This window comes from Anolis carolinensis, chromosome 2, assembly GCF_035594765.1.
Source record: "Anolis carolinensis isolate JA03-04 chromosome 2, rAnoCar3.1.pri, whole genome shotgun sequence".
Lineage (NCBI taxonomy): Eukaryota > Metazoa > Chordata > Lepidosauria > Squamata > Dactyloidae > Anolis > Anolis carolinensis.
In genome coordinates, this window is record NC_085842.1 from 85,533,369 (window position 1) to 85,605,457 (window position 72,089).

The window sequence follows — 72,089 nt, forward strand, 5'->3', positions numbered from 1 at the left end:
GTGGCCACAAGCAGAAAATTTAAGTAAATACAGCTTGGAGTCATTCCTAAGTAGAGAGACAGCCAAGGCCTCCCACATGACCCCCTCCTTCCTCCCTGCCCAACTCCCATTGTTAAGAATATCCAAAGCAGTTAACATTCTCAGACCAAGTGGACGCCCATGCGCAATGCACTATTGTTTATAAAAGAATTGAAATTGACAGCCCCTCCATCCCAATCCCACTCAGCTGAATCCAATCCTCTGGTCTTCATTAAAGAGCAGCTTCAGCCCATTGTCTCAGTGCCTTATTCATACTGTATGCACTCTTGGCAGCATTCAGTTATGCCTGCAAAAAAGAGAAAATCTCACAAAGAAGCCTAGAAAGCCAAGAGCCACAGAAATGGAGAAAAGGTGTCTATTTTATCTTGGAAAATCACCCAACCTGGAATCTCCAAGCTCATATTGCCTTTCTTACTGGAGGATTGTTGCTGGAAAGTGCCTCTTTCTTTCACAAGTGTGTTGATACCTGGTCATAGTTTTGTAATATACATGCAACCACATAGGTCAAATGCCATGATTACACATTGACTTTGGCTTCTTGATTTCTTTTATTCAGACCAACTCTCATGGCCTTCCTACATTGGTTGTGCAGATTTCTTTGCTAATGTCAGCAAAAGCGAAGGCCAGGAGCACTCTGGAACTTTCCAGCTTTTTGCTGTGACAACAGGGGTAACACAACCCTGATCCATCATTTTCTCTGCCTTGGTGACAGTGAAAAGCAGATAGTGGTGCCAGCCCATGTGGACAAAAGACTGGTTCACGTTGGAGCCAGCTGATGTCAACCTCATGCCCAAAGTGTGGAGCTGCTCTGGAGTTTCTCTGAACTTCTCGAACTTTCATTAACATGAGGCTAAAATAGTTTACCCCAATTTACGCCTATGTTAAGGACTGGAAGTTCCTGGATTTTATCTGGACATCTAAACATGACTTCTGGTCCTCTTCAGGTTTTAGGGCTAGTGTAGACAAGACCTAAGTCTTCCAATACATGTGAGGAAGTAGAATTGGTCTATCAAAGTTTATGTTACCAACTGATTTCTCTTAGGCTGCTTCTACAGAGCCACATGATCCAGATCAGAATGTGAAGTAAAGAAATCCAGTTCCATTGAGGGGAGTCTTTACACACGCCTCAGGAACTGTGAAAAAGCTCCTGAGACAGCCACAAAGCTCCCTCATGCTGAATTGATCCAACAGAGCAACTTTTTTTCTTACCCCATTGGTGGTAATGCTCTGAACTACAGCAGTGCATCAGATGAGAATCAGCACTGGAGCTCATTTTCTAACTCAAAAACAAAATGGAAAAAGTTATTTCTTCTTGGGGAGGGAAACAAAAGGTGTTTGAAAAGCAACTCACCAATGCCTTGAAAGATCTCTCCAGCTACTACAAAGAGAACCACCTGAAGCCGAACCCTTCCAAGACACAAGTGTGTGCTTTCCACCTACATAACCGTGAAGCCAACAGGAAACTGAAAGTTACTTGGGAAGGCCAAGAGCTCGAACACTGTTTCCATCCTAAATACCTTGGTGTCACCTTAGATCGAACACGAACATATAGGAAACACTGCATGAACACCAAGCACAAAGTAGCTGCACGCAATAACATCCTGCGGAAACTGACTGGCAGCGCATGGGGTGCAGACCCACAAGTAATAAGAACATCAGCCCTGGCCTTGTCTTTCTCAACTGCTGAGTACGCCTGTCCTGTTTGGCACAAGTCTGCCCATGCAAAGCAGGTGGACATAGCACTGAATGAAACATGCAGAATCATCACGGGATGCCTTAAACCTACACCTGTTGATAAACTCTACAAGTTAGCTGGCATTGCCCCTCCTGACGTGCGACGGGAAGTTGCTGCTAATGGTGAGAGAAAAAAGGTCGAACATTGTGAAAGCCACCCACTGCATGACTATCACCCTCCTCCCAACAGACTCAAATCAAGGAAGGGCTTCATGAGAACCACCACTCCTCTTGATGTTCCTCCAGCAACAGCAAGGGTGTCTCTCTGGGCAGCTAAACCTGGCAATTCTAACTGGATGGCCCCCCAAGAGGATCTTCCTCCAGGGGCAAACCAAGAATGGGCAACTAGGAAGTCCCTGAACAGACTCAGAAGCGGAGTGGGCAGATCAAAAGACAACTTGGCAAGGTGGCACTACCTGGAGGAATCCTCCACCTTGTGTGACTGTGGAGCTGAACAAACAACTCAGCATATGTATGCTTGCCCACAATGCCCTGCCTCATGTACGGAGGAGGAGTTGTTTAAAGCTACAGACAATGCGGTTGCTGTTGCCCGCTTTTGGTCCAAAACTATTTAGTTGCTTGTGATTTCTTCTTTTTTTCCCCATTATTTGAAATGTACAATGCTTTTGACACGAAATAAATAAACCTTCCTGAAAGTGCCATATCCAGTTCCTTTATCCGAATTTTCCAGAGGTGGCACTGTTTACTCAAGTGCTGCAAATGTTCCTCCAAATTTTATTCTCTGCAGCATCACACTGATCAGCTGTAGAGCATTTTGGACTTTCCCCTGACTGTTTTTAACACTAGTTTTTCATATGGATGCCTGTTGCAGCGTGCATTAGGAGTGCGCATTTTCTAGCCACCCCCTCTCCCTTATATCATTCTAAATTTTACAGATGGGGCCCTTGATAACACTGATAATAGCTTTAGAGAAGCCAATGCAGTCAAGAATATAGATCTTGGATTTATAATTGTGGGTTAATTCATTAAACTGTTGAGTCATGCAAAGTAGTGGAATTCAGTTTGTTTCAAGGCCTGATCACAGAGGACCAATAAGGCCAAGTTTCCAAAATAGATATTCACCAATCTTTGGGCTATTTTGGTTAGTCCCCAAATCTTTGCTGGAAACATTTCATGTGCATTATATGAGACAGAAAGCAAAATGAATATACAGAGACACAACTTTATTTCAGCAACCTTAAAATGGAATAGTAAGCTTGCTTTGATCTTCTCTAGAGACAAGCAGAAAAGAAATGTCAGAGAATTGGAAAATGGAGGATAAATGGGAGGGGAAAGCCTTTCCTAGGTCACTGATTGAGTTACTTGTTGGCAGGTTGGGGAAAACAGTTGATTACCCTGGAATTCAAAGGCCCCTCTTATCTTTTTCTGTGCACTATAGCAATGCATGAAACAACATACTTCTGCCTCCAGTGAGTTGGTCAACAGCCAACTCTATTATTCTCTGCTATCAAATGGGCATCTCTGCCTCAAAGAAAGTCTTGTGTTTATTACTGGAGACTGTCTGTTCAAAGCCAGCCAAAAAGCTCTAAGCAACTCTGATTAATGATAACACGAGGTGGGAGAAGGAAACTGAAAATGGCTATCTAGAACTATCCTAGATGGAATTAATTGACTGGCATGCCGTTGGTGAAATGCCACTCTTGAATGCAGCTTATACTGACTTAAGCCGCTCTTTGAATGAAGCACACTAGGCAGTTCCCTTACCGTTGTACTGCATCCCAAAAGCCCCCCTCCCCTATACACGCATACTCACTTGATAGCTGTCAAGATCCAAGAGTACTGATGGTGGTGGCTGCTGCAAACCAGTGGTAAGGAAGAGTAGGGAAAGGCAAATCAGATCATGAAGTTATGGCTGCTCTGGGCTCCCAGGGGAAAGACAAGAAGAGTGTGTTATCTATGAGTACACCCAGGGGTGGTTCACCCATAAGGCAATTTAGGCGGTTGCCTCAGGCGCCGTCATTTTGGGGGCCCTGTTGAGGTTGCCTCCCACCAGTTGAAGCGGCTGGAGAGCACGCATGCTGCCGCTCCCAGCGAGGAATTATATATTTGTGGGGTTTATATATATGTGGAATGTCAGTCCTTGAGGCAAGTGTGAATGTTGTAAGTGGCCACCTTGATTGGCATTGAATGGCTTTGCAACTTCAAAGCCTGTCTGCTTCTTGTCTGGGGGAATCCCTTGTTGGGAGGTGTTAGCTGGCTCTGATTGTTTCCTGTCTGGAATTCCTTTGTTTTCTGAATGGTGATCTTTATTTACTGTCCTGATTATGGAGTTTTTTTAATATCAGGTGCCAGATCCCCTTTCGGTGGCCTTTAATTGTGGATTATCTGCCTTGATATTCTGGGTTATATGGCTGTGTGGAAGGACCCTCAGTGCTCTTCCACACAGCCATGTAACCCAGAATATCAAAGTAGAATAATCCACAATATCTGCTTTGAACTGGGTTATCTGAGTCCACACTGCCCTATATCCCAGTTCAATGTTTGGTGCTAAATTCGCAAATATAGTAATTCCTACATAACATTGCCATGTATTGAACTGCTTTTTCTGTCAATTTGTTGTAAAACATGATGTTTTGGTGCTTCATTTGTAAAATCATAATGTAATTTGATGTTTAATAGGCTTTTCCTTCATCCCCCCCTTATTATCCATCATTTTCGCTTATCCAACGCTTTTATTTTTCAGTGATTGGTTGGGGGGGGCAAAATTATGCTCGCTTACACTTGAAAATTACCTAGGGCCGTCCCTGAACCGTAATATCTTCCCATCACCACCAAGATGAGTCCAACTTCTGCTTCATATTCTCAATTATTTCTTCCCTATTTTGTGAGATAAAGACCTGAGAGAGATTGGCTCAAGGGATTTCCCTTGAGGCACAAAAGTGATGGAAACCCCTGAGCCAAATGCCAGTACCTGAAATCCTATTCTTGAAATCATATTAATGAGTGGTCATGAGTAATAAAGTGTGCCTACAATTGAACAAATCAACAAGCACATTTTCAATAATCATGTTTCTTTGTTTGTAGCCATCCTTAATAATGAATGACAGCCTATCAATATATTTGAAGAACATGACAAATTATTCTGCAAGTCAATTGTCCATGAATATGGGCAGGGATCTGTGTTCTTTTTTATGCATCACATCCAGAGACTTCCTGATTTAGGAATAGAGATTTCTGATTGTTCCTTACTATGAATCCTTGCTATGATACAACATGCATAGCATTCTGGGAAATGACATGGCAGCCATTGCCACTGGATAACTTAAACTCCACACCATATGAGTGACAAATAGGTATAAATGGAATAAAAATTAACTGAATTTATACACTTTTGTTATGAATACCATTTGTTTGGTGAATCTCGGATTAATTCAAACATGTATCTACTTGAACAGTTTTGCACATGGGGAATTTCAATTTCCCAACCACCAAACTGCACACGAAGTGTGTTCAAAAAGTATCAAAAAGTATTCATAAAATATTTGTATTAAGATACAGCAATCTTATACTAATCTCCTTCAAAGTAGTCCCCTTGAGCTGTCACACACTTCTCCCAGCAGTTCTGCCACTGTCAGAAGCAACACCGAAACACCTCTTTTGAGATGGTATGTAGTTGGTCCACATTCTGCATTGACTTCTCTGAACTGATATCTTTCAGAGGCATTTTCAACATGGGAAAAGCCAGAAGTCATGCAGAGCCATGTCGGGAGAGTAAGGAACCTGACAAAAAATGAGTGTGTTATGTTTGGGCAGGAAACTGTATAAAATGTGAAGAATAGGTGGGTATATTATCATGATTGAGCTGCCAATTGTCACTGTCCACAGGCTTGGCTGTTTGTGTCTCACAGCCTTACGAGGCCTCGGGGATGTTGAATGCTTCCATTGTGGTGTCTGTACCCAGAAGTCATCACCAGTGATCACTGTGTTGAGGAAGTTGGGATCACTGTTCACAGTCTGCAGCATCTCTTATGCGCTCTCTAAACGGAGTTGCTTCTGCTCAATATTTAGCAGTTTTGGCACAAACTTAGCTGAGATTCTCCTGAAGCCCAAATCCTTGGTCAAAATGGAATGAATGCTGATGTTTGCCTCATCTGCAAGTTCTCTGATCATAATTACATAATTCTGCATCACCAGGGTCCTCACTTAGTCAATGACAATCTCATTTCAGGATGTTGAGGGCCTACCAATGTTCATGTGGCCCGCCCTGACTTGCGTTGTAATGTATATGATTATTTTTGTACTATTATATTGTGTTATGATATATTGTTTTATTTTGTTATATTGTATCGTGTCTGGGCATGGCCCCATGTAAGCCGCCCCGAGTCCCCATTGGGGAGATGGTGGCGGGTTATAAATAAAGTTTTATTATTATTATTATTATTATTATTACCAGAACATGATTCACTCTCCACTAATGTGCAGCCATCTTTCAAACAGTTGTACCACTACTTTATCTGTTCATCCCTAGAGGCCTATTGAATCTAGCAGATTGTTTCCACTTGGGAATTGCCAAGGTTTACACAAAATTTAATGCAGTAGTGTTGGTCATATTTTTCTGTCATTCCATCAAAAACAAAAATCAAATAGCGATCACTTACACTTCCTCACCCATCGGTTGTCTGCCAGCAAGCAACAGCTTCTGCAGGTAGGAAAAAATTCAAGCATGAGTATTAGGATGGCCTGCATACATGCACCAAACCACACCTCCATAGCTTCATTTGTTTATGCACAAAAAATTATGGTTGGATACTTTTTCAACACACCTCATACATTCACTTTGTGATGACTGATAAAGTACAACTCTCAGTATAACTGATACCAGTATATGTGAGCCATAATAAGTTGTTGTTGTAACTGTTGAGTGCTTTCAAATTATTTCCAATTTATAGAGAACCTAAAATGAACCTATAAGGAGTTTCTTTGCAAGATATAGAGTTCCTCTGTCTTCCAAGGTGACCCAGTGGGTTTCCATGATTGAGTAGGAATTTGAACCCTGCCACCTGGAATTGTAGTCCAACACTCAAACCACTATTCTGCTTTGTTTGCCATTGAATGTAATTTTTGACAGGGAGCAATGAATCCCAACTTCATGTTCAAGATCATGATTATGAATTTTGGTACTCTTCTGAATGTAAACACATTCACTGCACCTTAAAGCTACATATGTGAGGTGCCTTCATTGCATCATGACAGCTTGCATCCCTACTTGTATGTACATATCCTCATTTATATACCATTTTCATCATTTGCTTCCTAATTTGTTTTCTCTCAGGCCCACTTGGTAAGCCTGTAACATCTATTCACCTGTGTGGTTCTACACTGTGAGGAATTTTCTGCTTTCAAGGGAAATCCTGAACTTTTAATCCTGCTCCCATTCCTTCCTCCAATCAAAGTGTGATTTCACATGAGTTGTACAGGATTTGGCATTCTCTGAAACACAACACCTGCTGAGAGTCAATCTGATACTAGTCCTCCCAGCCATGAGCACAAAAGGCACCTTCATCTCCCTGCGAGTCATATTGGGTGAGGGATAAGTGAGAAGTTGAGGTGGTGGGTTCACCTGAGACTTGTGAAAAACTTACCCCGGCCACCCAAGGCTGGTGTCAGGATGTTTTCCCACCACCAATTGCAGGGGAGGAGGTGCACTTTTGTAGAGAGGACCATTGCATCAGTCCAAACAAGTCAATCTCAACTCACCTTAAACTTCAATTTTTTTAATTATTATTATTATTATTATTATTATTATTATTATTATTATTATTATTATGCTTTATTTTTAGACCGCCCTCTCAGGATGGTTTACAAATCAGAAAAAAGGCAAACATTCAATGTCCAAAATAATACAAACACATCAAAAATCAAAGTAATACACAATAATAATAGTAAACCTAAGATGGAACTAACCTTCAGATCTGAACATTATAATATTTTTCTGTATTGAATACTACAGTTCTGGAGAGTGCAAAGTGAGAATATCTGCTTTCCTCCTGAAATATTCCATATGACACAAACAAGGACGGTTTCGAACATCATTCCATGCACATGAACACACCGGACTTTCCCTTCAGCAGCACACGCTTTCAGGGCCCAAGAAAAAGACAAATGAGACTAGTTCAAAATCCTGAAAAGGACATCAGTAACCTTGCTGATAGTATTTGGGGATGACTGATAGTTGTTAGACTATTTTTCAAAGTAATGTGCTAAATCTGAAAATACAGCTGTTCAATTTTTTCTGCCATCTCAGAAAAATGGGTGCATTGACCATCTTTCTAAATTTTCCAGAAAAGGTAGCTGCACCATAGCTTTTGTGTTATTAAAACAAGTTGTGACCTATGTAGTTATCACAAATTTGTAATTACTGTACCACTTTCACATGCATTAATAGGATAAGTCTGGATGTATAGCTTGCTGAAGAATCACCCAAACATGTGATTCTTCATGTGTAATGTGAAGAAAATGTTGATACGGGAATTATAAAATTGGGCACTGCACCATACCAGTTAAAAATGTTAGGTAGAATCCTGTTGGTTAGTCTCATTTTGAGTAGTCCGTCTATCAATTCCTGAATAGTGAGTCAACACATCAGCCTTATGGTTGCCTTTAAAGAGCCATTGAATCCATGGACTAAGAATCCTTGGATCCTGAGGGTCAACTATAATTGTTTTATATAGTGGTTGGTGCTCTTTACTTTTTACCCCATTTTAGGCCTGAGATGTTATTGAATGACAGCACCCATAACTCTTGATTATCCACCATGCAGACTGGGAATAATGAGAACTGGAACCCAACAGCACCTATGACTCTGAGACAATTTGACATTGGACATCATATCCACAAGCAATGTATCTCAATTGAAACCCCACTATCCTGATGAAACAAAATAAAGTGCAGCCTATATCAGAACTTCCATCAGCTCTAGTAATGATGTCTAATGATGAGGAATACAGGGAGCAACTATGACATTCTTTATATGTAACTCCCATCATCCTGCACCATTGGCGGTGCACAGACAAGCCTAATGGGATTTACAGCCTATCTGGGGGGGTTGTCATTGTAGTTATTTATTTCTGTTCTAGATTCTGGATACTGTTCAATGTAGATAACTGAAATAATTGACAACCCAAATAAAAAGTCAGGATAAATACAGGGTAAGGATTTTAGTTGCTGATGGCCCATCACTGCCAGCCTTGGGTGGGACCAAATTCTTTTTCTAGGACTTGCTGCCTACATTTGCTGATCACCTTAGGGTTCCTGCTGTGTTTTTAAAATGAATGCTGCTTGCACAGTGGTTGCTAGTGGTTAAATATGGAAATTAAATTATGTGTCAGTGAGCCATGACAGAAGTAATCCAAGCAGCCAATAGCAGTGCCCAGGCATTAACAGCCTTTTCTCTCATCCCTGCCTTCTTGTACTTTACCTGTAAGACTCAAATTATCTACAACAGCTCCTGTCTCCAACCCCCTGGAAGCTGCTGGAGTGGCCTGATCCCCTGCTGAGCCCAGATGTGGGGAACAGAATGGTTTCCAATGCCCTGAAATTAAGCTTTGCATTCAGAGGATGAAATTGCTTGTAATCCATCTAAACATCCCCCCACACACACACACACACACACTGGTGTTCTGCCTTCCATGCATACGCATCTCTGGTTTGCATTATGAGAAGGCGCCCCAGCCAGCCTCTCGTTTGCGGAACCAGATGCGCTGCTCCACAGGCAACTGGGGAGAAGAAAAGCTACAGGGATCCATTTTGGACTGGTCCACGGGAACACATAGATGTGAGCAACATTACTGGAGGAAAATTTTGATGAGTGTCTAATATACATCATTTGCTCATTCTCGTATGCACATGCACACATAAACACCAGGATCCTCAGCTCATGCAGGTCATACAAGAGAGGCACTTTCAGAGCTCTGGCTGTGGATTACAGACATTGAATGTGTTATAAAAATCGCCAAAATAGCAGAGTATTTAAAAATATAAAACAGGATACCTAACTGAGCCGTTAGCTCACAGCAAGCAGATGGTGCAGTGTTGTGGCTGTAAAAGAATTCTTGAGCTAAGGAGGAAAGATGCATAGTTCAAACTTTAAAGTTTCAAAAAGTTTATTTAAAAATATAAGAACTACATTTCTTGATAGAAAAGATTGGGTCTAAGCTTCTCTCTGACTCCATTACTTCTAAGGTTCAAACAAAAGGAAAAAAAACATCTAAATAAATACATTTTCTCAATCTCACAGAGTAGAGAGAGGTCTGAATGAAATGGTGGAAAAAGAAGAAGTGTGACCATGAGGTCTTAAAACAAAAGGACATGCATCCTAAAGAAATGCCATTCTAGGTCATCAGTTAGGATGGGAGGAGAAAGAGAGAGAGAAAAAACAGATACATCAACAGACTTTCAGAAGCTGGGGGTGGGGAAAGATTCCCTCAGCCTAGCCTAATGCTTTCTAGTTGCTTCTCATTGAGGACTCCAGACTTGAGCAGTGTGTGGTTGAATTCCAACAGAATGCACCTTGGAAAGCAAGACGGAATTTATCTGTGTGTGTGCCTTCAAGTTACCTGTTGACTTATGGTGACCCCATGAATTTTATAGGATTTTTCTTAACATGAAATCCTTGGTGGTGATTTTGCCAGCTCCTTCTTCTGAAATACAGCCAACAGCACATGGTATTCATGTGCAATTTCTCATCTAAGTACTGTACTAACCTGGGCTAACACTGCTTGGCATCCATTATCAGATGGGATCTGGTACCTTGTAGGGCAGGCATGGGCAAACTTTTTTGCCTTGGGGCCGTATTGTGGGCCCAGCCAGGAGGGAGGGGGGCTGGGCACACACTGGGTGGGGTGGCCCCGGGAGGGGGAGGGCCAGGAAAGGGCAGGGCCTGGATCATCCTCAGGTTGTTCTCCTGGCATAAGGATGGGGTTGCTCACCCAATCCTTATGCTGGGAGAAAAGCAAGATATGTTGCAACTGCCGTGATCCTCCCTCCCAATCCTCGGCTTGTCTTCTTGGCATTATGCCATGAGGAGGACGAGACAGGCAGTGGCTGAGAGTGCTCCGGAGGGATCTCAGCCACCGCGTGCCTTCTTCGAGCCATCCTCCTGACATAAGGATGAGACCACTCACACCGTCCTAATGTCAGGAGGAGGGCAAGTTGTTTAGGAAAGAAATGGAAACCCTATTGCTTTTCTTTACTTTTAAGTTATTATCCGTACACTACTACTACTTATGTGACCTGAGACAAAAAGGAAGTTGGTAACTTGATAAGAAGATAGCATCAACAAAGACCACATCAAACCAAAACTGGACTGTCCCAATTTGGCAGGGAGAGTTCTTCTTCTTCTTATTCTTATTATTATTCTTATTATTATTATTATTATTATTAATAATAATAATAATAATCTTTATTTGTACCCCAACCCATGTCCCCATGGGATTTGGAGCGGGTCACAACATAAATAAATAACAGTAATATACAAGAAATAAAATAAGCAAATAATAAAACATCAAGCAATATAAATAAGAAACCAAGGTACGTTAGCAGCATTAGCAATAAAAGTTATCAAAATATTAGTTAAAACACCATCATTCCTATGAATTAAAAAGCCTCTTACTCGAGTCAAGTGTGTCCATATAAACAAAAGTCTTGTCCACATTACAGTGTTGGCTAATCATTGTCAAATGTCTGTTGAAACAGCCATGTCTTCAAGTCCCTCCTAAATGCCGTCAAGAGTGGTTGATGGTCTAATTTCCCTGAGGAGGGTCTTCCAGGGCCAGGGGGCCACTACTGAGAAGGCCTCTCCCTCATCCCCACCAGCCTCGCTTGCGATGGAGGAGGGACTGAGAGGAGGGCCTGTAAGGCCCAAGGTGGTTCATAAGGGAAAATGTGGTCACGTAAATAGGCAGGACCTGAACTGTGCAGAGCTTTATAGGTAATAACCTGTACTTTGAATTGGACCCAAAAGCAAATAGGCAGCCAGTGAAGATGCTTCGGGAACGGGGTCGTATGTTCTCTATATCCCGACTCCGCCAGCAGCCTGGCTGCCAATCTTTGTACTAGTTGGAGCTTCCAGACCGTCTTCAGAGGCAGCCCCACGTAGAGTGCACTGCAGTAATCCAGGCCAGGCTGTGGCGCAGGCTGGTTAGCAGCCAGCTGCAACAAATCACTCTGACCAAGAAGAGGTCGTGAGTTCGATGCCAGCCCGGTGCCTGCATCTGTCTCTGTTCTATGTTATGGCATTGAATGTTTGCCTTATATGTGTGCAATGTGATCCATCCTGAGTCCCCTTCAGGGTGAGAAGGGCGGAATATAAATACTGCAAATAAATAAATAAATAAATAATCCATATATGATGTAACTAAGGCATGGATCACCGTGGCCAGATCTGGGTCCTGATTTTCATTTCTGAAATGTTGGAGAATGAATTAGGATATGTCCATGTGTGACACTGCCTCAGACCAGGCCAGAATCAAGTGTTATGAGACTCAATTGAACTTTGCCAAGTCCTTGTGTTACCTGGCCCATTGAGTGGATTATACCTACAGTGTCATCCTCTGACCATCTATAGAAATTATATGAAGTCCATCTGCAAGTTGGCATCTAGGAGAGCTACCATTTTGCAGAATAAGAAATGCATTTTCTCTGTCCTCACTCCAGAGTCCCTGGGCTAAGCATGTCAATGGCCTACAGGAGATGAGACAATTCAAATCCCAGCTAGACTGGTATGGTTGAAAGCCCTGGGGAAACCCAGCTGACATGGATAATGCTGAAATAAGGGGAACTACGTTTTCCCCTCCAAATGTGGCACCTCCTTACCCCCGTGCAGCAACCAAAATGGAATCTGAAGCCAGGTTATGCTCCCCAGGGTCTGACGAAGGCTGACCTGCTGTCTCGGACTATTAGGTTTCAGACAGGAAGCTGTGTGGCCTGAAATGCTGCCAATGGCTCCATTTATAGGCCCAGGCCCCCTCCCTTCCTAATCTCTTTCCTGGCAGGTCTGAGCATTATCTCTCCCCTCAAAGGGAAACGGCAAGTGTTAGGCTGGTGGAGCCCCCCTGCCATATGTTGGATATTATCTTTCCCCGGCAGGGGAGCACCGTTTACACACCACCTTGATGTGAGCTCCCTAAGCTGTAATTCTCTGCCATTAGACATAGCTGCTTTTCCCATCCACAGCTCGATCCAGCTCAGTACTCCCCATGGGCTCAGCAGCCAAGCTCAAACAGACAAAAGAATGTCAAATATGGCATCATGAAAGAAACGAGAAGGAGGATATCATCAATTCCCACAATGATTCAAATATCTGAAGCTTCCTCACTTACCATGTGTGAGCTACCTTCTGCAGTGATGCCAGTGCTGGGCTGGATGGAGTGACCAGCATTAGCAACCTTTATCTTTGTGTTTGAGGACAGATCCATGAATATCACAAATCCAGACTTCCCCTGCCCCCCCCCCCCCCCCGCTGCTGTTTTCAACTATAATGGGAAACTATGCTCTATCAGCACTGTCCAGCAGTCCAGCTGGCATGTAGTTGGGAGGAAACATTTAGTCCTAAGGCTTAGACAGAAAAACATAGACTGCCCAGTCCTGGTGGTGCTCTTCTACTATCACACCATGGCACTCTTGGTCTACTCCAGTATTATTATGTGCTATAGTAAAGCAGGAGTAGGGGTGAGCTCCTTACTCAATGCCTAATTTTGCCCTTTCATTCTGTGATCAAAAGCATTACCTACTTATATAATAAATGAAAACTCCTACCTATGCCCTTGCTTATGGGATAAGCATAACCAGGGAGCATAGTCTCTCTATGACATGGAGGGATCCCTTTCAGATGATGATGATGATGATGACGACAGTGATTTATTTATTTATTTATTTATTTATTTAGTGCAATTGCTGAAGTTTGTGCTCTTTTCATTCCGGTAAGATTCTGTCCATTGCTGCCAATGGGAAAACTTTAGAGGCTCGTTTCTCTGTCATTTTTAGGCCAATCAATGGTGAAATGTTCTGAAACTTAGCAGGCTTGCAGTTGCAAATGCGACCTACAAGTGAGCCCTACCAGATCAAGGCAAGCAAGGAAAAAGACCAAGATAAAGGGGAAACCAAGCCTCTTTGCCTCTACCTTAGCCCCATACTGATGCGAGGCTGGCAAAGGGGCACAGGGGCTTGTCTCATGCTTGGCCCCTCCCTTGCCTGCCAGACTGAAGCAGGCAGGGAAAAGGCCAAGAGAAAGGAACAAGCCCCTTCGCCTGCCTCATACTGGTGTGAAGCTGAGGAAGAAGTGAAAGGGCTTAGCTTCTTTTGCTTGTCTATCCTTCAGCTGCTTACCTCCATTAGGCAGGCAGAGAAAGGGCAAACAAGCTCTTCACCTGCATATTACATTTGCAGGTATGTTTTTTGTAATGCACTTCACAAAATTGAGGTACACAATACAAATGATGGCATGCTACATTTGAGTAAATACAGTATTTTAATTGAGGCTACAAGTTACTATACATGCTGTGGCATCTTGAAACAGCTTCCAATTTGCTTTTGCGTGCACTATAGCCCATAGAACACGTTGCTTTGTTACCGATCCAGTGCATAAGGTCATGTGCCAGGCTTGAATACCAGCTGAACTTTGATGGGGGGAGACATTGGGAGTAGAATCAGGACAAAGGTCAGCAGGCACAACAGCAGAACATCATGTATGTGATTAGATGGAAGTATCCAAAGTGCTGGATCAAAAGAAGAAGAGAAAACCTCTTTTCCAGATCAAAAAAAATAATTAGGAAGGTGGTAAAAAACTAGGCCATGTCATTTATTTACATGGGTATTCTTTTGTCCAAGAAGCTTTCTTCTATTTTCTGCCTAAGTCCCTACTGCTAGACCATATATTCAGCATACAGTTGTGTTAAAAGACAAAACTAATAAGGCTTTTCCAGCACAACTCAGCCTCTAAATGATCTCAAGAAAACTGTATATTAAATGCTTCTTGTTAATGAAAACATGTTAAGTTGGGGGAAAGAGTCATGGGGAAGAGAACAACTTCCATGCCATTTTTTCTGGTGCAGGAATATATGATACTATTTTAGGTTTATGTACAAGGCTTTGTGGATGAATGGCTCAAGTATTTTGTATTGTATTGTATTGTTTTAAATCTGTATTTTGCATATTGCTAATTTGTTGAACTGTTTTAACTGCTTATGTTTTATTCTTTTTTATTGTTGTGTATTGGCATCAAATTCTGCCAGTTTTGTAAGCCACCCTGAGTCCCTTCGGGTGAGAAGGGCGGGATAGAAATGATGGAAATAAATAAATAAAATAAATTTTAACAGTCACAATTCCATTCTGCAGCATGCTGGGATTTGCAGGTAGATTTGACCAATAGTGGTATTCAGAAATCAGAAAAAAAACTCCCATTATGAATTATGTAAAATGATATAAAATGGTAACTGTGAGACCCAGCAAGTTGTGTCTTTTGTTTTTGCTTAACCTTTGTCATTAATCACCTCTGGAATGTTGCCTTGATCTCCATATGGATTGGGAAACAGAAGGTAAATTACTCAAAGTATGTTCTTCAGAATATTTCCTGCTGCCATTGAGATTGTCCACAAGGACTCCAAGATCTTTTTCACATGTACTGCTGTCTAGCCAGGCATCATCCCCCATTCTGTATCTTTGCATTCCATTTTTTCTGCCGAAATGAAGTATCTTGCATTTATCCCTGTTGAACTTCATTTTGTTAGTTTAGGCCCATCTCTCTAGTCTGTCAAGATCGTTTTGAATTCTGTTCCTGTCTTCTGGAGTGTTGGCTATTCCTCCCAGTTTGGTGTCATCTGCAAACTTGATGATCGTGCCTTCTAACCCTTCGTCTAAGTCGTTAATAAAGATGTAAAACAGAACCGGGCCCAGGACGGAACTCCACTCGTGACTTCTTTCCAAGATGAAGACGACGCATTGGTGAGCACCCTTTGGGTTCGTTCGCTTAGCCAATTACAGATCCACCTAACCGTAGTTTTGTCTAGCCCACATTTTACTAGTTTGTTTGCCAGAAGGTCGTGAGGGACTTTGTCGACGGCCTTACTGAAATCTAGGTACGCTACATCCACGGCATTCCCTGTATCGACCCAACTCGTAACTATCGAAAAAAGAGATCAGATTAGTCTGGCATGACTTGTTTTTGGCAAATCCGTGTTGACTATTAGCAATGACTGCATTTGTTTCTAAGTGTTTGCAGACCACTTCCTTAATGATCTTTTCCAGAATCTTGCCTGGTATCGACGTGAGGCTGACCGGAAGGTAATTGTTTGGGTCGTTCTTTTTTCCCTTCTTGAAGATAGGGACCACATTTGCCCTCCTCTAATCTTCTGGGACTTCTCCTGTTCTCCAAGAACTCTCGAAGATAATTGTCAGTGGTTCTGAAATAACCTCAGCTACTTCCTTCAATACTCTTGGATGTAGCTGATCTGGCCCTGGCGACTTGAATTTGTTTAGAGAGGCCAGGTGTTCCTGGACAACTTGTCTCCCTATTATTATTATTATTATTATTATTATTATTATTATTATTATCAACACAACGACGTTGTATGACACAGCAAACAAGATAGATATGCTGGATTTCGTTTCGCAAACCACAAGTCGAACACTTCCCAAGTGTCTAGGACTGTGTGATGTATTTTCTGATGATGTGTGCAGATCCCAGTAGGGTGGCCTTTTGCAGTTGGCAGATGGTGATTTTGTCAATGTCTATTGTTTCCAAATGCCGGCTGAGATCTTTTGGCACAGCACCCAGTGTGCCCATCACCACCGGGACCACCTGTACTGGTTTCTGCCAGAGTCTTTGAAGTTCAATCTTGAGGTCCTGATAGCGGCTGAGTTTTTCCTGTTGTTTTTCATCTATGCGACTGTCACCTGGGATGGCAACATCAATGATCCAAACCTTGTTCTTTTCCACAACTGTGATGTCTGATGTGTTGTGTTCCAGAACTTTGTCAGTCTGGATTCGGAAGTCCCACAGTATCTTTGCGTGCTCATTTTCCAATACTTTTGCAGGTTTGTGATCCCACCAGTTCTTTGCTGCTGGGAGGTGGTACTTGAGGCATAAGTTCGTCGGTTTCCTTGCACAGTCTGCATTTTGGGTCATCAGCTGATTTTTCAATCTTGGCCTTAATTGCATTTGTTCTGATGGCTTGCTCCTGGGCTGCAAGGATCAGGCCTTCTGTCTCCTTCTTCAGGGTCCCATTCGTGAGCCAGAGCCAGGTCTTCTCCTTATCAGCTTTTCCTTCAATTTTGTCAAGGAACTTTCCATGCAGTGTTTTGTTGTGCCAGCTGTCAGCTCTAGTTTGTAGTGCGGTTTTCTTGTACTGGTTTTTTGTCTGCTGTGTTTTGAGGAGTTTCTGATTTTTGACTTCAATCAAAGCAGGTTCTTCACTTTGCTTTACATATTCTGCCAGGGCATGTTCTTCTTCTTTGACTGCTTGCTTTACTTGTAAGAGTCCTCTGCCCCCTGATCTTCTAGGCAGATATAGCCGGTCAACATCACTGCGAGGGTGCAGTGAATGATGAATGGTCATGAGTTTTCTTGTTTTTCTGTCCAAATTGTCCAGTTTCACCTGTGTCCAATTTATAATGCCAGCAGTATATCTTATGACAGGTATGGCCCAGGTGTTTATGGCCTTGATGGTGTTGCCTCCATTGAGCTTGCTTTTGAGAATTTTTCTGACCCTTTGTGTGTATTCTTTGCTGACCACAGTTTTCACATGTTCATGCTTGATGTTGTCCAGCTGTAATATGCCCAGATATTTATAGGCCTCTGGCTGGTGACACTTTATTGTTTGGCCATTGGGCATATTTATGCCCTCACTTTCAATGATTTTTCCCTTCTTCAATGCCACTGTTGAACATTTGTCCAAACCAAACTCCATGTTGATATCAGTGCTAAAAATTCGGACAGTGTTGGTCAGAGACTGGATTTCAGTTTCCGTTTTCCCATATAGCTTCAGGTCATCCATGTACATCAAATGTGAAATTTTGTGAGAATTCTTAGATATTTGATAGCCGAGATTTGTTTTTTGTAAGATTGTTGACAGAGGGATCATGGCAATAATGAAAAGCAGAGGGGACAATGAATCTCCCTGGAAAATTCCTCTCCTGATGTTGACAAGTCCATAGCTTTCATTTCCAACAAACAGTTCAGTTTTCCAGTGCTCCATCATGTTTTCAATGAAGGTGCCAACGGTTTTACAAATCCCGATGGCGTCCAGGCACTTGATGATCCAGCTGTGTGGGAGTGAGTCAAAGGCCTTTTTGTAGTCAATCCACGTCATGTGAAGATTAGCTTTTCGGCTCTTACAGTTCTCCAGAATCATTTTGTCAATCAATAACTGGTCTTTTGTGCCCCTGCTTTTCCGTTTGTTGCCTTTCTGTTCATCTGGCAAGATGTTTTTTTCTTCAAGATAGTCTTGAATTCTGTCAGCTATGATGCCAGTCAGTAGTTTAAACATAGTGGGCAGACACGTTATTGGCCTGTAGTTTCCTGGTGCTGCTCCTTTTGCTGGATCCTTTTGTATCAGGTATGTTCTTCCAGTTGTTAGCCATTCACTGATACTTCCTTTCTGCAGCATCTCATTGAATTGTTGGGCCATTTTTCCATGTAAACTAATCAGATGTTTGAGCCAAAATCCATGAAGTTGATCACTACCAGGCGATGTCCAGTTCTTGACTTTTTGCACTCGTTTGCTGATCATTTCAGTTGTTATTTCCATCTGTTCCATTTTGTTCTGTGAGAATTTTCCTTCAAACTCCTTTATCCACCCAGCGTTTTTGTTGTAGTTTTTATTATTTTCCCAAAGTTCTTTCCAGAACTTTGTTGTTGCAGTTTTCTCTGGCTTTATGGTTACTGTATCTGTTGTTTGGTTCAGACTCTGGTTCTTCACTTTGCTTTACATATTCTGCCAGGGCATGTTCTTCTTTGACTGCTTGTTTTACTTGTAAGAGTCCTCTGCCCCCTGATCTTCTAGGCAGATATAGCCGGTCAACATAAATGATGAATGGTCATGAGTTTTCTTGTTTTTCTGTCTTATTATTATTATTATTATTATTATTATTATTATTATGTATACCCCACTTTATCTCCCCCAAAGAGGAGTCAAAGCGGTTTAACATAAAAAAGTTAGCACAGCATTTAAAATATAAAAATATACAACTATTAAAATATAATTAAATATAAACAGCATTAAAAGATTCACAGTTGAAACCATTCAAAAATAGTTGATGCATATTCAAAGCTATAATAACAGAGAGCAAATCTAGCCATACATGCATTAGAAAGGTTGTTGGAGAATTTCACTTTAACTTGCCTTGCTTGAGTCATAGGGATTTGCTAGAGCAGCAAGAATGCTAAGACTGGAAAAGAAAATAATAGTAGGCAGTCCAGTGTACCCTTTAACAACCCTTGGATCGGGGCTAGAGTGACGACAGGAGATTTCCAGAAGCAACAGGAACATATTGGCTATGTTATCCCAGCAGTGCTTACAAGTGTGTGTGTCTGTGTATCCATCTATCTATTAAAATGTATAGACAAATGTATTTCGAGGGAAAGCAATGTGAAATTAAGCAATGGAACATCTACAAATTCATGGAGAATCTGAACTGAGCCCCTTTCTGCCACCTCTTTAAACTGCATGTGTAGAGACCAGGACCCTGTCTCCAGATGTTCTTCAAACAGGAGATATGATGTGTGAGCATACCAAAATAATGTGAAAAATAAAACAAATTGCAGTATTCATTACAGCATCTGGAAACTTCATTTAGATGATGGCGGGCTGGGGGTAGGGGAAGGAATCTTCTGCCCTTGGGACCAGTTTATAACTGCACATCATGGGAGGAAGCAATATTGTGTGACAAAAAAGGGATTTCAGTGAAACAGTGAAAGAGTACCAAATGTGTTTTTTAAAACACTTTTAAATATATAGTGAGTGTGTTGGAATGACTAGAGTAAACAGATCAAAGCAAGTTAATACAGGATCTGCAGGGGACACATTCTAAGACCTCCACATGGATATCTGAAACTACATATAATAGAGAACTTTACATTTTGACTATACTTAGGTTGGAAGAATATTATAGAATCAGGCTGTCGGATCCCGAGAGATCCACAAACACTTCCAGGAGGTGATATTTTTTGGATCATGGGTTATTGAAACTGTGGATATCAAGTTCATGAATGAGTAGTTCACATATCTCAAGTATAGAGTTAGTTCCTGAAATCTAAGTAATATCCAAATTAAACACACTAATCAATGTATTATTTTACTACCTCTGTGTACCATAGTAAACTCTGATCTGAAAAAGTGGGTAGTAATCATGGTTAGATTGCTGGACTCAGAACAGGATTCAAATCCCTGCTTGGCTGTGTCTCAAGAAATCTAACCTTCAGCATTGTTATGAATTAATGTAGAAAGATATGGGGAATTCATAAAAGGGCCATTACATTTTGGGTACAATACAAAGGACATCATCATCCTCATCCTCATGGCATTTAGTCTTGTGTATATGTTCCCTGTACAGTACTTCAATTTACTATGTTTTTTTTTTAAATAATGTATTGCTATCAGGGTTTTTTTATTCCCACAACAAACAATCCTACAAGGTTGATCAGGCTGGTTAGCACTGCAGGGCAACATATAGGACTGTCTTTCCATCCATATGTTATTTCTGTAAGAGATAATGCTCTCTGAGATTCAAGGTAGGTAACACTCATGGGACAACTAAACCCTGCCCTAAGAAACTAGAGTTGACTCCTGCCTCAAAATAATAGGATGTATTTTGTGAATGCCATATTTTAATTCCATCTATAGAGGGACACTGCACACATTGACTCAGTAGCAATCCCCACTGAGATCAATGTGTCTGACTTCCCTGAAAACATGCTTGAGATTACAGCCTGTAAACATTTCCCATTAATAATTTTTTTGAAAATATAAAACAGGACAAAAACAGAGGAGAACAATAGTGGTTTGTACACCGTTAGTGGCTTATGAAGGTGTAGATTCATCTTACAACTAATTCACTTTTTTCATAGCAGAGGTTGGAATTCCATCTTGGGTCCAGTTCTGTTTAATATCTTTATTAATGACTTAGATGGTGGGTTAGAAGGCATGATCATCAAGTTTGCAGATGACACCAAATTGGGATAGTCAATACTCGAGAAGACAGGAGCAGAATCCAAAGTGATCTTAACAGTTTAGAGAGATGGGCCGAAACTAACAAAATGAGGTTCAGCAGGGACAAATGCAAGATAGGCAGAAAAAATGAACTGCAAAGATACAGTATGGGGGACACCTGGCTCTACAGCAGTACATGTGAAAATGATCTTGGAGTCCTTGTGGAGCCAACAATGTCATGTGGCAGCTAAAAAAGCCAATGGGATTTTGGCTTGCATAAATAGAAGTATGGTGTCTAGATCCAGGGAAGTCATGCTACCCTCTATTCTACCTTGGCCAGAACACACCTGGAATACCGTGTCCAATTCTGGGCACCATGATTGAAGGGAGATGTTGACAAGCTGTAAAGTGTCCAGAGGACAGCAACGAAAATGATCAAGGGTTTGGAGAACAAGCCCTATGAGGAATGGCTTAAAGAGCTGGGCATGTTTAGCCTGCAGAAGAGAAGGTTGAAAGGAGATATGATAGCCATATCTAAATATGTGAGGGGAAGTCATAGGAAGGAGGGAACAAGCTTATTTTTTGCTGCCCTGGAGACTAGGACGCGAAACAATGGCTTCAAACTGCAGGAAAGGAGATTCCACCTGAACATTAGGAAGAACTTCCTCACTGTGAGAGCTGTTCGGCACTGGAACTCTCTGCCCTGGAGTGTGGTAGAGGTTCCTTCTTTGGAGGCTTTTAAACAGAGGCTGGATGGCCATCGGTCAGGGGTGCGTTGAATGCGATTTTCCTGCTTCTTGGAAGGGGGTTGGACTGCATGGCCCACAAAGTCTCTTCCAACTCGATGATTATATGATTTCATGATTCTATTCTCTCCTGATCAGGGAGGTGAGGTGGAAAGTCAAACAGTATCTAGCTATTTTCCAGTGACATCTTCCTGCAGGACCATCCTGGGAGGTCTTTCAGAATGCCTGCTGCAGTGTTTTCAGATACAGAAAAAAATCTCTACACTGCTGCATCTCACCCAACCACCCATCCAATAGTCACTAAATAGTAGAGCAGTCACAAGGGCAGTGCAGGCTGTGCAAACCACTCTGGGTAACACTATCAAGGGAGATGACACCAAAGTAACTGTCTATAAAATTATTCTGCAGTGTTTCAGCAGAAATGTATCCTTTGTTAAGTCCTATGGTTAGATATCATTATAAATCATTTTAATAAGCCCATTTTATGTGGACTGCATCAATATACCTACAAGGCTAAAAACTCTAGGTTGTTTACTTTTTGAACTTTCTGATGTGCATATGCTAGGGTCAGAGCTCTCATTGTTACCAAATTACAATTACTCTTTTTATTGCATGATTTTGTCTGCTTATACTACAAACACACACGATTGTTTTCATTGCTGATTTTGTCAAATTTTCTGGCAGTTTAGCTACAATATTGTGGCATGGTCAGGTACAGGAGGAGATCCAGGGAGTGACACCATGATTTACTGCACCTGGTAACACCAATTGTCATGACACCACAGATAAATGGGCATATGGAGGGGGGTGTAGCAGGTTAAAAAGTTAGTTGGGATTCCCACATGAGGGGGGGGGGGTGACATAATTTTGCCTGTGCAGAACACTACAATCCATCTCTTGATTCGGACCTCAGCTAGTTGATTTTTTTTTATCCTGACAGAAGCATGGCAAAGAGTGGGATTTATTGAGATGTAAGCTCAGAAGGTTAGTGGGAAAGAAGGGGAGGGAGGGAGGTGGAGAGAAAGAAGGGGGGACAAAGCAATAAGGGCTGAAAAAAAGCAGCCAGAGGAGTGAGGAGGAGAGTGCTGTAGATGGAGAAAAAAATCTGTAAATGTTGCATTTTTTGTGTTTTTCATTAGGGTTTGTTTTATTTACGTATTACTATAGAGGAAGCAGGGTGTGGGATGAGGAAAGAGTCTGAACACTTCTTTCATCTCAGATACATACAGAACCCATTCCATCACAGTTGTATAAACACACACACACATATCATTCACAACACTAGCAACAGCTTCAGCAGCTCATAGTTGATTGGTGCATCACTGCTATGCTGCCACCCTAAGAGTCAAACCTCTCTCTCTCTCACACACACACACACACACACACACACACACACACATACACACTGAATACCTGGAGCCTACCATACTCCAGACTAGCAGCAACCACATTATCATCTGCTCCACCATATTATTATTATTATTATTATTATTATTATTATTATTATCAACACAACGACGTTGTATGGCACAGCAAACAAGATAGATATGCTGGATTTCGTTTCGCAAAACCACAAGTCGAACACTTCCCAAGTGTCTAGGACTGTGTGATGTATTTTCTGATGATGTGTGCAGATCCCAGTAGGGTGGCCTTTTGCAGTTGGCAGATGGTGATTTTGTCAATGTCTATTGTTTCCAAATGCCGGCTGAGATCTTTTGGCACGGCACCCAGTGTGCCCATCACCACCTGCAGTGGTTTCTGCCAGAGTCTTTGAAGTTCAATCTTGAGGTCCTGATAGCGGCTGAGTTTTTCCTGTTGTTTTTCATCAATGCGACTGTCACCTGGGATGACAACATCAATGATCCAAACCTTGTTCTTTTCCACAACTGTGATGTCTGGTGTGTTGTGTTCCAGAACTTTGTCAGTCTGGATTTGGAAGTCCCACAGTATCTTTGCGTGCTCATTTTCCAATACTTTTGCAGGTTTGTGATCCCACCAGTTCTTTGCTGCTGGCAGGTGGTACTTGAGGCATAAGTTCCAATGAATCATTTGGGCCACATAGTTGTGCCTCTGTTTGTAGTCTGTCTGTGCGATTTTCTTACAGCAGCTGAGGATATGATCAATGGTTTCGTCGGTCTCCTTGCACAGTCTGCATTTTGGGTCATCAGCTGATTTTTCAATCTTGGCCTTAATTGCATTTGTTCTGATGGCTTGCTCCTGGGCTGCAAGGATCAGGCCTTCTGTCTCCTTCTTCAGGGTCCCATTCGTGAGCCAGAGCCAGGTCTTCTCCTTATCAGCTTTTCCTTCAATTTTGTCAAGGAACTTTCCATGCAGTGTTTTGTTGTGCCAGCTGTCAGCTCTAGTTTGTAGTGCGGTTTTCTTGTACTGGTTTTTTGTCTGCTGTGTTTTGAGGAGTTTCTGATTTTTGACTTCAATCAAAGCAGGTTCTTCACTTTGCTTGACATATTCTGCCAGGGCATGTTCTTCTTCTTTGACTGCTTGTTTTACTTGTAAGAGTCCTCTGCCCCCTGATCTTCTAGGCAGATATAGCCGGTCAACATCACTGCGAGGGTGCAGTGAATGATGAATGGTCATGAGTTTTCTTGTTTTTCTGTCCAAATTGTCCAGTTCCACCTGTGTCCAATTTATAATGCCAGCAGTATATCTTATGACAGGTATGGCCCAGGTGTTTATGGCCTTGATGGTGTTGCCTCCATTGAGCTTGCTTTTGAGAATTTTTCTGACCCTTTCTGTGTATTCTTTGCTGACTACAGTTTTCACATGTTCATGCTTGATGTTGTCCAGCTGTAGTATGCCCAGATATTTATAGGCCTCTGGCTGGTGACACTTTATTGTTTGGCCATTGGGCATCTTTATGCCCTCACTTTCAATGATTTTTCCCTTCTTCAATGCCACTGTCGAACATTTGTCCAAACCAAACTCCATGTTGATATCAGTGCTAAAAATTCGGACAGTGTTGGTCAGAGAAGAGCACAACCAAGAGCACCTAACCCACTAGCATTATGGAGAATCAAACCCAAAAGAAGTCTATACTGGCTCGGTCGTCGCCCAGGATAAAAAGGACCGCGGTGGATGCTGCTGATTCTGGACATCCATCGACAAGTGGGCTACGGAATCATCAAAACCCAAATGAACAGTCACAGAAGCGGCAAAAATATACAATGCCAGAAAACCGCACAATTATTATTATTATTATTATTATTATTATTATTATTATTGACACAACGATGTTGTATGACACAGCAAACAAGATAGACATGCTGGATTTCGTTTCACAAAACCACAAGTCGAACACTTCCCAAGTGTCTAGGACTGTGTGATGTATTTTCGGATGATGCGTGCAGATCCCAGCAGGGTGGCCTTTTGCAGTTGGCAGATCGTAATTTTGTCAATGTCTATTGTTTCCAAATGCTGGCTGAGATCTTTTGGCACGGCACCCATTATTATTATTATTATTATTATTATTATTATTATTATTATTATTATTATTATTTCCCACATGATTAAAATACATTAAACAGTTTAAAATAGTAAAATAATTTTAAAAAATTAAAAATGTATTAAGTAACATAATGAATTAAAAACACATTTAAAAGACTTGCAAGTTTTTAAAACTATGTACAATTGTATGTGGGATGAATTCATAAGACTCAAAGGCCCTGAGGACAAGTAAAGGTATACTTTAGTCCTTTTCAATCCCAGATTCCATGGCAGTGCTAGATTTATCATTGTGCTTAGGTGTGCTTAGCACAGGGCCCCGTTGGCCATGGGCCCCATCTTCCGGCCAAAAGATATATGATGAATTTTGTTTACATGGTACAATTCTAAATTTCAAGGCATTCTGTTTCGGTGCAATTTTAGACATAATGATAGAGTTGATAGTCTATGGGTGTGTGTCACAAGGTATGCAGTGTAGAGCTAACAGGTCTATCTCTTTCAGGGCCCAAGTTAAGGGGCCTGATCACTTCACTAGCACAGGACCTCATTTGTCCAAAATCCAGCACTACCTCAGGGCATGCATACAGCACCTTGGTTGAGTCTGAAAGCCATACCTTCTCCAGTATGTCTTACAAACTTTCTTTCACAGATACTATGATTGCCAAGGATCCGGGAACTTTTCTTAAGGGGGTGGCTCAGTATCAGCAAGCATAGATTATCATTTGATTACTCTTAAATATGAATACTCTGTACACTTAGCATTGCTTAGTGCCCTCCGTACACTTAGCGTTACTTACTCCCAAATAATTGCATGTAGGATAGATTGGAGGCTGCCTTGGTTATTTCTGGGAGGGCTCAGAGACAAGTGTCACCTTAACATGTTTAGTATCCACCTGTGCTAGTATTTTTGCTGCTATTTTAGTTCTATCATGTTTATCTGTGCCCTTGGTCTCTCCTACCCAGTGAACCTTTTGATGCATATGCTATCTTCCCTAGTACTAATTGGGAAATGGCAGGCATCAACCCAAGCTTCCCAGTGTTGATGCATCATCACCCAGACTTTGATCACAAGTGTAGCTGTATAGCAGTCCCCAAGTTACGAATTAGATAGGTTCTGTAGATTTGTTCTTGTTGAATTTGTCTGTAAGTTAGAACAGGTACTTTTTAAAAGTGTAGCTCCAGCTATATACATACACACACACATTGGATAGCATAAGGAAGGGTTAACATCCCTGTGGTTTTGTTGTCTGTGCCCCTGTTCAGAAAATTTCGCTGCACTTTCTGTCCCTCTGAGAACTGGATTTTGAAAAAAAAAAATCTGGCTTGTTGTGGAAACAAGGATTGGTGAGAAAGTTTCAGTGGAGACACCTTTTCCTCATCATAATAATTCTTCCAGAGGTTAATTAGGAGTTAATTCTGAGGGGTAGATTTCTCTCATTGTTGTCTCACCCCTGTTCTTAACTATGAGTCATGTGTAAATTCGATGTTTGTAACTTGGGGACTGCTTGTCTTTTGTCCTATGGCTCTGCTGCTACAAGGGCTAGAGACTGATTTTACCCCTTTTCTGATCATGAAAGCTGAGAGCCCAGGCCACTTAATAGTGCAAAGGGTTCAAGATAACAGTCTACAGACATCACACTCAGTTCCTGGAACGATTCCATCAGTGTTGCCTCTGAAAAATACTACAAATCTTTTTGGATGACAGGCGGACAAATGTCAGCATGCTGGAAGAAGTAAAAACCACCAGCATTGAAGTGATGCTAATACATCATCAACTCCACTGGACTGGCCAGGTTGTCCAAATGCCCGATCACCGTCTCCCAAAGCAGTTGCTATACTCCCAACTCAAGTATGGAAAACGGAATGTTGGTGGACAGGAAAAGAGATTTAAAGATGGGCTTAAAGCTAACCTTAAAAACTGTGTCATAGACACCAAGAACTGGAAAGCCCTGGCCCTTGAACACTCTGGCTGTGACCAGCTGTGCTGTGGAATTTGAAGAGGCACCAATGGAGGGTGAAAGAGAGAAATGTGCCAAGAGGAAGGTGTGTCAAGCCAACCTTGACCAGGACCGCCTTCCACCTGGAAACAGATATCCTCACTGAAGAACATGCAGGTCAAGAATAGGACTCTACAGTCACCTTCCTTTTCCCCGACACTACACTTGGAAGACCATCATACTTGGACAATGAGGAAGTGCCTAAGTAAGTAAGTAAGCACAAGATAACTTACTTGGCCATGGTGGTCCATGCCTTAGTTGACTCTAGACTGGATTATTGCAACATGCTCTACATGGGGCTGCCCTTGAAGACGGCTCGGTAACTACAGTTGGTGCAAAGATCAGTGGGCAGACTAATAACTGGAGCAAGCTATAGGAAGCGGTCAATAATAATAATAATAATAATAATAATAAAACTTTATTTATAACCCGCCACCATCTCCCCGATGGGGACTCGGGGCGGCTTACATGGGGCCATGCCCAGACACCATACAATATAACAAAATAAAACAATATATCATAACACAATATAATAGTACAAAAATAATCATATACATTACAACACAAATCAGAGCAGACAGGGCGGGCCACATGAACATTTAATTAAAAACTCGGGAGAGAGAGGCATATAAATAAAGAGAACAGGGGTATAAGATGGAACAGTCCAAACAGTCCAAAGGATAAAATCCAAGGGGAGTAATCAAAAAGGTATATAACATTTACTCCCCGAAGGCACATCGAAAAAGCCATGTTTTTAGATCTTTCTTAAAAGCCAATAAGGTGGGGGCTTGCCTGATCTCAGAGGGCAATGAATTCCACAGTCGGGGGGCCACAGCAGAAAAGGCCCTCTCTCTCGTTCCCACTAGACGGGCCTGGGATAAAGGCAGTGGCGAAAGAAGGGCCTCCCTGGATGAGCGGAGGGATCGAACAGGTTTATAATAGGAGATACGGTCACGAAGGTAGGTGGGTCCCAAACCGTTTAGGGCCTTATGGTTCAGGACCAGCTTATTTTCACAATCGTCTCCTCCTCTACCAACCCACGTGGGCCTTAAGATCTGCCAGGAAGGCCCTTCTCTCACTTCCACCTTTGTCTCAAGTGAGATTGTTGGGGACGAAGGAGAGGGCCTTCTCTGTGGTGGCCCCTTGGCTCTCTCCAGGAAGATCAGACTGGCACCTACCCTGTCCACCTTTCGCAAAGACCTGAAGACATGGATGTTCCGCTGCTCTTTTGAGTAAGCAGTCCCACCAGATACTTAGCCTGCTTACAACTCATTATTAGTTATTGCACTTTATCACTGTTCCTTACCTTTTATGGTTTGAGAGTTTACTGATATTACTCCTTTGACTCTATTTTTGATCTTATACCTCCTAGGATCCCTATTCAGAGTTCTATACAATTTTACCCCCTGAATGTTTATTATTATTATTATTTTCCTGGTTTTAATTCTGTTGATGTGTTTTATGTAGTTATAATGTTTTTAATTGATTGTTCTGTGTTTTAACTTGTGTTGTTGGACTTGTCCCCATGTGAGCCGCCTCGAGTCCCTTCGGGGAGATGGAGGCGAGATACAAAAATAAAGTTATTATTATTATTATTTATCTAAAGTCTAGGTAAACACCCTGTAAGGCAATTTGCCAAGTTGATTGAGGCCATGTCACAATTTTAAAGAAAGTAAATATAAAGCAACCCAGTTTCCAAAACTAAAAACAGCAGCAACTGAAAACAGTTTAAAGCCAACCTTTTAATAGAATGCAGATTGAAACAAATGCATGTTGAGCTTTGCTTAAAATGAACAAAATGGGGATATGTTAGATACTGCAGGAAATAAAATCAAATCTGTAAGATCAAAATGCTTTGGGGGAAGTCCAAGCGACAGTGAAGTACCCCTTTTATCCAGGCTAAGGACCCTACCTTAATGGCCTCTGAGTACCAAATAGCCATTCCTAGAAGATTTGAATCAACAGAAGGGCCAAGATACAATAAACCAGTGATAGGCTTCAGTTCAAAATATTGTAGCTTGTTCACAACCTCACACAATACAAATTACAATTGGTCTCCCAAAACATGAGTGCATCTTCTCTGCTTCTTTGATAAGTGTGGAATCCAAATAGGAGTGAGCACAAACAAACCATAATTGCAACAGATTTCTGAGGGCTGTGCAAGCTCCGTGATTCCCAACCTTTGGTCCTCTAGAAAATTTAGAGGACCAAAACAGATGTCTGATTCCCAAAAAACAGAATGCAGTGCTTGGAGCAAATCTTTAAAAAACAGCATACCAGTGTTAATCTTATCTAGAACTGGCTTACTAAAATGAATGGGGACCTGCAAGTCACAGCTAATGTATGTCCCATTACTTTCCATAGGCTGGGTTTAAGTAGGACTACTATTAAATTTAGCACTTGGGGCAAAAACTAGCAACTGGGGGACTTTAAGAAAGACATTATTTCTTTCAACATGGGAATGATGGAGCCCATAATTCCTAATCTGGATGTATGTGTGGCATGTAGATACAGAAATTAGATGAGATATGTATGTGCCACATTTCCAACTACAACTGAATTGGAAGTATCTTACAATAATAGCAAAATACATATACAAGTCTATGTAATATCCAAAGCGCTAGAGTGTATCAGAAATACAAAAATAATTCAATAAAAATTTAAATAACATTGAACACAAGGACATAATTTAATACAAATCCTCCAAATGTATGCAGAATAGACAACCTTTTTCCATTAAATAACATAAATACCAAATCATTGAGCAGCATAGTAAGAAAATTCTCAAAACCAAAAATGTAAAATGTGAAGAATACATACATAAAAATTACCATAGAATATTAGAATAGGAAAGAACTACAAGGGCCATCTAGTCCAATTTACTGCCATGCAGAAATGCACAGCTAAAGCACTTCTGGAAGATACCCAGACAACCTTTTTTAAAAGGTCCTTAAAGATGGAGACTCCACCATCCTCTGAGGCAATCTGTTCCATTGCTAAACCATTTTCACAGCACAAAGGGTCTTCTCAATGTTCAGGTGGATACTCTTTTCTTCTAATTTGAATCCACTGGTTTGTGTTCTAACATCTGGAGCAGAAAAACATATTTGCTCCATCTTCTACATGGCAACCCCTCCAATATTTAAAGATCGCTATCAAGTCCCCTCTCAGACTTCTCTTCTCCAAGCTAAACATAAACAATTCCCTCGGTTGCTCATTATCCCAGTATTTCCCTTTTAAGGCAGTGCTTTTGTTGCAACCATTTTATCTTTGTGTTCCAAATTACAAAGTAGCTAAACTTCCATCTCTCTCACTCACAAGACCAACATATGGCAGTCCAGGTAGGACATGACAATGTTGCTGTCCACTTCAGTGAACTTCTGAAATGATATCTAATCCATTAGGCTAAAGGAAAACAAATGGTACAATCGTGAACAGAAAGATTCCTCCAGATATGAATTACATTTCCTTGCATGTAAGAGGAAAAATCATAAGGCAGTATTCTGGTACAGGACCATGCAAAGTCTTGCTATTGACTTGCTAATTCATGTGTGTAGCACGTAGGTGGTACAAGACAATGACTGAGATCCTACATCAGGTTTATGTAGCGTAAATCTCTTGATGCAAAGTTATGTGTTTATTGTACTACACAATCCTTGTGTCATATAGCAATGATGTGCAACCAAGTGTACAGATGAATATGCAGTTGAATGCATACCCAAAAGAACAATTGAAGGAGTACAACAGGAGCAGAGGGATGTACATCAGCCAAGAAGGTGATCATTGTTTATCAGAATAAATGTCCAACCACTTCTGTAGGGAGACTTCTTGTCAATATTTTCCTAAGCACCATCAAAATGGGCCATCTGAGACCCATCTTGACTCATCATCCAACAGTGGATTTATAGGGGTTGACTCTAATTGGAAAGATCCAATAAGATCCAACCCCTTGCATTTTTTACAGGTTTGTAAAACTGGAAACAAAGAGGAATGACAGGATGTACAGCCAATTTTTAATGAGTTTAAAGCAAGCTTTTAAAATGAGAAAAAGAATAACAAAAGCAGGGGAAACATTAGATTTAATTTCTTTGCTTTTTAGCTGTAAGTTTCAGACCATCCAAGGTGAGAATTGGCATCCTGAGAGAATCACTCAGCCCTGTGGCATGCATGAGCCTTCCTCCTACATTCTCTTTCCTCCAGAGACCCCAGGACAGTGGTAGCATGAGAGGTGATTGACTCATAATACCTCACTGTAGGCAGGGTTCCTGCAATGCCTCTGTGAACCAAGAGCAACAGCCGAAGGCAAAGGAGCTGATGTGGAATTTTGGAGACTCCCAGTTTAATAATGGGATTTCATTGGGGGAAAAAATATAAAACGAGCAAAGAAAGAGAAACAGCGAACACCTGCTGAAGCTCTGAGGGCTGGAGTGGCTGCCAAGCTGTAGCTGGGATGGGACCTTGTTTTGTCAGGCATGCTGGAGCCAGAGACAACTGGGTTTGCTGCCAGCTGAGGTGTTAATAGGGGCTTACACTGAAAGGGTTGCCACAAAGAGACACTGAACAGCACATTGGGAAATAGGTTACACCTTCTGCTACAACCAGTTGGCTACAGAGAGTTGCCTTTGGCATCCACTGCATGCATACATGCTTCTCAGAAAAACTTCATAACATTCCCTTTGCTTCCCTTGCTCCTACATGCTACCCACACAGCCTGTACATGTTGTAATGGTAGAGCACACTAGGGCCACATCTCTATGTACACCTTATCATAAAAGGAGCAAAGACATGGTTTGGAAAAACAGCTCCCAGAATCTCTTGGCCACCCTGTCTACTGGTCATTCTGACTAGGGATTATATTATAAAATGGATATTATATTATAAAATGTAAATTTTTCAATTTTGTGCCTTACATACAGCTATGGGAAAAGGGAAATTGAGAGTGTCACCTTCTGCTGTATTTAAATGTTCTGCAATATCAACTTCTTTCTGTGCCAATATCAAGAAATGTATCCTTTTTGTGATGCCTCATGGGCCTTGTAGTCCTGTTCCTAGTACTATTGTGGCAGATGAAGATGAAAACATGGGGTTTTCGCCGGTTCAACAAGAGCTGGAGTCTCTTCACCTGCTGGATGTTGACGTTTGCCCTCAAGAATTCAGTAAACCAGGCCTTGGGCAGTACTCCCCTCCGTTTCCCAGGAAGGAATCTTATTCTAAAGACAGAGGAGTCAGAGAAGCTAATCGGAGAAGTCTAAGAATCGCTGCCAAACAAACAGGCTGATTAGGCCTGCTTCCCTTGGGAAAATCTAAGGAGTCTTGCATCTGGACAGAGTTGGGTTTCGCTTCTTGTTCTCTAGGGAAAGAGATTGTTGGCGGGAAAACGAGACCCAATATAGGGGATGGCGCGAGAGATTCTTTGCGGAGTCAATTGATCAGCTTCAGGAGAGAGATCGTGTGTGGACTTCGTAACCCCAGTTCCTTGCTTCCCGGATCAAGCTTCAAGCCCTTGCCTTGCCTTGCCGTTTAACCACGGACCCTGCTCCACGCTTCATGTTTTGCCTTGTCTCCAGTCACGGACCTAGCCAAGTACCAAGTTTATTTCCAGCCTTGTTGTCAAGCTTCATTGGACTCGAAGACTCTGTCATTTCCCCACACTATTGCTTGGCACTAGTGTGTGTTTCGGTCAAGTGGATTAAAACTTTGAACTCTAATATCATTTATTGGATAATACATTTTTGGACTATATTTGACCTCATTTGAAAGGTCTGCTTCTGAACTATATTCTTCACTTGTTTTTATTACTTTTATATATTTCTTTAATAAAGATATTAGATAGAGACTGGCCTCCGTGTAAGGTTATTGGTGCCCAGCAGCCAGGGTTCTGACATTTTGCAACATAAATCTCAGAAGTTAAATTTGCCTCTATTTGCACCTACTAAATTCAACATTTCTAACTATTTCCATAATGAATATTCAATTGCCAAAAATAAATAAATAAGGGTTTTTTGAGGAAATAAAACAGCAGCCATCAAATATTAATATTGTTGAACACACAAAGATTCAAGCCTATACTTTTTTAAAAAGTCATAAACAGTAATGGTGGGGTGGCAGCCACTCCATGGTCAAATCTGTCAGTTTTGGTATCCCACACATTCATGTTTTTCAATCTTCATTGAGTTTTTTTGTTGTTTTCTGCCCTCAAGTCATTTCTGACATATGGTGACTCTAAAACAAATCTATCACAAGGGTTTCTACAGCTATGAGTTGCCCAATGTCACCCAGTGGGTTTCTAAGGCTAAATGGGAATCAAACTCTGGTATCCAGAGTAGTAGTCCTTCATTCAAATCACAAATATTAAGAATTTGCTTATTAAGATAATTCATTATAAACATAAACTGAGATAAAACGGATGCCCATTCCTGCATATAGCACCTGCATGCATTCATATCAGCATCTGGAGCATTTCATCTGTGCAAGCAGCAGAATAAGACATTTTAATAGGATACAATTCTGCCTACCCTGAAGAAGAGCTAGAAAGTGTTCTGACTTCCTTCGTAATTGTAACCCTGTTGGCTCCACCAGTGGCACAACTATGGCAGAGGTGGCAATCAGAAAAAGCTACAGAGTCACCGGCAACAAGAAAAAGAGGAATGACTTAGACTCAGGTGAGGAAAGTGGAGCCTACAGGACATCTCTGGCCCAAAATGTCCCAAGACCCCGGCCCCGAACTGTCCCAAATGACACAAGTCTTCAACTTTGTTAAGAGTCAGTTGTCTGTATGTTTCCACCACGTACTCAATAAAATCTCACAAATTTCAAATGTATAATTGCAAACATGGTAAACATGATTTTCTAGGTCAAGGGAAGTCAAAGTTCTGAGAAGCCACCTTCCCTTGGCCTCTGCCTAAGAGATAGAAAATGGTCCCCCATTGGCCCTCCAAAAAGCCCTACATATGCCATGTAATTTACATTCCTGTATTATTTTTCATTATGATTTTATTTTAAGAGCCTTTTGTAAGCTCTGCTCTCAATGCCTGTGGGTTCTATAAAATGTGGTATTATTCTAAATAATAAATATGCAATGAATAAATATAGTCAACCAGTCTTTCATGCAGCTGTGGTCACTTTCTACCCAGTGGCCACAATGCTGCAACCACTAAATGGTCTGAATTTGTACAGCTGTCAGGCATAGCATTGCAGCTGAGAAAAAAAGTGCAAAGCAGGCAGTGAGTGGGGGGGGGGGCAAGTTTATGCTTCCATCAGTCCTCAGTTTAAAAGACACAGCTGTGGGTTACTGGATAGACATACAGTTTGCAGCAGAGCCAAGACACTTACTTTTCTCTGCTGTGGCCACCCGATTGTGGAACTCACTGCCCGGTGAGATTAGGCAAGCCCCCACATTAGTAGCCTTTAAGAAAGACCTAAAAACATGGCTCTTCCGTTGTGCCTTTGGAGAGTAATCACTACATACATCCCTTTTGCTGCTCTCCTTCAATATTTGTCCTCCAGATTGCACCGCCACTTTATGACCCTGTCCTCTGTGGTTTTTACTCCTACTTCCTTTCTCACCCCGGGTTTTAACCTAGTGTTCATGTGGCCCGCCCTTGGTTTTATTGTTATTTTGATCTTGTTTAATGTATGTATATTTTCTTTTATTGTGTTGTTTAATGTGCTATGATTTGTTGTTCTATTATATTTTGTTATATTGTATTGTTCTGGGCATGGCCCCATGTAAGCTGCCCCGAGTCCCCTTTGGGGAGATGGTGGTGGGGTATAAATAAAGATTATTATTATTATTATTATTATTATTATTATTATTATTATTAGAAATAAATACAATGACATGGTGAAACCCTCTATAACTGAGACCCCTTCCACACATATGAATAAAACCCCACATTATCTGCTTTGAACTAGAATATATGGCAGTGTGAACTCAGATAACGCAGTTCAAAGCTGATATGGAATTTTGTGCCTTGATATTCTAAATTATATGGCTGTGCGGAAGGGCCTTGATCAATGATGGGATAATGCTCCGAGACCTAAGACACATTCCTACTATTCTAGGTCACAACAGTAAAGTATTCTGCTTTAAAGGTTAAACCCATGAAAGGGCCCTTCCACACAGCCATATAACCCAGAATATCACAACAGAAAATTCCACAGTATTTGCTTTGAACTGAGTTTTCTGAGTCCACTCTGTCATATATTCCAGTTTAAAGCAGGAAATGTGGGATTTTATTCAGCTGTGTAGAAGGGGCCTCAATAAATCAGGGATGGATAAGCTGTGACTTTCCAGATCTTCCTATCAGTCCCATATTGCAAAGCTAATTTTAAGGGATTGTGGGCCATATAGAATAAACTACTAAAGTGTTATGCTGATGTATGAGTTATCCTATATCAAAAACCAAGGAAAAGCAAAAGAGAAATAATTTCCATCTTTGTAACAAAATTGTTACAGGTTAAGTATCCCTCATCTAAAATATTTGGGATCAGAAGTGTTTTAGATTTTGGCCTTTTTCAAATTTTAAAATATCTGAATTTGCATATGTGCACATCATCTTGGAAATGTGACCCAAGTCTAAACATGAAATTCATTTCAGTTTCACTTACACCTTGAAAGTAATGTTATACAACATGTTAAAATAATTTTTTGTATGAAGCCAAGTTTGTGCACACTGACCCATCTGGAAACAAAGATGACACTTTCTCAGCCAACTATGTGGACAATTTTGGATTCTGGAGTAGTTTGGAATTCCAGATTAGGGATGCTCAACCTGCATTTCAATTCCTAGGAATAGGGGCATTTTCAGCCCAAAAGAAATATGGCATTCAGGCCATGCAATGCATCCTCCATGTTCTCTCAGCCTTACAGCTCGCCGTGACATGGTTTTGGCCTTTAGCAACAGCCGTCTCCACCGAATGCCCATTTTCCCTTGCTTGGTAATAATCATCACACATCCCAGACCACTGGAAAGCATTGCTGTGTTTGCTTATTAGACCCTATTATTAGCAAGGATTTTTAAAAGCCACCTGTCCCATGGCTTATGCATTTGATTTTAGAAAAATATACAAGCTTTTGGGGAAATGAACAGAATGAATTTGGCAGCTTTTCTACATGTGCTTAGACTTGAAGGCAGGATCCAACTTGGGTCTGTGTTCACTCAAGGAATGAATTACTTTGATCCACGTGAGAATTACTGTGATGGGATCAGAGGTGATTATTACAATAGCTCTTTTGTCAAGCAGTGGGCTGCCCTGGCCATACGTCTCTGGGGCTCTTCCAATCCTGTGCTCTTGGGTGCCCTCTGTTGCAAGCTTCAAGTAATTAATCACAGTTCCTGACTGCAACTCAAAGCGTTTTGGGTTTCAAGTGTTTTCTAATAAGATATATTCATTACCTTCCCTCAGAGACTTCATATATGAATACAATCAGGGGTGTGCAGCTGTTCTTGTAGGTCTGAATAAATAATTGGGTCCTTATCCACTTCCTGGTAAGTTAAGTTCCTGTTAACAGACATCTCTCTTTGCCATTTCACGGATATTTGGAACTCATCCATGTTATAACACATCCCTTTCATCCCCTTGAGTTCAAGGCATCAAGCATCTTAATGAAAGTTCTTGAAATTGAGAAAACACCCTGCAGCACAACAATAGTAGATCAAAAGGTGAATTCCTAACAACATGAATATTAAGCCATGGATCAGTATTCAAGTACCTAAACATAACCATTTATTGGGCCTTCTTGATTTTTTATAACTGGAAAGGGAACAGAAATGAAGGGAAGGGAAGCAGTTATTATTGGAAGGGGAGCTGTTCTTAAAAACTGGTGCAGTATGTGGGTTGCTCTTCCCATTGTCTGTGTATTATTAGGGCGGGGGGGAATAAGCATACTCTCCAGCATTTTACGCATGAAGATCAGCAACAGATCAGTATGGTCAAGATAGAAAAAGTTTTTTTGAGGAAGAATATACAAGCTAGGAGAGGCTGCATCAGTTTGCTTTTGGCTGGCATACTGGGAAGAGCAAGAATCCACCTCCTTCTCTTCTCTCCCCCTGCTGGATTAATTGAGAGCAAATGGCTCTTGTACTTTGAACTTTGTTTATGGCAACTGAGAATTCATTCAGCAAAGATTCTTCCATAGCAGCAACTGGTCAAAGGTGGAGGGAGGTTAGAGAAATAGGAACCGTAGATAGTAATAAAAAGTAGGGGGGAAGCAGGGGTATGGTGACAGTGGATCAACAGCATTCAGAATGTGAATTCAAATGCTGTAATAGCTGCTTCTTGCTGCTGCCATCACTCCCCCCCCCCCCCCCATTAATCATCATGATAGTTTCAGTTATGATTTCACATGCTTGTACATTTATCTGCCAGGTAAACACCCCAAAGACATATGATCATAGAAGCTGAGCAGAATTACCTCTGGTTACTATTTTATTAGAGAGGGCCAATGAATATCAGGAGCTGTAGGCTATATTTCAGATGGAGGAACTGGAAAAACCACCTGAGTCTTCTGCCTAAGAAAACTCCAGAAAATACATAGAGTCACCACAGGTGATTTGAAGACACACACACATATACATACATACGCAAGGTCACAAACTGCAAAATAAACTTTAGGAAGTGGAACGTAATAGAGCCTAATAATAGAACGGGGAAAGAACTGACATTCCCACTTTCTTCTCACATAGACACTCAACATTCACTACTATAGATTACTTTCTAGTAGGGATTAACAATGTAATGCCAATAAAAGAAATAATGGTGGGTAAACAATGACCAGGAGACCATGCACTTCTTTATTTAAAATTGGGAAATTATATCAAAAAGCAGTGAAAAAATGGCCATTAAATCCAAACGTTGCCTATAAAGAGACAGATAGAAAAGTGATAAAAGACCAAATTATTCAATACTTTAACCTAAATAGAACCCCTGGAATGAAAGAAAGTATAGTTTGGGACGCCTTCAAGGCAGTAATTAGAGGTAAATGTATAACAATTGAGAAGGGCATAAACAAAAGAAAAAGAAAGATTCAGAAAATTGAGACTTGAAGAAGAAGCATTCCAAGCATTTCAAAAAGACCAAACGAAGGGGGGGGGGGGGGGAGAGAGAAATGCTCTAGATAAGCTCTAGATAAGCTACATCTTGACTAATAGAGGACAGAGGTGCGTCCTCTCTAGAACAAAGCAGGAAGCTGGAATGGCGACCAGCCTCGTGGGTCGCCTCTTCTCTAGGGCCATAAACATTCCAAAGGACCAAATTGGGGAAGTTACATCAAAGCCCTAGGAGAGATCACATTTCTAAAAACATCAAAGGGTGGGCTGACCTAAATAGGATGGGAAGCAGGAAACAATGGTGAATCCTAGCTAGGCATGCTTTGGAAATGGGAAAAGGATTCCCTCAATCTAACTCTATCCCAACACTTTCCTTACCATATCAAGACAGTTTGAAAGTATGGAACCTAAAATTTAACCAGATCCAAAATGCCCAGCAAGAAACCTACATAGCAACCCTGTCAAGGCACCTTGAACCCTACCAATATCTTCATCTTTACATCCTGAGTCTCCTAATAGGAAACAGCTCTTATTAACCAAATTTTAAAAAGTAAAAAATCATGATTCTACAACATGAATCCATGTGAATAAAGCAAACATGATTCCAGTGAAAGTAGCTGTTTGAGGCCTGAACTTTTTCACAGGGTATTAATTCAGACAGCTGATAGGTGTAGGCATTCCTCACTCTGTTTTTCCACTCCCCCTCCTTCCACCTCCTTACATATTTGCAATCTTGCAAATAGCTTTACTGCATATTTTTCATCCTTTGTCAAGATGGTTGCCAGATAAAAACGCTTATCACAGACAACCTCAGCGTCTGTTCAGTATATGTCTGTAAAACAAAAATGCTCTTGAATACAGTTCTTTTTTATAATTAAGTAAGAAATTTTGTTGTCCTTGCCCAAGTTAATGGTGGCAATTTCACTCATTATTCAAATGAAACAGCTACAGCCCTTAAAATATTTTGTACCAATTTCCATGCAAAATGGGCCAACTGAGCAAATTTCTGAAAAATTCTGAAGTTCCTAATTTTCCTTTTCTTCAGCATTTGTCCCACTTGATCCGCTTTACTGATTTGTTTGTGCCATTTCACCCAGTCATGCACCTTATCAGGGTGTATGCCAGCAGTCTTCAGATCATTGTGCAACATGTCCAGCCAGCATTGCTTCGGTTATCCCTTTGGTCTCTTGCCAGGCACTCTTAAATCAAGAACAATCTTGTGAATTCGTCTTCACCTCAAGTTCAATCTTGTGAACTCGTCTTCACCTCAGAGAGTATGACCATACCATCTCAGGCATGATTCTCATAGTTTGTCAGGAATTGGAGCAATGCCAAAGCATTGCCAGATGTCATTGTTGAGGACAAGGCATGTGACACCAGCTGTAAGTTATAACATCTTCATCTGCAGAACACCAAGATGACATTCTGCTTCTTTTGTTCTGGCCAACATTTGGCTCCATATATTGCGGCAGGCCTTACAACAATTTGATAGATTTTTGATTTCAGGTGATTGGGCATCTTCTTGTTGCTGAGTACACTTGCTACCGAGCGCTATTTCATTCAAGCCACATTAATCCATGTATTGACTTTTTCAGAAAGACTGCCATCTGAAGTTATTGTTGATCGGAGATACTTGAAGATGTTGACTTTTGGAAGATCCACCCTGTCCACATGAATCATAGAATCATAGAATCATAGAATTGTAGGGTTGGAAGAGACCTCATGGGCCATCCAGTCCAACCCCCTGCAAGAAGCAGGAAAATCTCATTCAAAGCACCCCCGACAGATGGCCATCCAGCCTCTGCTTAAAAGCCTCCAAAGAAGGAGCCTCTACCACACTCCGGGGCAGAGAAAGAGAATATTCCAGATAATCAATAGATATATTTTTTTATTACAGTTGTCATTACTTAGTCATTACCTTTGGTTGTGATGCACTTGTGGCAGACAAACAATCTCATATTTCTAGAAACTTCTCAGATGCCAATAAAGTAAAGAGCAACGAGGAACAAGATCACATGTTGTAATTAAATATGGTTTTGTATTTACCTCACACAATTAATTGGAGATTACTTGATTTTACAAGTTTTTAAAATTTTTCCTCTCTGTTGATTACTTATATACTGATTAACTCCAGGGATTCTAAAGAAAATACTCTTCCCATTGCATTCCCATATTGAAGTTATCAGATTGAAAAATGGAGATAGCTCTTGTACTTTTAATGGTTCTGAAGATGCTGCTTGTCATGTAATAACTGCTGGAATTCCCTCTTCTACCCAGTCATTAAAGGTATAGGTGCCTTTTCAAGTTTTCATTGTGTTGAACCTGTTATAAACTGAGCATTTATATTCTATAGAAAAATGCATATGCATGCTTGCTATGTATCTGCACAAAGGAATAGTCATGCATAGTTTAAATGTGCATGTAAAATCCAGCTCGCTATCAACTTTCTAAAAGAAGAGAATTGGTCTTATTGCATTCATAGAATCATAGAATCATAGAATCATAGAATAGTAGAGTTGGGAGAGACCACATGGGCCATCTAGTCCAACCCCCTGCTAAGAAGCAGGAAATCGCATTCAAAGCACCCCCGACAGATGGCCATCCAGCCTCTGCTTAAAAGCCTCCAAGGAAGGAGCCTCCACCACAGCCCCGGGGAGAGAGTTCCACTGTCGAACAGCTCTCACAGTGAGGAAGTTCTTCCTGATGTTCAGGTGGAATCTCCTTTCCTGTAGTTTGAAGCCATTGTTCCGTGTCCTAGTCTGCAGGGCAGCAGAAAACAAGCTTGCTCCCTCCTCCCTATGACTTCCCCTCACATATTTGTACATGGCTATCATGTCTCCTCTCAGCCTTCTCTTCTGCAGGCTAAACATGCCCAGCTCTTTAAGCCGCTCCTCATAGGGCTTGTTCTCCAGACCCTTAATCATTTTAGTCGCCCTCCTCTGGACGCTTTCCAGCTTGTCAACATCTCCCTTCAACTGTGGTGCCCAAAATTGGACACAGTATTCCAGGTGGATGGTACCAGTCTCCTCCTTGTTGGCTATCAGATACTCTGTCTTTTTGATGTTGAGGCAAAGACCAAATTGCGCCAACTGATCACACCATGCTGAGGACAAGTTCTTCCTTGTCCTCAAAAGCAGGCATTACATCATCAGCATACAGCAAAGTCCAAGGTGCCGGTTTCTGCAGATCTCTAGTACCTGCATCCATTACAACAATGTAAAGGAGTGGAGAGAGGGCTAAGCCATGCTCTGAGATCGCAATAATAATAATAATAAAACTTTATTTATACCCCGCCACCATCTCCCCAACGGGGACTCGGGGCGGCTTACATGGGGCCATGCCCCATGTAAGCTTTTGACATTGTCAAAAGGTGGAGACACAAGAGAGGACCTTCTTAATAGTGGCCACAAGGCTTTGGCCTCTCTGCCTAGGGAAGCCAGAATGGTCCCCTCCTTGTTGTCTTTCAGGCAGCAGGCTAAAACCTTGCTTTTAAGGCAGAAGAATTTTAAGAACATGTCAGGGGGTCTTGTAAGGAGTCTGGATTGTTTTTAAAATTTGTTTTATGTGACTTTATTTGAATTATTTTCATAATGGTGAATTAATGGTGAATTAATTTCATAATGGTGACATTTAATTTTACTTCAATGTTTATATTTTGTAGGGTTTTTAATTGTATCATTTTTTGAGGTTGTGAGGCACTCATTTCCTGAGAAAAAAGCCGAGCAAAAATGAATGGATGAATGAATGGCTAGGTCAAGTAGATCTTGGAATATAATCCTATGTTTCCCAGAAAACATAATACTCCATGCTATCTCTTGTCCAAACTTTTCCCTTTTCCTATCTTTCCTTCCTCAGTTACCATTGCCTTTTTCCCCCTTCCTGCCTCTGTTTGGCAGCACCAGTCCCTCCAAAAATCCTGGTCCCCAAGAGCAGATGTCATTTCCTGTCCTTCTTTCCTAGAACAAGCAGCACAGTTGGTGTCTTCCTCCTGACTCCCAGATGTTTGCACAAGTCTTTTGATGGTGGATCTGGCCACCTGCAAAATAGATGTTAGCCCAGGGGAAGCCAACACAAGGGTGAACAACCAGATGTCCACAAGCCACCAATGAAATCCCCATAGAATTTATTGACCAGATTTTCAGAAGTTTGTATTGCTCTAACCCGCTCAGCCTCTAACCTTGCCTCAGCCTCAGATCTACCATGGGCTTCCCTTATAATCTCACTTAAGCCTTATTTTCACCTAAGGCACCACCAGTTCTGTTCATCTCAAGACATTTCTCCCAACTGAGTAGATTTTCCCTTGTTTACACAACTTACACAAGCATCAGACCTGAGTTGTAATTGAATTTTGATGTGTACACAGACACACATGTACACACAGTTTCAATCCATTCCATGCCTCAATTGTATCCAGGTCAGGGCAGATCCATAATGGATCCATTAATTATGATCTTTCCAGTAATAAAATAAAACGTGAGGGGTTTTTTTTCTTGGTGCTAGTTGAGCTGGCCAGGTTATCTATGTATAAGCCATTGGAGATGCAGTTTGTGAATGAGAGAGAGAATAATTTTGATCTCAGATGGTTGCTTGTGCTGCTCTTGAACAAGGAAATTACCTGGGAGTTGCTGTTAACGCCCTTGTCACTGAAATTCTGTGTTTTCCCTTGGCTAGGTGCCAATATCAACTTTTCCTGATGGAGAGGTTAAGAAACTTCAACCGTTCTGGTTCAGGTGAGCCCATTTTTCTACTCCTCACTTCAGTCCACATGCGGCTGACTTTTACAGGCCTCCTCTAAGCACCTGACTTTTAAAGGTCCAACACACACAATAAAGAGTTCAGAAAGCAATAAACACCTTTTGATGCTGTATGTGCTTGATAAGACCTGATGATGATGATGACGACGATGATGACGACGACGAATTTATTATCCAACTCTCCCTGCGGCTTGAGGTGGGATACAACACCATTAAAACAAGAAATAAACACTATTAAAACACATACAAGATACACAGAGTTAAAAGTTAAAATCCACTGCTAAAATCCTGATTAAAATTCATAGTAATTCATGATCGGGTAGGCCTGCTGGAAGAGATAGGTCTTCATATGTGTTTTAAATTCTGACAGCTCATTTAGCTGTCAGAGCTCTTCTGGCAGGTTGTTCCACAGTCTTGGGGGTATCACATCACGGCCTAGAAGTGCCTTATCTAAACCTTTTCCAACTTCTTTTCTATCTGTCCATTGATCTTTCTATCAATGGATGGAGTTTAAGAATGGATTTTTAAAATGGATGCATGAGAGAGGACAAGCAAACCACCTTGGCAACTATGACAGGACGTTACGATCTTGAAAATGATTTTCTTCTGATTCTGGTGTCAGTACAACTTTCTTGTTCTATTGACCTTGCAGTGTTCTATGAGCTTAACTATCATGAGAGTCCTGTAGCATTTAGATAAGCAGCAAAATGGATATTAAAGGCTAATCCCCTGAGGACAATTACATACAATTCTCAACACAATGCCACTTCTTATCAAATCCTGGTCACATTCCTGCCACCTGCTGAGATGGAAAAGAGTCTTTATGTGGAAGCCAGTCTTCTCCTTGTGTCAAAGTAGATTCTGTTATGCTTAACTGAGCACTCAGCAGCAAGCCATAGGTCATCAACTTTGGTTGAAAGCTAGACATCACTAGGGCACACTCTGTCTGGGAACACACTTGTCTGTAGGCACAAAAAGAGGAACTCACTCTGTCAGGACTGGCCAACATGTTTCAGATGTGTTAGACAACAATAATCATTTTTGAGTAGTCTGTAGGCTATAATGGGAATTGTAGTCAGGTTGGAGAAAGCTAGTGTAGTCAAGCATTCTTCAGAACTACACGCCCAATTTCATAATGATCCTGAACCTGAACTGTAATAATTTTATGAACAAAATTGGAGTTAGGAGCCTTGTGCAAGTTAGTTTAGTGTTATAGCGTGTGTGAGAAGTATTTCCATTCACCTCTTATTCATTAATTCATAAAATGGAAGAGTTAAAAAATTCCTTTCCTTTTAATATATTTAGTGAATGTAAGAGTTTGTTTCTTTCTTCTTCTTTCTTGGTTGTATAAAGCAGCTATATTATTCTAAACTTGCACTTTGGGAATACAAACAGAGCCAATAAAAAGCAACAATGAAAATTTAGCACTGTTTTAATATATAAAAACAAGATGTAGGCTACGCTTTAGTCTGAGTAATGGAAGCATACATCCTTCACTGAAAAAAAGATATAAATAAGAAAAACTATGACAGTGACTACATGAACACTCATTTAGTAAACTGAGTTTGGATAAAGTGAAATTGGCTTTTAATACAAAGCATTAGAAATGGGTTTGAAAATAGTGCAGGCACTGCAGATGGAAGTAGAGATCAAAAGGTGTCTATAGTACAAGGAAAGTATCCAGAATGACATATTGGGGAAGGAAGGGGTGGCCCCAGGGAAGACTCTACTGGGGAAGGAAGGGGTGGCCCTTCAGGTATTGGGGCATCCCATTTCCCATCAGCTCCAGTGGTCAGGCATGATGGCCGGAGATCAGGCATGATGGAAGCTGCAGTTCAATGGCTCTTCATTTTTCTTTCAACTACAGTAGAGTCTCATTTATCCAACATAAATGGGCCGGCAGAACGTTGGATAAGTGAATATGTTGTATAATAAGGAGAGATTAAGAAGAAGCCTATTAATGCAATTTGATACCACATCAATTACTAAGAAGAATCAAATTAGGTTATGATTTTACAAATTAAGCACCAAAACATCATGTTATACAACAAATTTGGCAGAAAAGTAGTTCAATATGCAGTAATGCTACGTAGTGATTACTGTATTTACGAATTTAGCACCAAAATATCACAATGCATTGAAAACATTGACTACAAAAATGTGTTGGATAATCCAGAACGTTGGATAAGCGAATGTTTGATAAGTGAGACTCTACTGTATTGGTTTGCTTTTACTGTAAACCTCCTTAAAAGTCAGATGTTCCTCAGCTCTCTTCCTAGCCAAGAGAGATGGGCTTTTTCCTTTGTACAAGAGACTGGCCTGATTGTAATACTATTTAAAAGGGGGAAAGGGGGTTGATCATTGGATTCAATCACAGTGATCTTGGGGCTAAAGGCAACACTAACTGCACACCAGCTGGAAGATGGAAGAGCTTGGATATGCATTGGCTGCATCTCTGCATCCTGCCCAGTCCCTTAGGAGAGGCTTGTGTTCAAGGGAAAGTGTCAGTTACAGAAGTGATGACTCGGTTGAGCCACACACCAAAACAAAAGCTGACTGCTGCACCTCAACTACAGCATGAGGAGAGCCAGTACCACCAGATGTTTAGATTCTATACAGTTCTCTGAATTTGGCAGCAGCAAATTGGAAGAGGAAGAGACGATACCTTGCAGTTTAAGGAGAAATATAATCAGCAAATGGACTGTTGTTGTTGTTATGTCTTCAAATAAACTCCAATTTATGGGATCCCCATTATAGGGTTTTCTTGAGAAGATTTATTTAGAAAAGACCTTACAGAAACAGGCAATCGTGTAACTATAAGGTACCTGAAAAACATGTGTCAGAAATTTTGAGGTATGGGGCACATACATTATAGCTACTGAAATGTTCCCCTAGTACAGTGGTTCCCAGCTGGTGGGCCGTGAGACCTAAAATAAGGTCCACAAGACATGCGGGGGAAATCAGCTCTAGGTTTTTAAATATGGCTTTCTGCAGGCAAACAGATGGCAGCTACTGGATGGCATATGTTCTGTATCAGAAACTAGAGCTGATATGATCTATCCAATGCAATTTCCTGAATCAGCACCCCAAATAACCAAACCAAATCTAAAGTTGATCAAAAACTTATTTGTAACCCTTTTGGTACTAATGTTGGAGAGTGGTCCCTGGTCAAGTGGGCCCTGGTCAAAAAAAGGTTGGGAACCACTGCCGTAGTACAAAAACAGGTAAACATTGTGAGGACGACTCAATTTTTAGGGACAAAAAGAACAAATGGCAGGTTGAAATTCAGTGGGATTACTTAGGACAGAGAGCTAACAAGAGAGTGTAACTTTCCCAAATCACCCAGCTTATTTCCATAGCCGAGCAGATATTTGAACCCTGGCCTCCTCATGTCCTCATCCAGAACTCAAACCTCCATGTTGGCTCCTATCAGCAAATAAATATGCCATAAAAAGACAAATAAAAGACTGTCAGAAAGCTGTAGAAATGCCATAACACAAAAAGGGCTATGGGCAGACAATCCCAAACAGGGAGTGCTATGTAGGGTGGGGATTTGTTCCAGTGCCAAATATTTTCATCTCATTAATGAAACCACATGTAATTGGACAAAATATGTGATGTGTAAACACAATCTGGCTGCTCTAGCCAAGTTAAATTTGTAGCCTCATACCTTGTTATTTTTAAGGGATGCATGAAGATGTGTTTAAATGTGCATTGTTTGAATGGACAAGCAATTGTAGAAATACCCCAAAACTCTCTATTTTGTATTGACAAACAATTCCTAATGGTTGTTACAAGAAGCTGGCTATGCATAGTGCTGGCTGGATGGGATTTACAATGTCACATATAACCCCGCAAAACAGTTTTAGCTCTATTTAAAATGTTACTTTGTGTTGTTAATTAAAAGATACTTATTGTATACTTTAAGAAATAATGCACAAACCAAAGCACAGTTATCCTACAGTATTCACACTTTTTAGAGCCAGAGTGGTATAGTTGTTTGGGAATGATCTATAACTGCAGACCTGGGTTCGAATTTCAGCTTGACCATGAAAACCCACTGGGCAAGTCACAGTCTCTCAGGGCCCTTCCAGACAGGCTCTATATCCCAGGATCCCAGGTTTTCTGTTTATCCCGGATTATCTGACAATGGGGACTCATATAATCCAGTTTAAAGCTGAAAATCTGGGATCAGATCCTGGAATATAGGGCCTGTCTGGAAGGGCCCTCAGAAGATGACAAAAGTAAAGGCAAATTACCTTTAAGCAAATCTTACCAAGAAAACCCCATGCTAGGTTTTCCTTCGGTGCATCATACATTGGAAATTATCTGAAGGCACACAATAACAACAGTTTGTAATTCTGCAATGTGGTTATCCAGTCAGGAGGATTAAAAGAAATTTATAATTTATGGATAAGAATTGCCATTTTTTTAAAAATGGTGCTGAAATTGGACAGAATGAACTTGTTCTAAAAATAGTTGAACATCACAGAAAGTGATACTGGCCAATTGCTTCCTCTCTGTGTATAAATATCATAGACTCATCGAATTGGGAGATACTGCAAGGGCTATCTTGCCCAACCCTTTGCCAGGCAGGAATACATAACTGTATTACTCCTGAAATATGGCCATCCAAACTCTATTTAAAGAGCTCTGAAGAAAGACATTCTAATCTCCATTGGAAGCAGTCATCTCCATTGTCAAACAGCTCTCATCATCAAGAAGTTTTTCTTAACGCTCAGGTGGAATATTTTTTCTTACTATAATTTGAATCAATTAGTCCATGTCTAGTCTCTGGAAATGAAAAGAACAAATTTACCCTATCTTCTACATGACATCCCGCTGTATATTTACAAATGTCTATCACATTACTCATCATTGTTAAAACAGAGCCATTGATTTTCCAAATTGTGTGCTGAGATACAAACAAAAATTCTCATCTTTCATCTATACGGGCTGTAATCTAAAGGCAACTTGGTCCAGCATTTGAGAAGATCTAACTTGCCCAAAACCAACAGAAGTCTTAAACCTGAAGATTTGATAGAGAGATCTACTTCACATCCAGGCAATAGTGCAATCCCTGGGAGATAAACAGTGGATTTTCTGGGACTGAGTATGGGATTCACCCAAAGTCACCCCATGGGTTTCAAAGGATGCTCAGGAACCAAACCATTGTCTTCAGAGTCATAGTCCAATGCTCAAACCACTGCATCACACATAAACCTAGAGAAAACTTTTAAGGGTTTTTTTTTTACCTTCTCTAATTAATCTTGGAGCCAAATATCAAGACTATATCTACCAAAAGACAGCTTTGAATCCCTAGGCAAAATAAAACCAGGTTTTAAAAATGATGTGGATAGGGAGGGAAAGAGAAGCAATAAAATTATAGGAGAAAGAGTAAAGAAAAATAAATCTTAGAGTTCATAGCCAGGAAAGGAGGTTAGGCTGGAGGTGAACCATAAAGAAATCACTTTTCAACTGTAACATAAACCTGGGCAGAAAGATTAGTTTGCAGCTCTGGTGACCCGGGGTCAAATGGCATCTTAAGCCTCCAGAAAAGCAGGATATCAAACACCACAGGTGTCCGCTCTCCCCCGCAAGGCCCTATCGGCCCCAGCAATGGCAGGGTCATCATTCCAGTGATCTATTCAATAGGCACAGCCTGTAATGACATCCACAGAAAAGGTGATCATTACCAGAATGTATACATCCCAAAGTATGGTTTTCATCCAGCCCTGAGCCTGAGAAAGTATGTGTTCTCTCAAACACATAGAAGCAGACACCTTCCCTTGGGGATACTCCATACACAGCTTTCACACATGTTGTGCCAGCCACATGCAAGTACCCACGCTACACATTGATTAAAACCCATATAAGGTAATAATGCTCTCAGAGTTCCTTTATGTGACTTTCTTCTCAGTCTCACAATGAGCACAGGACTGTCTTCTCATAACATCATAAATTTGGAAGAGGCTACAAGGGCCACTCAATCCAACCCACCTGCCATGCATGAACACACAATCAAAGCACTCCTGAGAGATGGACATCCAGCCTCTGTTGAAAAGCCCCCAGAGAAGGACCCTCCAACCCATCACAGGTTAAAAATTGGGATATGTGTGGCCAAGCAATTTCAGGATATGGTTGATAACAAAAGTTACTAATGAGGAAGAACACACAAACTAGCAATCTTATCAGATGGGCCACCAGAATCACCAACCATCATGACAAATCCGGCGGTACTCATCAGGATGTGTGGGGAACCTGTTGCCCCACGCCCCGCATTGTCCGACTCACCTGAGTCCCCATCCCATGGTGAAGCGTCTGCCACCCAGCTTTCCCCTGCTGATTTCTATTCAACATGAGACGCCTCCCATGTTGATGCTGCAACAACATGCACCAGTTTGCCAATACTTTTATGATGGAGCCCCACCAGAGGTTGCTTTACATCATGGTATGGGAGCCGGTAGGCTCCGTCGTAAAAGTATAGGCAAACTGGTGCATGCCGCTGAAAAGGACGTCATGTGATGATGTCATAGGAGAAGTGCTTTTGTCTGAGCCTACTGGGAAGAGAAAATGTTCTCCTCTTCCTCCTCCTCCTCTTCTTGCTGAGTTCATTGAGAACAAACTACCTTTTCACTTTGAATTCAGTTTTCAGTAACTGAAGCTTCCCAAGAGATAATGTAGGAAGACATGAAAGGAGTAAAAAAAAAACTGGAACATTTCAAAACATATTGAAAAAGTGGAAAGCAGATAATAAACTTAGCTCATCTCTGCCAAGTCAAGACAGTTGGATGATATGCCATTTCCTGAACCGTATGTGTCTGAGCAGCTTTCGATTATAAACAGTTTTTAGGGGACACTGTTTTCCAGACTCTATAACCTGAAGAGGAGAAGGAAGAAAATCAAGTGATGAGATTGAGATCTGAAAGGTTACGGATTAGATTAGCTTTGGGGAGGGAGTACAGTGGGTCTTTGGTATCCACTGAGGTTTGGTTCCAGTAACCTTGTGAACTCCAGAATCCATGGATGTTCAAATCCCATTATCCACAACAGCAAAATAAAATGGTCTCCCTTACATAAAGTGGCAAACTCATGGTTTGCTTTGGGAACCTTTAAAATATTTTGAAGCTGTGGATGGTTGAACCCACAAATATGGAATGCCTACTCCTTTGGTAATTAGAGGGGGGGGCTTTTCTTTCTGTGGTACTATTTTCCTGGGGGATTTTCTGCATAGCAGTAGGTAAAATGGCTTAGATTTCCTGCCTCTTATGTTACACTACAAGAAAGGCTATGGGATTCCCTTTAATTATTCTAAAAGCCATTATGCTCTCTCATTTCATTCAGCTCAGTTCCAAAACAGTGGATAATGGAAAGCTATACACAGGGGTTTTCCTATTGTGAAGAGGGGATAAAATAAGAATTTTGACCTCCCAATTAAATTTTCCTTCATTCCCAAAGTTCTAATACTGCAAAGAGTGAGACTTCAAAAAATCCATGCCTGTAATTCTGGCTGTGTTTGCATCCCCTTGGTAAGTTTAGCTGCTCTTGTTTTTGGATGCCTAAATTACACTTCCAAATGCTCAGATTCCAGCAATGCAATACAAATTTCATTAGGGTGGGCATAATTCTCATTTAAAGCAATGCCCTCATAGGGTTGCCAAAGCAAAAACTAGAGAACTGTTTGAATGTACTGGCCCTACAACCCTCTTGTTTTACACCCCAGGAAAAGCTACACAGATATGTATCTTGAATGTCACTAAGGACAAATGCACAAAAATAAACTCAGACATCAGGACAAACTGGTGGAGGAGACCACAAGCTAATCACATGCACCTGCGATTAAGTGTTGCCCCCCCCCCCCCCCCGAAACATTTCAGGTTAAAAAAAACTGGTTTCTTCGTGAATTGGTTAACCAGTTAAAATTCATAAGTAAACCAGGTTTTTAAAAACCTGAAACATGGGGGGGGGGGGTTGAATCCTTAATACCACCCCCCAGCTACAGACCTGCATGGGATCCACATCCGACTCTTTTTGTGAGTTGCTGCATGAGTGTAACATGGAGTAAAGAAAGGGAGGGCCTTCCCATAAACTGCTCAAAGAACTCAGATTGGCCGTTTCTTGAAGACATTGAGGCCTATGTTGCTGTTGCCCTATTTACATCTTTTTCTCATCCCTATTGCTTTCTCTGTCATCCCCCCCCCCCTTTTTTTTTTTCCTCTTGAGAGGCAACTCTGGAGACCTGATAAAATTCCTGATGGTTATAATTTACCTAAGACTATGGACAAGCCTGCATTCAGATGCCCTAATATATCTCAGTATAAAGTTTTTCTACAGCAATGATTCTCAACCTTTAGTCCTTCAGGTATTTTGAACTTCAGTTCCTAGAATCCATCATCATTGACCATTCTGACAAAAACTTTTTGAAGGCAACAGATGGAGGTTCAAAGATTGAGAACCCCCATTCTATAGCATGAAACTGATCAGTCCATCTCCAGCTTTAAAACGGACACATTCCATTCAATTGCAATGCAAAACCACAGTCAAATTAGGGTCACATCACATTTTGACCTTGAACATTTTTTTGCCCTGTAATTTTCTGGGATGGACAAACATTCCTGAAATACAGCCTAGGTTTACCTTCTTTTTGCTGTTTGCAATTGTTTGCAACCATTGATTCCTCTCTTGGCTGCTACATCACAGGCTTGACTTTTTGCTGTAGTTTTGTCCATAAGTTAGCCCAGATAATTTAGAACAAAATACAAAATCCACAATATAGTGATACCAGGGAATAAGGGTACACAGTGGATCTATGTTTATTACACCTCCATATAGTCAAATCAGCCTCATCAGTGTGTTGATGCCATTGAAGACTAACAAATAAGTTGAAGTACTTTCACAGCCTGAATAGGTACTTGAGAAGAGGTAGTGTGTCCTGGACACTTAGGACGCTTCCAGACAGCACTAAATCACGGGTTTTAAACTGGGGCAAAAGATCCCAGGACTTCAGAAGAGGTCCACATACAAACCTTTTAGTCCTGGGATTTCTGCCTCCGTTGTCCAGACTTGCTGCTTTGTTCCGAGATTTAGAAGCTCCCAAAATGGCCACCGTGGGACTTCCACCAGAAACTTCAGAGGTTTTTTTTAAAAAAAAAAATATGGCATGATGCGGATATGCGCAGGTTCGGATATGCGAATGACTGCAAAAGTTCCCCCAGATGTTTCACGAAGTATCTCCCACACAAACAAACCTCATGGGATAGAACCACTACTGCCCAAGCCAGCAGTACACAATCAAACAGGAACACACACTTTTAAGCCAGAACTTTGTCATTATCGACTATTTTAACAGCCTGGCTGCCTGGCCATCTGTCCAGACAGATTTGGTTGTATACTTGTGGCATCGAACAACAGGGTGCTGTTCCTGGGTTATACATGGCTTTTCCTATTAGCCACCTGCATGACTTTGGCTCTCAGTATTTACATTCCTCTCCAGCACATCCATGTACCAAAAGCCAGTACTAAGTTTTTTGCCATGCCATTTACTAAACTGTACACATGTTGTCAGCATACACCCAATAAGGAACCACATGTATAACCCGGCAACCCATCCTGTTGTTCCCTAGCACAAGTACAGCACGAAACCTGTCTGCACAGATGGCCATATAACAAGATCTCAGTAATTATAGTAATGATGGCATTCTGTTCCTGGTTTGAAAGTGTCTATTCCTGTGTTATTGTGTACTACTTAATGTGAAAGTACTTGTTGCACTCCAAGAATTTAATTTTTCTGCCACAAACTTCATTAAACAGGTGAAGGTTGAAGTTCCTCTTCCCAGGACAAAGTTTTTTCTTTCTACTCAAGTGTAACCTTTTTAGGAACCAACCAATCAGGAAAAAGCATCTAAAACCCAGGAACAAACCCAGATTTTAAAAATCCTGTGATTTCCAATTACAGGGACATACAGACATGCAAAGATCCAGACATTATGCTAAAAACTGCCATATTCCCGTACCTGGAAATCTTGCGGTTTTTGCCTTTTGTAGCAGTTGCTTCCGGGTTTACAGGGAACGGTGTCTAGCCACCCTCCTGTTTGTTGTGGGAGCTCCTGGGATAAAGGTACTGTCTGGATGAGCCCTAAGGCAACTGGGTCAGTGTTCCTTCTTATATTGCAGCAGTTTCATTACCCATAGTGTTCCCCAAATTCTCATCTTCTAAATGTTTCGAACCTTAGCTCCCAGAATCCTTGATCCAAGGTTTTTGAGTCCAAAACACCTGCAGGACTAAAGTTTGGATATTACTATCAGAGTGTAATCTGGCAAAACATGAAGCACTGCCTATGACCTATTCAAACTAATAGGGACTACATTTGGGACTACATTCCCCTTTATCTGCCATGCCGAAAAGGCTAAATATCCTGCCCTAAACTCCAAATTCTAGAATCTCCCATGATGTTGCCATGCCAGTAAAAGTGAAATATAGCCTTATAACTATATAGTGTAAAAGGGCCCCAGTTGCCTCAGCACAGGGTTGTGTACAGTTCTTGATTTCCACCCTTATAAATACCTTGTCTGCCATTGCAATAACTATCTATTCATCCATATCCATATCTATATCATCATAAGATGAAGCATCCCTACCACACTCCAGTTGGCTAATGTTTCTGTAAAAAAAACACTCTTCAGCCATTGGGTATCCATTTCTATATAAGCTAAAAACAAAGAAATACTTAACTTGAAATAAACAAACACAGCCAAGACATATCTGACAAGAAATAAAACATGAAAACTAAAAGAAAAAGGGCAAAAGACTGAAAATAGCCATTTGTCCTGGGCCGCTCAAGGGCTCAGCACTGTTCCTTTCACCGCAGGAAAAAGGAACTGAATATTACAGTCATTTGTTTAACTATCCCAAGCAGGGCTACTGAGATAGGAAGGCTTTCAGAAGAACTCTCTGGGTATGGGAAGGACTTCACATTGTTTTGGCAGCGGTTCTATTGGTTCTGGATTTTCCACTCACCATGCACTGGGCACACCCCGACACTGTTTGGTTTTCCCTTTAGCTTGCCTGTTTATTTATTTTTTTCAGTTTGAGAAGAGTCCCCTCTTTACCCACACAAGTGACTGTCTGTTCTGTCAGACCTACATCCAAAACTCACATCACTTTAAGGTTTGATGGAGAAGGGAGCTTAATGCAGCTTTCAGAATTTCCATCAAGATCCTGGCCAGGAATGTTTGAAATCAAATGTGTTCCCAACAACATCATATAAATGTGCTCTACATTAATGATAGTTTTTACTCTTCTTAGGATGAATCTCTCAAAAGGGTAACTTGTCTAGGATACAGAAAAGGAAAAAGATCACACACCTTGAGAGCTCACCTCATAATGTAGGCGGAAAAACCAGAATCACAGCGAAGCTAATCTTCTAATTCCCGACATCTGAGGCAGTTCCAATTTCATGGGCTTTAAATAAGCTTATTTATACACTCCAATAAGAGAGGCCTCTTTCTTGGATTACCAACCAGAAAATGCTAATTCTTCTATCCCATAGCACCTGTGAATCAAACATTATTGAGGGGGGCGGTTCCCCTTTAAAGCTTTGTCTTTCAGTTCATTGTACAGTTGATGGATGTAGGTACACATTGAAATAAAAGGCATTCTCAGCTATTAGGAAATAACTGCCAAAGTAGGTAGTTCATTCAATGAACCTCTCTGGATTCCACCACCATTAATTCATGTAGTTATAAGGAAGGGGTTAGTTAATGATCTGTTAGGAAATTGAACTTCAGGAGCATCAGGTTAGTGAGGTGGTAACTAAAAAGAAAGCAATTTGATTGAACTACAGTTATTACTAGTTTGTCATGAAGTCCTGGGAATTCCAGTCAGCTTAGGTAAAGGTAAAGGTAAAGGTTTTCCTCTGACATTAAGTCTAGTCGTGTCTGATTCTGGGGGTTGGTGCTCATCTCCATTTCCAAACCAAAGAGCCAACGTTGCCCGTAGACACTTCCAAGGTCATGTGGCCAGCATGAGTACTGCTACCTTCCAGCTGGAGTGGTACCTATTGATCTACTTTCAAACTGCAAGGTTGTTATACCCCAGCCAGCCATGGCTTCAGAGCCTGATCAGGAGCTGAACTCTGACACAGATTAGGCTTATTATGACTTTTCACCCAGTTTGGAAAACCCTTTGCAGCTCCAGGTGCCTGGAGAAATCAGCCAGGAAGAGCAGTTAATTGGAAGGGAGTTTCCCTTGTCTGGGCCAGATGTTCCCAGTTTGCCTGAGAATGAGAGTTTTAATCGGAGAGAATTTTTGAATCGGGAGAGGAGTGTTAAACAAAATCTTCGTAGGAGTCAACGTCTGGCATCCCGAGGGGATAATGGTTAGAGGTCCCATGGGAACTTTTTGGGAGTATTGCTCTCCCTACTTGGGATTCATTTTAGGATCCTTAAAAGCGTTTTGCACTGTAGAGTCTTTGTGGTGTCAAATGTTGCTTTATTGGAGTGAGGTAACTCCGTCTAGCTCCAGTTTCCAAGCCAAGTTTTTCCAGTTCCAGTTACAATCGAGCCGAGCTGTGCCGCGACTCTCGAGGAGACCTTGATTTTACTCCGGTTGTTATTTCCTTTTTCCTGTTTCGAGATTGCCTCTGCTTTGACAACTTTGCTGCCTTGATCGCTATGGATTATTTCCTGAGGATTGAACTCTGTTTTCTGTCAGCCTTGTTTCCTTGTTGCCATTCATGGACTTTGATTGCTTGGAAGAGCTAACGAGTTCTCATTGTGGATTATAATATTGGACCTTTCCTTTCACCCATCTGGGATCATATTTGACTTTTCAGAAATAACTATTTCCTCCTCAAACTCTATAACTACTTTCTTCTGGATTTATATTCGCTTTAATAAAGATATTATATGTTATATTCACTCCTGTCTGGTTTTCAAGTGCTCACGCTGCCTTGGGGTGTAACAAAGGTTGGCAGAAGCTGGGTCAAACAGCGGGAGCTTACCTCACTCCCCAGATTCGAACGTTTCGGTCAGCAAGTTCAGCAGCTCAGTGGTTTAAGCTGCTGCACCATTGGGAGCTCCCACCCAGTCAGCATAGCTTCCAGCTATTCTCCCTGCAGCCCTCACTGGTCATTGTTGGACAATCAGGCACTGTGAAATTGTTTGGTGATCCTTTAGCAGCTGCCATGCCTCAGGTGCCATAACATTCTCTAGTAAAGGTGTTGGTTCTCATTAATTGCTACTTAGTGGTTAATGGAACCATACAGTCTTGGGCTCAAAAGGACCACAAGGCCCATCCAGTCCAATATGCAGAATTACACAACTCAGACACTCCCAAAAGATGGCAATCCAATCTTTTTTTAAAGAGTGGCAAAGATAGTAAGTCCCTCTAAGGCTGGCTGTACACTGCCATATATTCCAGATTAACAAAACAGACAATCCACATTATCTGTGTTGAACTGGATTATATGAGTCTACACTGCCATATAATCCAGTTCAAAGCAAATAATCAGGATTATATATGGCAGTGTAGATGGGGCCTGAGACAATCTATTCCACTGCCAAACAGCTCTTACAATAATGAAGTTCTTTCTAATGTTTAGGACAGTGAATTCTCTTTTCTTGACATTTAAATCCATTGGTTTGTATTCTAGTCTTAGCAGAAGCAGAAAACACTGCAAGGTCTGGAGGGGCTGGGAATCGGAAGCACTGTGCTGCAGTGGTTTCGGTCATACCTTTCAGGCAGGCTCCAGATGGTGGCACTTGGGGATAGCTACTTTTCAAAAAAGGAGCTGTTATGTGCTATCCCACTAAGTTCCATTCTATCCCCAATGCTCTTTAATATTTACATGAAACCTCTGGGAGAGATCATCTGTAGGCATGGGGTGGGGAGTTATCAGTATGCTGCTAACTCACAAATATATTCCCCCATGCCTTCAAAAACAGCTCCAACTAAGAATAGTGTTATGGTAATGGGCTGGATGAGGAAAAGCAAATTGAAACTGAATCCAGACAAAACAGAGGTGCTTGACATCAAGGATCCTAATCTGGGGATGGAGGTGTGTCAACCAGTTCTGGGTGGAATTACACTCCCCCTGAAAGACTGTGTTTGCAGATTGGGAATGCTCCTGGAACCATCTCTCCAAATGTCAGCCCCGGTAGATGCAACAGTTAGGAGTGCTCACTCTCAAGCTTCGGCTGATACACCAGCTGTGCTCCTTCCTAGATTTGTAGTACCTGAAGATGGTAGTGCATGCACTGGTAACCTCAAGGTTGGACTTCTGCAATGCGCTTTACATTGGGCTATCTTTGTACCAAGTTTGGAAACTCCAGTTGGTTCAAAATATGGCAGCCAGACTGGTTACAGGAACATCTAGGAGTGAGCATATAACACCTATCTTAAAGTCATTCCACTGGCTGCCAGTCAGTTTTCAGGCAAAGTACAAGGTATTGGTTGTGACCTTTAAAGCCCTACATGGTTTGGGTCCAGGTTACCTAAAAGATCCCCTTCTCCTGTCCAATCCACCCCACATACTTAGATCCTGTGTGGGGTGGTTACTCCAGCCTGCCAGAACCCGATTTGCTGCCATCACTCAGAGGACTTTTTCATCGGCCGCCCCACAACTGTGGAACGACTTGCCGGAAGAGTTCCGACAGCTAAATGAGCTGACAGAATTTAAAAACCAACTAAAGACCTATTTCTTCTGGCAGGCCTACCTAGGAGTTTTTAAACATGAATTTTAAACATGTGTCCTTTGTTTAATCTACGTTTTTTGTAGTTGAATACGTATTTTATAGAAATATGTTTTAATATATATATATATTATAGAAATACATTTTAATATGTGTATTGTGGTATTTTACAGTGTTTATGTGTTTTAATTACTCTGTAACCCACCTCGAGCCAGAAGGAGAGGCAGGTAAGAATTGTTGTTTGTTGTTGTTGATGATGATGATGTTGCATGAGATCCTTCCAGGTATTTAAAGTAAGCTACTTTTTTCACCTCCTAGTCTTCTCCTTTGTAGGCTAAACATTCCTAACTCTCCAAGTCATTTCCCATAAAATTTCCAGACATCTGATCATTCTTCTCTGGACACATTCCAGTTCAGTGCATGTAATGGTGAAATTGGGTCAGAGTTCACAGAGTTGGAAGAGACCACAAGTCCCATCCAATACAGCCCCTCTGCCATGCAGGAAAACACAATCAATCATTTGTTGTTGTTTCTCATAATTCTCATGTTTCTCATAATTCTATTATTAGTTTGCTTTTATTGTATGATGATAATATACAGAAGTGGTTCATAACTGAGCAATGGTAGGATGGTGTTCTGCAATCCAAAGCATTATTTATCTGTATCTATTATACCTTTGTTAAGTTGCCTTGAGTTCCGAATTGGGAAAAGACAACAACCACTCATGATGGTAATCGTTTCTGCCTTTCCTCTAATAGTTGTCATAGAAATTAATGAGCACATATATCATATTTGTAACATGTGCTGTGAGGTTATCAAATAGGTTAAGCTTTGTCATTCAAGAAGAACTGAATAGCAGAGTTCTCTTTGCTCCACCAGAGATATATATCAAATCACAACTATTTCTACAGTCCCGAAAGGTGAGGAATTCCACCTTTTCTCATATGGAGAGGAGAGGGGGAAGGAGAGAGAAGTTTGGCCTAAACTGTTATGGAATATAGATAAACATAGCTTTTAATAAGATGTTATTTGTATTTCTTTTCAGATTTCAGTTGAATGCCTTTATTTGCGTATATGTACATAATGAGATATCTTATCTTGGAGATGGGAACCAAGTCTAAGGCCCCTACTACCATATAAAATGCAGATTATCTGCTTTGAACTGAATTATATGGCTGTGTAGACTCATATAATCCAATTCAAAGCAGATGTGGATTACTGCTCTGATAATATGGATTATATGGCAGTATAGAAGGGCTCTAAATATGATATTCATTTAAGTTTCCTATACATTTATACCCATAGCCTGAAGATAATTTTATACAATACAAAACAAAGTTCTGTACATTGAACCAAAAGAAAGTAAAGGTGGCACTATCTCAGGCCCCTTCTGCACTGCCATATAATCCAGTTCAAAGCAGATAATCTGAATTTTATATGGCAGTGTAGAAGGGGCCTCAGTCACGCATGTGAACAATGTTGAGTTTTGGAGTATTTTGGATTTCCAAATAAAGGATGCTCAACCTCTAATAACAGACAAATATGTCTTACAAGCTGTAAGGAAGCCATTCTCAACCTAGTTCACTCCAAATGTGCCCCCTGGCCAGAACTTCTAGAGGGTAGTAAGTTGAAGAAGGTTTTTTTTCAAGGCAAACCACAAGCTGAAAAGAACTGCGCAAGAAAAACTGCTACTGAAGCATTGGGGATGGGGGGGGGGGGGGAGGTCTTGCGCATCTTTGGCAAAAAAACAACATTAAAGAGCATTAATTTCAGAATAGCTGAAATAATTCTCTCTGACAAAATGACATGGGACATGCTGTACTGGGATGGGTGTTCTTCCAAAGAAGAAGACCCTGACTGTGCAGAATTTATCTCACAGCTCAAAAGGAATGGAAAGATAAGGGATAACGCCCCTAACAGAATTGTACAGAGCGCAGTGCTGCCTTTGGCCAGCTCTCTCTGCCATAAATGAGCCAAAACAAATGTCAAGCTGCCCTAATGAGCCTTTTCAGAGGGTGACAACCCACCCACCCCAGGGGACTTGGCAAGCAACTGGCAGCAAAATGGTCGGCCTCAGTTCTGTGGGAAATATGTGCACTTTCTAACCTTGCAGAGGAGAGGTCTGATAGTGCCGGCTCTTTAGACAGCCATTTTTTGCCAAAGCCCTTCTGTTGTATATCTGTCAGCTCCAGCACTTGACCTACCTGACTCAATAGGAATTGGTCAATGGCAAGAGGTGGGAGGAGCAGATGAGGGGAGAAACATTTAACAAACCTCCATTCCTGACTTGTGGTGTTGTGGTCCCAGGACCATAGTATTGACAAACAAGAGATGTTCAACCCCCTCAGAGCTAGGAATAACTACTTTTTGAACTACAATATTCAGAATTATTTTTTCCAGCATTAGGGATACAGGGCACCATATTTTCCCCAAGATTTGGACCATGAGATATTGAGGACCAGCATGATATAGTGATTTGAGTTACAACTCTGGAGATCAGGATCAAATCCTATTCAGCCAAAACCCAATGAGTGAGTTTTCACAAATCATACTCTCTCTCAGCCTCAGAGATAGGCAAAGGCAACCCTTGAAGAAATCTTAATCCTAATTGCCTTCTACGATCTTTTTCCGCCGTTGACAACTTTCTAAGCACCCCGAGCTCCGTAGGCTCCTCCCCCTTAGCCACAGGTGCCCTAGATACAGATACAGATGGCGCATACATAGCCCGAGATTGTTTACGAGATTCAAACCGGGCGTCCAAACGCAAAACCTTAGCCACCAAAGCGTCCCAGTTTTCTGCTGGTTCTAACCGCGCCAGTTCATCTTGAAGATGGTCACTTAAACCAGCTATAAACAAAAGCATAAATGCGTTCTCCCCCCAGTCCAGTTGATGGCGAAGAGAATTAAACTTATTCAAATAGTCCAAAACAGACCCTTTTCCCTGTTTTAACCGGTAAAGAGCCCAGCTAGCATTCTCCATACGGAGGGGATCCCCAAAAGTGTCCGACAATAATTTCTTGAAGTTAACCAAATTATCCTTGACTGGGTCATTATCCAAAATTAAATTAGTTGCCCACTGTCCCGCTGAACCGGTCAGTAAACTCAAAATAAATGCCACCTTGCTGGTGTCCGTAGGAAAAGCTTGTGGGCTAATCTGAGAAAAGTAAAGTTCAATTTGAGCCAAAAAAGTAGGCAATTTGTCCCGGGACCCATCAAAACGTTCAGGAGTCATTACATGTCCCTTAGCTGGCTGTGCTGCTGTGCTTGCTCGGGCTATGTATGCGCCATCTGTATCTGTATCTAGGGCACCTGTGGCTAAGGGGGAAGAGCCTATGGAGCTCGAGGTGTTTAGAAAGTTGTCAACGGCGGAAAAAGATCGTAGAAGGCAATTAGGATTATGTTTGTATTGTGGGACTGCTGGGCACTTTGCTAGGAACTGTAACATCAAGCCTGCAGCTGATCCAAACGAGCCTTGAGTTCCTCCATCGTCTTCTTGACGTTGGTACCTCAATGAAATTTTTTTTAAGGCGTTGGGCAATCTGTCAGAGACAGAACGCCAGCAAGTAAAACAAAACTCAGTTTATTGAGGTTACAGAACTAAAAAACGCCCGTAGGAAACAAAGAACAGGGCAAACACTTGACTTCAGTGTGATAAATAACAAAAAACAGCTCAGTTTGAGCTTAAACGGTTCAAAGGGATAAACCGGGTTAAACAGATGTATAATCCGGATTAAATCAAAAGTGCTTACTTCAGCCTGGCAAACAATGCAAACAAAGAGAATCAGCAGGAGTCAGAATGTAAACAACAGACTGGTGGCAGATTCCTCTCTGCTACTCAGAAACAGCAGGGGGATAAACCAGGCTTGTTTATTCCTTCCTGCAGCGAACGAAAAGCGTGGTCGTAGTCAGGATTCAGCTTAAGGTTCAGCGGCCAACGATATCCAGGTCCAGGCACAGCAGTCAGGGTAACGGCAGTCAGCAGGGTCCCAATCCGGTCCAGAGGTCTTTAGCCAAGCGTAGTCGTCTAGGAATCCAAAGGTCTCACCGATAGCCAACAGAAGGGATAATCCGGAATCGAAGTCAGTCAGTCCAGCGTCAATCCAGTGCGAGTAGGTATTGCCCGTCAAAAAGACGACGGAGGTCCAAGCTATCAAGATTAAACACAAGTTTAAAACAAGGCAGATAGCCCAAAACTTGTCTCAAGAAGCATAATCCGTGGCTAAGAACGAAGCGAGGCAATTCTTGAAAACTTGGAAAGGCAAGGCAAGGAAACTGGATTGCGGACTTGGCAAAGTCCGCACTAGGCTGGGAACATGGAATTCACTCTCGAAGCTGAGCTGTTGTCTCCGCAAAGAACTAACAGAGCCCGATACTTTTATCTGGGTCTCGTTTCCCGCCAAACGGCGTCCAGCGATCCCTTTCCCTAGAGAACAGGGAACGAAAGACCCAGCTTGCAGGTGTAAGACTCCCTGGATTTTCCCAGGGGAAACATGGCTAATCAGCATCTTGCTTGGCAGCAATACGGGCACTCCTCCGAATTCTCTCTCTCGCTCCCCTATCCGCCGAGAAAGACTGTTTTCTCTCAAAGGGAGGTGAGCATTGACCAAGGTTAGTTTTAATTGATTCTTGGACAAGAACTTCAGGCAGCTGGAAAGACTCAGACTCTGGCCGTAAATCTGGAGAAAACTCCATGTTTTCATCCTCATCTGTCACAATGTTACTAGGCACAGGACTACAAAGCCCATGAGGCATCACACTGGGAGACATGTAGCCAAGCAACATCAGATTGTGATAAACTTAGCAAAATTATTAATGGGAAAGAACAGACAAACCATGGCCCCTTCTACACAGCTGTATAAAATCCAGATTATCTGCTTTGAACTGGATTATATGACAGTGTAGACTCAGGGCCCTTCCACACTGCCCTTTATCCCAGGATCTGATCCCAAATTATCTGCTTTAAACTGGAATATATGACTCCACACTGCCAGATAACTTGCGATAAACAGATAATATGGGATCAGATTCTGGGATATAGGGATAGTGTGAAAGATCAATCAGGGCGGTTCCACACAGCCCTGTAACCCAGGAGCAATCAGATTTGTTAAATGTGATTGCTCCTGGGTTAAAGTACACACATGCCCCAGAAAGTGTGTGCTTTTCAAGGGGGGGTCCAGATGCCCTCCCGGAACCTTCCGGGAAGACAGGGAGATACTTACACCCCCTCCCCAAAACCCCTTAAAAACGGGGGGGGAGTAAAATAACTTACCCGGCTACCATTAAACTGCTGCCAGAGCTCTCTTGGAGCATAGAAATGAAGCACCAGGAAAAGGGGGGAGGAGCAATTTTTCTCTCTCCCCCCCCCCTCTCCTGATGTGTCATTTCTCCATGACAGCAGAGCTCTGGCAGCAGTTTAATGGTGGCCAGGTAAGTTATTTTACTTTTTCCCCTGTTTTAAAGGTGTTTTGGGAAGGGGGTTAGAGCCTTCTCGCATTTTCTGGGTGCAAGACTGCTGTGTGTACAGCTCCCTCAGAAGTCCCAGAAGTCCCGAGGGCGCAGTCCAGACAGTGGCCATGCTGGATTTGACCCGGGTCTTTCCAGTATCAAATTAATTGGGCATAAAGCAGTGTTTTCCTGCATTGTGCAAATGCATTTGCTTTTACATGGGGTGTTGTTTGGTGTCACGACCCAGGCTGCAGAGCACCAATAACCATACACAGAGGCCAGAATCTATCTAATATCTTTATTAAGGAAATATATAAAGTTAATAAAAGCAAGTGTATGAAATAGTCCAGAAGTAGACCTTTCAGGAAAGGTCAAAATTAGTCCAAGAAAACAATGTCCAATATGAAATATTAAGGTCCAAAGTTGTAATCCAATAACCGAAACACTCACTTTGCCAGGCAAAGTGAGGGGAGATGACAAGGTCCTTTAGTCCATGAACTTGAGCAAGGCTAGGAAATAACTTGAAACAAGGCTTGATACAAGGCAACAAGGAACGAGGAGCGAGAACAAGATCCGTGGAATTACTTGGCAAAATCCGGAAAACAAAGCAAGGCTGAGTCCTGGAAAACAAGGCAAGGTCCGTGGAGGTAAACAAGGCTGGAAACAGGAACGAAGGCTTGGAAACGGGAGCGAAGGCTTGAAATCAGGAACAAGGCTTGAAACAGGAACGAGGCTTGGAAACGGAGCGCGCTGTCCACACACAACTTACTCCAGTAGCTGACGAATTGACTCCGCAAGATCCCTTTGTGGGTAAAACACCTAAATAGGGTCTAGTTTTCCCACCAAAGAACAGTTCACTGGGGAACCAGAAACGAAAGCTAATCTCTGAGTCCAGATGCATGACTCCTTAAAGTTTCTCATGGAAAACAGGCTTAATCAGCTAAATTCTTAGCAGCTATCCTAGCATTCCTGTGAGAGGCCGCTTGAACTCCTCTCTGTTGTTTACAAAACTCGTGGCGAGAAAACACAGGAGATTTAGGCTCAGGGCTTGTTTGACAGACTTCTGGAAGACAAATCTCTTGCAGGTGCAAGGTTCCCAAATCTGGCTGGGAAAGTTCCAATTCTGACTGAGACGGTGAAAAACCCAAGTTCTCCTCTTCATCTGGGACTACAGTGCCATGAATGGGACTACATGGCCCATGACTCATCACATTTGGACACTCCATGATAAAATCTAGGAACTTGCACTTTTAAGGGGCTGTGTGTATGTGTCCTCAAATAATCCAGTTCAAAGCAGATAATGTGGATTATCTGCCTTAATATTCTGGATTATATGGTAGTGTAGAAAGGCCCTGAGAGAGACTGCAGCAATTTGCTTTTACCTGAGTATACTAGGAAAGACAAGATTCCACATCCCAGGATCTGATTCTAGGTTTTCTGTTTATCCCAAATTATCTGGCAGTGTAGACTCAAACAATCCAGTTTAAAGCAGAAAACCTGGGATCAGATCCTGAGATATAGGGTCTGTCTGGAAGGACCCTTGCATAACCCTAGAAGGAATACCAGGCCTTCTTAGCCTCTTACAAAGTACAATTACTTATGCAAGCATAAAGCTACAATAACATCCTGGCCTTAATTTATTCTGTTTAGTAAAACACAAGTGAGAACTTTCTCTTCACGGGGCTGGTGCCAAAAATGATGCATGGGTTCAAATGGAGTTTACATATTCCAAGCTTCTAGCTGATTCCAAAGGAATCTGGTGAATAACCACTTTTAGATGCAAAACTTCATAAATAATCTATGTGTAATAAATCATCTTAAAGAGCATTAAAGTAAATATAAATACACAATGCATGCTAATCCTCACAAATCTTTGTGGAAAATCTATGTAGTAACTGTATACATTCTTTAATGCTCTTTGGGGACATTCATTCTGGAATTTAACCATTTTACTGCACCACTGAAAGTCTAAGGGCCAAACTGAACATTATGCTATTCTTGTGTTTTTTTAAAAACGTATACACCACTAATGCTGCCACCTTTATTATAAAGGAAAAGCAACAACATATGAACACATTTCAGCCTTGCACTTCTGTGTCAGGACCCATGTTTCCCGGGCCTTCACATTGGCGCCGGGAATCAGGCCCCTGACATTCCCGCACATTCCTGGACTGATAAGCAGGCCGGGGCCAGCCTTGAGACACCAACAGATAAAGGGGGTTTTTGGCGGGCACTATGCGCGGGTTTTTCACCGAGCGGGAATTGCATGTTTGAATGTGGGAGGAGGGTATATAAAGGGACCCGAGGGCATCACCCAGCACTCTTGGCTTCTTATGTGTCAGTTATCCTTCAGTAAACGTTCACCTTGTTTACGCACCGGTCTCGCGTCTTCATTCTCGAGCGGCTGGAGTGAGCTGACAGGCAAGCCAAGAGTACTGGCGCCATCCTGTGTTACAGTGAGGCATGGAAATGGACGAAGAGGAAGAAACTTTGATCGGAGCAGAGGGGGGCATGTCCCTCTCCGAACAGTTCGAGGGGTTTACCGCCGTGGCGGCCTCTACCGCATATGCGCACCCTAACGGGGTCACCCGCAGACGAGAGAGGGCGCGGAGGGACGACGCGGAGCCCAGAAGCGATTTGAGCTTTGTATCCCCACAAAGACTAGAGTTCCTGGAGGAGAGAATGGCCGCCCTCGAAACCACGCTTGATGTCATGTCAAAAGCGATGGAGCGCCTTGCCCCTCTCCTCGCAGCAAGCTGGGAGGGAACGGCCCGGGCCGAGTCCAGGCAGACGACGGGCGAGGAATGGGCCCAGGGGACCCAGAGAGACATGGGGGCCCGCGCCAAAACCCAAACGGGACTCGCGAGGACAGAGGGGGGCGACGACGGCAGTAGCGAGGACAAAGGAAGACCCCAGAGAGAGCTGTCGGATTTCCCCCCCCCCCCGGCGCCCCCGGCACACGCCGGGCGCAGCGCTAGCCATCGAAGGGAAGTGGCGGGGCATCATCACCGAGCCCCAGGGGACATGCAACGCGCCGGGCTGTGGGGACCGCCTGCCCCATTCCCACAGCAGAGAAGGGAGGAGTTGAGAATCGAGTACGAGGGGGAACCCTCTGAGTTGGACTTTTTCATGACCACCATCATAGGCTTCATGGAGGACAACGGACAGACGTTTACATCTGAAGCCAGTCGGGTTAGGGCCATAGGAGCCGCCTTGAGGAAAGCAGCTGCGGGTTGGTATGTGCAACTACATGCCAGGCGCGACCCCTGCCTGAACTCTGTACGACAGTTCCTGGCAGCGCTGGAAGGCCGTTTCCGCGATCCGCTGGAGCAACTCCGGGTGAAGGAGGGGCTGAGAACCATCCTCCAGGGGCAGAGGTCAGTCTCCCAGTACGCGGAAGAATTCCAGAGCCTAGCAGAAAAGGTTAGAGACTGGAGTGACGTGACGAAACTGGAGTGCTTTAAGGAGGGGCTGAGACCTGAGCTCCTCTCCAGGGCGGCACACAGAGATGACCCAGGGACGCTACAAGGCTGGATTTAGCTGGCAGGGCGCGTCAAGACAACGCTAGCTCAAGTGAGGAGACAACGAGGAGGCGGAAGACCACAACGACAGCAATCCCAGCCGAGCGGAGGGACCAGGAGGCCGGAGAGACCCCCCTCCGGGAAACAAACCGAGGGAAGAGGAAATAACAACAAGGCACGGAGCGGATGTTTCGTGTGCGGGCGTGTAGGGCACCGGGCTGCCGAATGTTGGCAGCGAAAAGGGGAAAGGGGCAACCAGCCCAAACCCAAGACTGCGGCCGGAAAGCGGGCAGAGGAGGAAACTCTGGGAGGAAGCCGACCTGATGAGCTAGTAAGTCATGACAAAAGAATGCTAGTTATGCCAATTAGAATAGAGGGGAAGGACAAACGCGCCACATGTAAAGCCTTTATCGACTGCGGGTGCTCAAGGAACATCGTTACACCCGAACTAGCAGGGGAATTGGGATGCGAGACGGTGGCACTTGAGACACCGCTTGCGTTCTCGCAGCTCGATGGATCCCTGGCCTCAGGAGGGGTGGAAAAACACTTCATAGAGAAGGTCAAATGCCAGATAGGAACCTGGGGAGGAGAGGTGTCATTTGTCATATCTCCAATGGCGACCTATAACGTAATATTGGGCATGCCATGGTTGGAACAGGCCAATCCACTTATTGATTGGAAGGCTAGGAGCCTACTCTTCAAAAAGATAGAGAAGGAGATAGACAACAAGGGGGAGGAAGAACTTGGCAGGTTGGAAGAACTGGCTAGGCAATTACCCGAGGAATATCGTGACTTTGTTGATGTTTTTGATGAAAAGGGAGCCGATAAATTCCCGCCCAAAAGGAGAGTAGAAGTAGGGATCGAACTAGTGCCAGGGGCAGAACTCCCCAAAGCCAAAATCTACCCGATGTCTGCGCAGGAAAAGGAAGAACTGAGGAAGTATATTGACAAAAACTTGGCGCGGGGTTTCATAGAACCATCGAATTCCCCCCTGGGGGCCCCAGTGTTGTTCAGGCGTAAAAAGGACAATTCGCTTAGGCTATGTATCGATTATAGAAATCTTAACGCAATCAGCACAGATAACAAATACCCATTACCCCTAATGAAGGATTTATTGTCCCAACTGTCAGAGGGGAAAATATTCATGAAATTGGACTTAATTGAGGCTTACCACAAATTAAGGATCAAGCCAGAAGACAGGTGGAAGACTGCTTTCTCCTGTACCTATGGATTATTCAACTACCGAGTGTGCCCTTTTGGTTTAAAAAATGCAGGAAGCGTATTTATGCAGCTAATTAACGAAGTACTCCACCCGTTGTAACCCAGGGGAGTCTATGTCTTCCTAGATGACATATTAATAAGAGGGGAAAACAAACAGCAGCATGTTCAATTGGTGAGGGAAGTACTCCAAAAGCTAAGAGAAGCAAAACTCTATGCCACGATAGCTAAATGCGAATTCAACAAAGACCAAATAGACTTCCTGGGGTACAGAATTTCATCCCAAGGGATAGCCATGGATCCCGCAAAGGTGGAGGATGTAAAAGGGTGGGAGGCCCCTAAAACCCGTAAACAACTGCAGTCCTTCCTTGGGTTTGCGAATTTCTACCGGACGTTTGTGAAAGACTTTGCACAACTGACACTACCACTGACAGATCTGCTAAAGACAAAAGGGAGGGGGGAAACGACCAGAGTAAAGGCCCCGGGGGCCAAGCTGGCGTGGACGAGGGAATGCCAAGAGGCCTTTGAAGCCCTAAAGGAAAAATTTACAGAGGAACCGGTGTTGCAACACCCTGATATGTCCAAGCAATTTGTTGTACATTGCGACACCTCCGATTGTGCGTATGGGGCGGTCCTGTTGCAAAAGGACCGGGAGGGTAACCTAAAACCATGCGGGTACCTGTCGCAAAAATTCAATGATGTAGAGAAGCGCTGGCCGATTTGGGAAAGGGAAGCACTAGCCATCTTGAGAGCACTGGAATGCTGGAGGCACCTTTTGGAAGGAAGCGGGACCCCTTTTGAGGTGTGGTCTGACCATAAAAACTTACAATACCTGAGGTCCCCTCGCAAACTGTCCCCCAAACAAATGAGATGGGCCCAATATTTCAGTAGATTCGACTTCCAATTGAAATTTTTCCAGGGGAAACATAATGTACTGGCTGACGCGCTCTCACGCATGCCTCAGCATGAGGTGGGGCCCCAAGACTCCGAGGGAGGGATATTTTCAGACAAACAGTGGAGCCTAGCGGTCACAACCAGAGCACAAGCTGAAAGAGAAAATAAACTCACGGCCATCAAGGCGGAGGGGGAAACATGGGAGAAGAAATTAAAGCAAGCATATCAGGGGGATGCCTGGTTGATTTCCAATGAGGGGAAGGGGGAACTGCATGGAGGTTTGATGTTTGTCAACAAAAAGCTGTACATTCCTGAAAAGTTGCGGCCAGAAATGTTGAAACGGTATCATGACAGCAAAGGGGCGGGCCATCTGGGGCTTACAAAAACCATAAAGCTATTAGCAAGGCAATGTTGGTGGCCGGGGATGAGGGGGGATGTGAAGTCACACATCGTCAAATGTGACCTGTGTGCAGAAAACAAAACAACCCCAGGGAAACCACAAGGGCTATTACAAACTGTAGTAGAACCCACGAGACCGTGGGAATGCATAGCGATGGATTTTGTGGGCGAACTACCCCCTAGCCGGGGGTGTCGATACATTTGGACTGTTTTGGACCTGTTTTCCAAACAAGCCCACTTTGTGCCGCTGCAGAAACTCCCCTCGGCTGAGAAACTCACCGAGCTGTATATTAAACACATTTATCGCCTGCATGGGTGCCCCGAGAAGGTGATTAGCGATGGGGGGGTCCAGTTCACGGCGAGATTTTGGGGGAAGTTCTTACAGATGCTGGGGGCGGAGAGGAGCCTGAGCTCAGCGTTCCACCCTATGACCAACGGGGGGGGGGGGGGGTCGAACGCACGCAGCAGACGCTGGGGCAGTTCCTGAGAATATATTCCAACCGCAGGCAGAACGACTGGGCCGAACTGTTACCTTTCGCTGAGGTAGCCTTTAACGGGGCGACGCACTCCGCCACGGGGAGATCCCCCTTTGAGATTGTATACGGCCAAGAAGTGGCGCCGTTCCCAAAGCTGCCCGAGTGGAAAGAGGAGGGGGAGTTCGAAGGCAGGGAATGGCAAACGAGGATCAGAGCTGGGTGGCAGGATGTGGCGGCGGCACTGAGGGAAACGCAGTGAAAGTACAAACTATTTGCTGACCGAAAGCGCAGGGAGGGGGAGACAATTGAGGAGGAGGACTTGGTTTGGCTGAGTACAAAAAACCTGAGTCTGGGGTTCCCCTCCAAAAAGTTGAGCCCACGTTACATAGGCCCCTTCAGAGTCTCAAAGAGGATCAACGAGGTCACCTACCAACTGAAACTACCAAAGGATCTAGGGAAGGTACACCCGGTATTCCATTGTAGCTTGCTCAAGAAATACAGGGGTACGTTGGACAACGGAGAATCGTAGATGTGTTGGTTGTTTCTTTCCAGGAGGAGGAGGAAGAAGAGGAGGAGGACACCATGTCAGGACCCATGTTTCCCGGGCCTTCACATTGGCACCGGGAATCAGGCCCCTGACATTCCCACACATTCCTGGACTGATAAGCAGGCCGGGGCCGGCCTTGAGACACCAACGGACAAAGGGGGTTTTTGGCGGGCACTATGCGCGGGTTTTTCACCGAGCAGGAATTGCATGTTTGAATGTGGGAGGAGGGTATATAAAGGGACCCGAGGGCATCACCCAGCACTCTTGGCTTCTTATGCGTCAGTTATCCTTCAGTAAACATTCACCTTGTTTACGCACCGGTCTCGCGTCTTCATTCTCGAGTGGCTGGAGTGAGCTGACACTTCTGACCCAGATGAGGGTCCTCTTTGTTAAAATTTTGGCTGTTTATTGCCCCAAATGTGCTGACGGTTATTTTTCAGTTTGTTTAAAGCTTGAGTTTTAAAAATGCAGGTCAAAACCAAAGAACACTTAAGTGAACCTATAAGTCTTGCACAGCTTATGACAACCATGGACAGACACCAGGTGAGTAGGGGCTCCTCTCTTTGTAAGTAGAAATTTGATATCTGCCAAACAAAACCAGGTGCAAATATCTGCCAGGTGCAAAACAGTAGATTGTGTGTGTAAAAATACAGAAGCTGAGTCCAGAGGGAAACTGTTTTCACTACCAGACCAGAGCTTTCACACAAATCATTTTGTACACAGTCATCTCTTATTTCTCCCATCCCACACTTGCACATTTTTCTTGATTCTAGCAATCTCAGGGCCCTTCCACACAGCCATATAACCCAGAATATCAAAGCAGATAATCCACAATATCTGCTTTGAACTGGATTATCTGAGTCCACGCTTCCATATAACCCAGTACAATATGGGTTTTAGGAAGGAGTCCTAACTGAACAGGAAAACTACATTCTTTGTTGCTACAGTTGTTGAATTTCTGAGAACCAGAGCTCCTCGATGGTATATCTCAACTTACCTGGATATTTATCTGCCTCTCTCAGTAAAATCGTCTCAAAATAGTTGAAGATCTTTGTTTTCTATAACAATTTTCTGCAATACAGGGCCCAACTAAAATACTCTCCAGCAGTTCTAATTTGGCAATTTATTCCATTTTTTCACAAATTCTAAGGGCCCTTCCACACAGCCCTATATCTCAGAATGTCAAGGCAGAAAATCCCACAATATCTGCTTTGAACTAGGCTATCTGAGCGCACACCACCATATATCCTAGTTCAAAGCAGATAATGTGGGATTTTTATTCAGCCTAAGGCCCCTTCCACACAGCTGTATAAAATCCACATTATCTGCATGAATTGCATTATATAGCATATCTCGACTCTGATAACCCAGTTCAAATAATTGTAATAATGGAGAACAAATAATTTTTACGGAGATTGTGGCAGGGGAATGGGATGATATAAATTTCCCCTCTGTTGTACCAGTGACTATTGTGCAGTTGTGTGTACATGTCCACAAAAAGACATCATTCGTATTAAATGCTTGGTGCACATTTAATACTGCAATTGCTGGATGTGTCTATGGTGTTGTATTAAGTTCTCCAATCCTGGGTTATGATCCCCAGGGCCTTGTCCCCTTTCCTAGTCAGCAGGACAAGGTGAAGTATCTCAGAGGGAAAGAATTGCCTTGAAAAGAAAATATATATAAAAAAAGAAGAAAATATATAAATTGTATAATTACTACATCTATCCCATGCTACAGCCACTTCAGGATGGCTGCTGTAGACTCTCCAATGGATCTACTTGGCCACTTCTTCCCTGTCCAGTATTTAAGCCATGGCTAGCCCCAAAGATCAGCAGGAAGGAGCAAGTGGTCAATTTGGGGAAATGCTGAGCTGTCTCAGTACTCGGTACCCCAAGAGCTGCTGGATGTGATACTGAAGGAGAGCTGCTTTGTTGCTTTCCCTGTTTTATTGG